This window comes from Mustelus asterias, chromosome 16 (assembly GCF_964213995.1).
Source record: "Mustelus asterias chromosome 16, sMusAst1.hap1.1, whole genome shotgun sequence".
Lineage (NCBI taxonomy): Eukaryota > Metazoa > Chordata > Chondrichthyes > Carcharhiniformes > Triakidae > Mustelus > Mustelus asterias.
The window spans coordinates 96,057,838-96,129,926 of NC_135816.1; the positions used below are offsets into that span (position 1 = coordinate 96,057,838).

The 72,089-nt window shown below is 46.8% G+C and overlaps 1 protein-coding gene across 1 annotated transcript; it reads right to left on the reverse strand.

Annotated features, from left to right (window-relative positions):
- Window positions 1-25,083: 25,083 nt before the first annotated feature.
- LOC144505543 (cystatin-B-like) lies at window positions 25,084-29,522 on the reverse strand. The gene is made up of 3 exons (XM_078231672.1): window positions 29,423-29,522; window positions 28,922-29,023; window positions 25,084-25,466 (listed from the first exon to the last, which is right to left on the reverse strand). The coding sequence occupies exons 1-3, from the start codon at window positions 29,498-29,500 to the stop codon at window positions 25,335-25,337; spliced, it is 312 nt and encodes a 103-aa protein (XP_078087798.1). The 5' UTR covers window positions 29,501-29,522; the 3' UTR covers window positions 25,084-25,334.
- Window positions 29,523-72,089: the final 42,567 nt, after the last annotated feature.

The following is a 72,089-nucleotide window of genomic DNA, read 5'->3' on the forward strand; positions in this document are numbered from 1 at the left end:
AGATGTGAGTGTAAAGTTACCCTGTCCTGTTTTGAGTGTGACCTCAGTCTATGCCTTGTGAGTGGGTTTGTCCCCTGTCCAGATGTGTGTGTGACGTTCCCCTGCCCTGGTGTGAGTGGGTCACTTCTCTGACCAGATGGGAATGTGATGTTACCCTTCCCTGTTGGGAGTTAGTCAGTTCACGAACTAGATTTGAGTGTGACATGTGATTTGGGTGTGACATTGAGTGTTATCCTGTCCCGTTGAGAGTGGGTAAATTCCCTACAGAGAATTGAGTGTGACGTTACCCAACCCAATTGTGAGTGGGTCAGTTCCTGGTCCATATTTAAGTGTGAAATTATCCTTTCCCATGGTGAGCCGGTCACTTCATTATCCATATGTGTGTGCAAAATTACCCTGCCCTGGTGTGAGTGGATCTGATCACTGCCCAGATTTGAGTGTGATGTTGTTACCCAGTCCCATTGTGAGTGGGTCTGTCACTGTCACGTTTCCAGATGTGAGTGTAAGGATACCCAGTCCTGTTTTGAGTGGAGCAGGTCACTGTCCAGTTTTAAGTGTGCTGTAACTCTACCCTGTTGTGAATGGGTTTGTTCCCTGTCATGATTTGAGTGTGGTGTTACGGTGTCCCATTGTGAGCGCAACGTTCCCTTGTCCCATTGTGAGTGGGTCCGTTCACTGCTTAGATTTGAGTGTGGTGTTACCCTGCCTCGTTGTGAGTGGGTCACGATCCAGATGTCAGTGTACAGTTACCCTCCTGTTTCAAGTAGATCAGGTCACTGTCCGGATTTGAATGTGAAGTTCTCCTGTCCCGTTGTGAGTGGGTAAATTCTCTGTGGAGAATTGAGTGTGACGTTACCCAGCTCAATTGCGAGTGGGTCAGCTCATTGTCCATATTTGAGAGTGAAATTACCCTTTCCCATGGCGAGTGGGTCATTTCGGTATCCAGATGTATGTGTGATGTGGCCCTGCACTGGTGTGAGTGGGTCAGTAAAGTTGTGAGTGTGACGTTACCCTGTCCCATTCTGAATGGGTCTGATCACTTCCCAGATTTGAGTGTGGTGTTACCCTGTCCCGATGTGAGTGGGTCCATTCACTAACCAGATGTCAGTGTAAAGTTGCCCTCTCCTGTTTGGAGTGTATCAGGTCACTGTCCAGGTTTGACTGTGATGTAACTCTAGTCCATTATCAATGGGTGTCCCCTGTCAAGATTTGAGTGCGATGTTACCCATTCCTGTTGGGAGTGAGTCAGTTCACTGTCCAGATTTGAGTGTAAGAAGTTTAACAACACCAGGTTAAAATCCGACAGGTTTATTTGGTAGCAAAAGCCACACAAGCTTTCGGAGCTCCAAGCCTCTTCTTCAGGTGAGTACTGTGTTTACCCCAGTCCAACGCCGGCATCTCCACATCAAGATTTGAGTGACATTACCACATCCCGTTGTGAGTGGGTAAATTCCCTACAGAGAATTGAGTGTGACGTTACCCAACCCAATTGTGAGTGGGTCAGTTCCTTGTCCATATTTGAGAGTGAAAATACCCTTGCCCATGTTGAGTGGGTCACTTCTCTGTCCAGATGTGTGTGCAACGTTACTCTGCCCTGGTGTGAGTGGGTCTGTTCAGAGCACAGATGTCAGAGTGGTGTTACCCTGTCTCATTGTGAGTGGGTTGGTTCACTCTCAAGGTGTGAGTGTGTCGTTCCCCTTACCTGTTATGAATGGGTCAATTCACTATCTAGGTGTATGTGTAAAGTTACCCTGTCCCATTGCGAGTGAATCAGGTCACTGTTGCGATTAGAGTGTGAGGTTTCCCTTTCCCTTGTGAATGGGTAAATTCCCTGTCGAGAATTGAATGTGACGTTTCCCAGTCCAATTGTGAGTGGGTCAATTTATTGTCCACATTTGAGTGTGAAATTACGCTTTGCCATGGTGAGTGGTCACTTCTCTCTCCAGATGTGCATGTGATGTTACCCTGTCCTTGTGTGAGTGGGTCAGTTCACTGTTTAGAATTGAGTGTGAGGTTATGCTGTCCTCTGAATGGGACCATTCACTATCCAGATGTGAATGTGATGTTATCCTGTCCGATTTTGAGTGGGCCTGTCACTGCTCAGTTTTGAGTGTGACGTAATCTACTCCATTGTGATCGGTTTGTTCCCTGTCCAGATGTGTGTGCAATGATACCCTGCCCTGGTGTGAGTGGGTCAGTTAAGGATACAGATGTGATTGTGACATTACCCTGCCCTGGTGTGACTTGGTCAGTTCAGAGTCGAGATGTCAGTGCGATTTGGTGCTGTCTCATTGTGAGTGGGTCGGTTCATTCTCTCAACTGAGTGTGACGTTACCTTGTGTCATGAGTGGGTCCTTACACGGTCTAGATTTGTGTGTAAAGTTACTCTGTCCTGTTTTGAGCGTGACGTCACTCTACCCATTGTGATTGGCTTTGTCCCCTGTGCAGATTTGAGTGCGATGTTACCCTGCCGTAGTACGAGTGGGTCAGTTTCGAGTACAGATGTGATTGCAACATTACCCTTTCCTGCTGGGAGTGAATCAGATCACGATCCAGTTTTGAGTGTGACATCCCGCTGTTAGTGGGTAAATTCCCTGTCGAGAATTGAGTGAGACGTTACCCAGCCCAATTGCGAGTGGGTCAGTTCCTTGTGCATGTCTGAGTGTTAAGTTCTCCTTTTCCATAGTGAATGGGTCACTTCTCTGTCCAGATGTGCATGCGACGTTACTCTGCCCTGGTGTGAGTGGGTCTATTCACTGTTTAGAATTGAGTGAGATGTTACCCTGTCTCGGTTGGAATGGGTCCATTCACTATCCAGATGTGAGTGTGATGTTATGCTGTCCCATTGTGAGTCGGTTGGTTCATTCTCATGATTTGAGTGTGATGTTATCCAATGTCGACGTGAGTGGTTCCGTTCACTATCTGAAAGTGTGTGGGATGTAATCCTGTCCCGTTGTGAGTGGGTCTGTTCACTATCCAGATGTGAGGGTAAAGTTATCCTGTCCTATTTCAAATGGATCAGGTCATTGCCTAGATTTTCCTTTTCCCTTGTGAGTGGATGTTCAGAATGGGTCCATTCACTATCCAGATGTGAGTGTGATGTTATCCTGTCCCATTTTGAGTGGGTCTGTCATTGCCCAGTTTTGAGGGTGATGTAACTCTACCCCATTGTGAATGGGTTTGTTCCTTTTCCAGATGTGTGTGTGTGATGTTACCTTGCCCTGGTGTGAGTGGGTCAATTCAGGATACAGATGTGATTGTGACGGGGTCAATTCAGGATACAGATGTGATTGTGACGGGGTCAATTCAGGATACAGATGTGATTGTGATGTTATCCTGCCCAATTGCAAATGGATCAGTTCATTGTCAATATTTGAGTGTGAAATAACCCTTTCCCATGGTGAGTGGGTCACCTCACTATTGAGATTTTTGTGCGACGTTACCCTACCCTGGTGTCGTGGGTCAGTTTAGAGTACAGATGTCAGAGTGATTTTGCCCTTTCTCATTGTGCGTGGGTCGGTTCACTCTCCAGATGTGAGTTTGTCATTACCCTTCCCTGTTGTGAGTGAGTCAGTTCACTATCCAGAAGTGAGTGTGAAATTACCCTGTCCCATTTTGCGTGGAACAAATCATTGTCCAGAATTGACTGTGATGTAATCCTGTCCCATTGTGAGAGGGTCCGTTCACTATCCAGATGTGACTGTAAAGTTACCACGTCCTATTTCAAATGGATCAGGTCACTGTCCAGATTTGGTTATGATGTTTCCTTTTCCCTCGTGAGTGGGTAAATTCGCAGTGGAGAATTGAGTGTGACGTTACCCAAACCAATTGTGAGTGCATTAGTTCCTTGTCCATATTTGAGTGTGAAATTACTCTTTACCATGGCGAGTGGGTCGCTTCTCTGTCCAGATGTGCATGTGATGTTACCCTACCCTGGTGTGGGTGCGTCTGAGCACTGTATAAAATTGAGTGTGACGTTACCCTGTCTTGTTGTGAAAGGGTCCATTCACTATTCAGATGTGACTGTGATGTTATCCTGTCCCATTTGTTGTCAATGGGTTGGTTCATTCTCCAGATTGAGTGTGACATTACCCTGTGTAGTGAGTGGGCCCTTTCACTATCCAGACGTGAGTGTAAAGTTACCCTGTCCTGTTTTGAGTGTGACCTCAGTCTATGCCTTGTGAATGGGTTTGTCCCCTGTCCAGATGTGTGTGTGACGTTACCCTGCCCTGGTGTGAGTGGGTCACTTCTCTGACCAGATGTGAATGTGATGTTACCCTTCCCTGTTGGGAGTTAGTCAGTTCACGAACTAGATTTGAGTGCGACATGTGATTTGGGTGTGACGTTGAGTGTTATCCTGTACCATTGAGAGTGGGTAAATTCCCTACAGAGAATTGAGTGTGACGTTACCCAACCCAATTGTGAGTGGGTCAGTTCCTGGTCCATATTTGAGAGTGAAAGTACCCTTACCCATGTTGAGTAGGTCACTTCTCTGTCCAGATGTGTGTGCAACGTTACTCTGCCCTGGTGTGAGTGGGTCTGTTCAGAGCACAGGTGTCAGAGTGATGTTACCCTGTCTCATTGTGAGGGGTTGGTTCACTCTCAAGGTGTGAGTGTGTCGTTCCCCTTACCTGTTATGAATGGGTCAGTTCACTATCTCGGTGTGTGTGTAAAGCTACCCTGTCCCATTTCGAGTGAATCAGGTCACTGTTGCGATTAGAGTGTGAGGTTTCCCTTTCCCTTGTGAATGGGTAAATTCCCTGTCGAGAATTGAATGTGACGTTTCCCAGTCCAATTGTGAGTGGGTCAATTTATTGTCCATATTTGAGTGTGAAATTACGCTTTGCCATGGTGAGTGGTCACTTCTCTCTCCAGATGTGCATGTGATGTTACCCTGTCCTTGTGTGAGTGGGTCAGTTCACTGTTTAGAATTGAGTGTGAGGTTATGCTGTCCTCTGAATGGGACCATTCACTATCCAGATGTGAATGTGATGTTATCCTGTCCGATTTTGAGTGGGCCTGTCACTGCTCAGTTTTGAGTGTGACGTAATCTACCCTATTGTGATTGGGTTTGTTCCCTGTCCAGATGTGTGTGCAATGATACCCTGCCCTGGTGTGAGTGGGTCAGTTAAGGATACAGATGTGATTGCGACATTACCCTACCCTGGTGTGACTTGGTCAGTTCAGAATCGAGATGTCAGTGCAATTTGGTGCTGTCTCATTGTGAGTGGGTCGGTTCATTCTCTCGACTGAGTGTGACGTTACCTTGTGTCATGAGTGGGTCCTTTCACTGTCCAGATTAGTGTGTAAAGTTACTCTGTCCTGTTTTGAGCGTGACGTCACTCTACCCATTGTGATTGGCTTTGTCCCCTGTGCAGATTTGAGTGCGATGTTACCCTGCCGTAGTACGAGTGGGTCAGTTTCGAGTACAGATGTGATTGCAACATTACCCTTTCCTGCTGGGAGTGAATCAGATCACGATCCAGTTTTGAGTGTGACATCCCGTTGTTAGTGGGTAAATTCCCTGTCGAGAATTGAGTGAGACGTTACCCAGCCCAATTGCGAGTGGGTCAGTTCCTTGTGCATGTCTGAGTGTGAAGTTCTCCTTTTCCATAGTGAATGGGTCACTTCTCTGTCCAGATGTGCATGCGACGTTACTCTGCCCTGGTGTGAGTGGGTCTATTCACTGTTTAGAATTGAGTGAGATGTTACCCTGTCTCGGTTGGAATGGGTCCATTCACTATCCAGATGTGAGTGTGATGTTATGCTGTCCCATTGTGAGTCGGTTGGTTCATTCTCATGATTTGAGTGTGATGTTATCCAATGTCGACGTGAGTGGTTCCGTTCACTATCTGAAAGTGTGTGGGATGTAATCCTGTCCCGTTGTGAGTGGGTCTGTTCACTATCCAGATGTGAGGGTAAAGTTATCCTGTCCTATTTCAAATGGATCAGGTCATTGCCTAGATTTTCCTTTTCCCTTGTGAGTGGATGTTCAGAATGGGTCCATTCACTATCCAGATGTGAGTGTGATGTTATCCTGTCCCATTTTGAGTGGGTCTGTCATTGCCCAGTTTTGAGGGTGATGTAACTCTACCCCATTGTGAATGGGTTTGTTCCTTTTCCAGATGTGTGTGTGTGATGTTACCCTGCCCTGGTGTGAGTGGGTCAATTCAGGATACAGATGTGATTGTGACGGGGTCAATTCAGGATACAGATGTGATTGTGACGGGGTCAATTCAGGATACAGATGTGATTGTGATGTTATCCTGCCCAATTGCAAATGGATCAGTTCATTGTCAATATTTGAGTGTGAAATAACCCTTTCCCATGGTGAGTGGGTCACCTCACTATTGAGATTTTTGTGCGACGTTACCCTACCCTGGTGTCGTGGGTCAGTTTAGAGTACAGATGTCAGAGTGATTTTGCCCTTTCTCATTGTGCGTGGGTCGGTTCACTCTCCAGATGTGAGTTTGTCATTACCCTTCCCTGTTGTGAGTGAGTCAGTTCACTATCCAGAAGTGAGTGTGAAATTACCCTGTCCCATTTTGCGTGGAACAAATCATTGTCCAGAATTGACTGTGATGTAATCCTGTCCCGTTGTGAGTGGGTCTGTTCACTATCCAGATGTGAGGGTAAAGTTATCCTGTCCTATTTCAAATGGATCAGGTCATTGCCTAGATTTTCCTTTTCCCTTGTGAGTGGATGTTCAGAATGGGTCCATTCACTATCCAGATGTGAGTGTGATGTTATCCTGTCCCATTTTGAGTGGGTCTGTCATTGCCCAGTTTTGAGGGTGATGTAACTCTACCCCATTGTGAATGGGTTTGTTCCTTTTCCAGATGTGTGTGTGTGATGTTACCCTGCCCTGGTGTGAGTGGGTCAATTCAGGATACAGATGTGATTGTGACGGGGTCAATTCAGGATACAGATGTGATTGTGACGGGGTCAATTCAGGATACAGATGTGATTGTGATGTTATCCTGCCCAATTGCAAGTGGATCAGTTCATTGTCAATATTTGAGTGTGAAATAACCCTTTCCCATGGTGAGTGGGTCACCTCACTATTGAGATTTTCTGCGACGTTACCCTACCCTGGTGTCGTGGGTCAGTTTAGAGTACAGATGTCAGAGTGATTTTGCCCTTTCTCATTGTGCGTGGGGCGGTTCACTCTCCAGATAAAGAACAAAGAACAGTACAGCACAGGAAACAGGCCCTTCGGCCCCTCAAGCCTGTGCCGCTCATTGGTCCAACTGGACCAATCGTTTGTATCCCTCCATTCCCAGGCTGCTCATGTGACTATCCAGGTAAGTCTTAAACTATGTCAGCGTGCCTGCCTCCACCACCCTACTTGGCAGCGCATTCCAGGCCCCCACCACCCTCTGTGTAAAAAATGTCCCTCTGATGTCTGAGTTATACTTCACCCCTCTCAGCTTGAGCCCGTGACCCCTCGTGATCGTCACCTCCGACCTGGGAAAAAGCTTCCCACTGTTCACCCTATCTATACCCTTCCTAATCTTGTATACCGCTATTAGATCTCCCCTCATTCTCCGTCTTTCCAAGGAGAACAACCCCAGTCTACCCAATCTCTCCTCATAGCTAAGACCCTCCATACCAGGCAACATCCTGGTAAACCTTCTCTGCACTCTCTCCAATGCCTCCACATCCTTCTGGTAGTGTGGCGACCAGAACTGGACGCAGTACTCCAAATGTGGCCTAACCAGCGTTCTATACAGCTGCATCATCAGACTCCAGCTTTTATACTCTATACCCCGTCCTATAAAGGCTAGCATACCATATGCCTTCTTCACCACCTTCTCCACCTGTGTTGCCACCTTCAAACATTTGTGGACTTGCACACCTAGGTCCCTCTGTGTTTCTTTACTCCTGATGACTCTGCCATTTATTGTATAACTCCTCCCTGCATTATTTCTTCCAAAATGCATCACTTCGCATTTATCCGGATTAAACTCCATCTGCCACCTCTCCGCCCAATTTTCCAGCCTATCTATATCCTGCTGTATTGCCCGACAATGCTCTTCGCTATCCGCAATTCCAGCCATCTTCGTGTCATCCGCAAACTTGCTGATTACACCAGTTACACCTTCTTCCAAATCATTTATATATATCACAAATAGCAGAGGTCCCAGTACAGAGCCCTGCGGAACACCACTGGTCACAGACCTCCAGCCGGAAAAAGACCCTTCGACCACTACCCTCTGTCTCCTATGGCCAAGCCAGTTCTCCACCCATCTAGCCACTTCTCCTTGTATCCCATGAGCCTTAACCTTCTTAACCAACCTGCCATGTGGGACTTTGTCAAATGCCTTACTGAAATCCATATAGACGACATCCACGGCCCTTCCTTCATCAACCGTTTTTGTCACTTCCTCAAAAAACTCCACCAAATTTGTAAGGCACGACCTCCCTCTTACAAAACCATGCTGTCTGTCACTACTGAGATTGTTTCGTTCTAAATGCACATACATCCTGTCTCTAAGAATCCTCTCCAACAACTTCCCTACCACGGACGTCAAGCTCACCGGCCTATAATTTCCTGGGTTATCCCTACTACCCTTCTTAAACAACGGGACCACATTCGCTATCCTCCAATCCTCAGGGACCTCACCCGTGTCCAAAGAAGCGACAAAGATTTCCGTCAGAGGCCCAGCAATTTCACCTCTCGTCTCCCTGAGCAGTCGAGGATAGATAGATCTGAGTTTGTCATTACCCTTTCCTGTTGTGAGTGAGTCAGTTCACTATCCAGAAGTGAGTGTGAAATTACCCTGTCCCATTTTGCGTGGAACAAATCATTGACCAGAATTGACTGTGATGTAATCCTGTCCCATTGTGAGAGGGTCCGTTCACTATCCAGATGTGACTGTAAAGTTACCATGTCCTATTTCAAATGGATCAGGTCACTGTCCAGATTTGGTTATGATGTTTCCTTTTCCCTCGTGAGTGGGTAAATTCGCAGTGGAGAATTGAGTGTGACGTTACCCAAACCAATTGTGAGTGCATTAGTTCCTTGTCCATATTTGAGTGTGAAATTACTCTTTACTACGGCGAGTGGGTCGCTTCTCTGTTCAGATGTGCATGTGATGTTACCCTACCCTGGTGTGGGTGCGTCTGAGCACTGTTCAAAATTGAGTGTGACGTTACCCTGTCTTGTGAATGGGTCCATTCACTATTCAGATGTGACTGTGATGTTATCCTGTCCCATTTGTTGTCAGTGGGTTAGTTCATTCCCTAGACTGAGTGTGACATTACCCTGTGTAGTGAGTGGGCCCTTTCACTATCCAGATGTGAGTGTAAAGTTACCCTGTCCTGTTTTGAGTGTGACATCAGTCTATACCTTGTGAAAGTGTTTGTCCCCTGTCCAGATGTGTGTCTGACATTACGATGCCCTGGTGTGAGTGGGTCATTTCTCTGGCCAGATATGATTGTGATGTTACCCTTCCCTGTTGGGAGTTTTGTCAGTTCACGAACTAGATTTGAGCGTGACATGTGATTTGGGTGTGACATTGAGTGTTATCCTGTCCCGTTGTGAGTGGGTAACTTTCCTGTAGAGAATTGAGTTTGATGTTACCCAGCCCATTGCGAGTGGGTCAGTTCATTGTCCATATTTGAGTGTGAAATTATCCTTTCCCATGGTGAGCCAGTCATTTCATTATCCATATGTGTGCGCAAAATTACCCTGCCCTGGTGTGAGTGGATCTGATCACTGCCCAGATTTGAGTGTGATGCAACCCTGTACCTTTGTGAGTGTTTTTGTTCATTATCCAGATGTGTGTATGAAGTTGCCATGTCCTGTTTTGAGTGGATCAAGTCACTGTCCAGAATTGAGTGTGATGTTATTTTCTCCGGTTTGAGTGGGTCAGGTCACTGCACAGTTTTGAGTGTGACGTTACCCTATCCCGTTCTGAATTGGTTTGTTCCCTGTCCAGATGTGAGTGCGATGTTACCCTGACCTAAATGTGAGTGGGTTAGTTCAGAGCACAGTTGTGATTGCCATGTTATCCTCTCCCATTGTGAGTGAGGTAGTTCAGTCTCCGTTTTTCAGTGTGACATTTCACTGCCCGTTGTGAGGGGGTCAGGTCACTGTCTGGATATGAGTGTGACAATACCCTGTCCTGTTGAAAGTAGATCAGATAAGTGTCCCGATTTGACTATGAGGTTATCCTGTCCTGATGTCAGTGAGAGAGTTCCCAAACATGTTTTGAATGTGATGTAGAAGGCCTATAGTGTGTTAGCTTTTATTAACAGGGGGTTGGAGTTTAAGAGCCGTGGGGTGATGCTGCAACTGTACAGGACCTTGGTGAGACCACATTTGGAATATTGTGTGCAGTTCTGGTCACCTCACTATAAGAAGGATGTGGAAGCGCTGGAAAGAGTGCAGAGGAGATTTACCAGGATGCTGCCTGGTTTGGAGGGTAGGTCTTATGAGGAAAGGGTGAGGGAGCTAGGGCTGTTCTCTCTGGAGCGGAGGAGGCTGAGGGGAGACTTAATAGAGGTTATAAAATGATGAAGGGGATAGATAGAGTGAACGTTCAAAGGCTATTTCCTCGGGTGGATGGAGCTATTACAAGGGGGCATAACTATAGGGTTCATGGTGGGAGATATAGGAAGGATATCAGAGGTAGGTTCTTTACGCAGAGAGTGGTTGGGGTGTGGAATGGACTGCCTGCAGTGATAGTGTAGTCAGACACTTTAGGAACATTTAAGCGGTCATTGGATAGGCACATGGAGCACACCAGGATGATAGGGATTGGGATAGCTTGATCTTGGTTTCAGATAAAGCTCAGCACAACATCGTGGGCCGAAGGGCCTGTTCTGTGCTGTACTGTTCTATGTTCTATGGAACCCTGTTGTGACTGGGTCTGTTTGCTATCCAGATGTATGCGAAAATTTAACCTGTCCCATTTTGATTGGATCAAATCAATGTCCAGGTTTGAATGTGACATTATCCTGTCCTGTTATGAGTGGGTCAGGTCACTATCCATCTTTGTGTCTTGCATTACCCTGATCCATTGAGTGGATCTGTTCCTGTCAAGATTTGAGTTTGACGTTACCCTGTCCCATTGTGAATGGGTCGGATCACTTCTCAGATTTGAGTGTGATGTTACCTTGTGTCTTTGTGAGTGGGTCTGTTCACTATCCAGATGAGTGTAAAGTTACCATGTCCTGTTTTGAGTGGATCAGCTTACTGTCAGAATTGAGTGTGATGTTATCCTGTCCCATTATGTGTGGGTCTGTCACTGCCCAGTTTTGAGTGTGACATTACCCTAACCCGCTCTGAATGGATTTGTTCCCTGTCCAGATGTGAGTGCAATGTTACCCTGCCCTGGTGTGAGTGGGTCATAGATAGACATAGACATAGAATTCTACAGTGCAGAAGGAGGCCACCCAGCCCATCGAGTCCGCACCGAGCACAATCCCACCCAGGCCCCACCCCACAACGCCACCCATTTATCCTCACTAGTCTCCCTGACACTAAGGGGCAACTTAGCATGGCCTGCACCTAACCCGCACATCTTTGGACTGTGGGAGGAAACCGGAACACCCGGAGGAAACACGGAGGAGATGCGGGGAGAACGTGCAAACTCCACACAGACAGTGGCCCAAGCCAGGCATCGAACCCAGGTCCCTGGCGTTGTGAGGCAGCAGTGCTAACTACTGTGCCACCGTGCCACCCAGTTCAAAGTAAAGTTTTGATTGTGACAATACCCAGTCCCGTTGTGAATGCACCTGATCACTTTCCAGATTTGTGTGTGGTTTTCCCCTGTGTCATTGTGAATGGTTCCTTTCACTATCCAGATGTGTGTAAAGTTATGCTGTCCAGTTTTGAGTGGGTCAGATCACTGTCCAGTTTTGAGTTTGACATTATCCTGCCCCATTGTGAGTAGATTAGTTCATTGTACATATTTGAATCAATGTTACCCTCGCCTGGTGTGAGTGGGTCACTTCAGAGTACAGATGTGATCATGGTGTTACCCTGTCCCATTGTGAGTGGACAAAATCACTGTCCACATTTGAGTGTGTCATTCCCCTGTTGCGCTGTGAGTGGGTCCATTCATTCTCCAGATGTCTGTGTAAAGTGACACTGTCCCATTGTGAGTGGATTAGGTCACTGTCCAGTTTTGAGTGTGATGTAACTCTGCTCCATTCACAATGGGTGTCCCCTGTCAAGGTGTGTGTGTGATGTTACCCAACCCTGGTGTGAGTGGGTCTATTCAGAGTACAGATGTGATTGTGAGGTTAGTCGGGCTCAATGTGAATGGACCTGATCACTGCCCAGATGTGTGTATAGTGACCCTGTCCCGATGTGAGAGGGTCAGTCCATTCTCCATGCTGAGTGTGACATTAGCCTGTGCCATGAGTAGGTTCATTCACTGTCCAGATGTGAGTATAAATTTACCCTGTTCCATTGAGAGTGGATCGTGTCACTGTCCAAATTTGAGTGTGACGTCAGTCTAACCTGTTGCAAGTGGGTTTGTTCCCTGTCCATATGTGTATGTGACATCACCCTGCCCTGGTGTGAGGGGTCAGTTCAGAGTAAAGTTGTGATTGTGACTTTATCCTTTCCATTGAATAGATCTGATCACTGCCCAGATTTGAGTGTGATGTTGTTACCCAGTCCCATTGTGAGTGGGTCTGTCACTGTCCCGTTTCCAAATGTGAGTGTAAGGATACCCAGTCCTGTTTTGAGTGGAACAGGTCACTGTCCAGTTTTAAGTGTGATGAAACTCTACCCTGTTGTGAATGGGTTTGTTCCCTGTCATGATTTGAGTGTGGTGTTACGCTGTCCCATTGTGAGCGCAACGTTCCCTTGTCCAATTGTGAGTGGGTCCGTTCACTGCTTGATTTGAGTGTGGTGTTACCCTGCCTCGTTGTAAGTGGGTCACTATCCAGATGTCAGTGTACAGTTACCCTCCTGTTTCAAGTGGATCAGGTCACTGTCCGGATTTGAATGTGAAGTTTTCCTGTCCCGTTGTGAGTGGGTAAATTCTCTGTGGAGAATTGAGTGTGACGTTACCCAGCTCAATTGCGAGTGGGTCAGTTCCTTGTCCATATTTGAGAGTGAAATTACCCTTTCCCTGTGGTGAGTGGTTCAGGTCACTGCCCAGTTTTGCGTGTGATGTAACTCTAACCCATTGTAATGGGTTTGTCCCCACTCCAGATATGCATGTGATGTTTCCCTGGCCTGGTGTGACTGGGTCAATTTAGAGTCAGTGTGATGTTACCCTTTCTCATTGTGAATGGGTTGGTCCATTCTTTAGACTGAGTGTGACATTACCCTGTGTCATGGGTGGGTCCTTTCACTATCCAGATGTGAGTGTAAAGTTACCCTGTCCTGTTTTGAATGTGACATCATTCTACACCTTGTGAATGGGTTTGTCCCCTGTCCAGATGTGTATGCGACATTACCTTGCCCTGGTGTGAGTCCGATCTGTTAGCTGTTTAGGTTTGAGTGTGACGTTACCCTGTCTTGTTGTGAATGGCTCCATTCACTATCCAGATGTGAGTGTGATGTTATCGGGTCTCGTTTTGAGTGGGTACGTCACTGCCCAACTTTGAATGTAATGTAACTCTATCTCATTGTGAGTGAATTTGTCCTTTGTCCAGATGTGCGTGCAATGTTATCCTGTCCTGGTGTGAGTGGGTCAGTTCAGAATACAGATTTGAGTGTAACATTACGCTGTCCCATTGTGAGTGGGTAACTTTCCTGCATAGAGTTGCAGTATGTTTGAGGTGAGGGACGCCGTCAGTGTCCCTGCTGATTACACCTGTGGGAAGTGCACCCATCTGCAGCTCCTCCAAAACTGTGTTAGGGAACTGGAGCTGGAGTTGGATGAACTTAGGATCATCAGGGAGGCAGAGGTGGCCATAGACAGAAGCTTCAGAGATATAGTTACTCCAGGAAAGGAAAATAGATGGGTGACGGTGAGAGGGGCTGGGAGGAAGCAGTCAGTGCAGGGATCCCCTGTGGTCGTTCCCCTTAGCAACAAGTATTCCGCTTTGGATGCAGTTGAGGGGGACGACATACCAGTGGTGAGCCGCAGTGAGAGGATCTCCAGCACTGTGTCTGTCTCTGTGGCTCGGGAGGGTAAGGGGAGAGCGGGAGGGCAATAGTTATTGGGGACTCGTTAGCTAGAGGGATCGATAGGAGGTTCTGTGGCAACAAGAAAGACTCACGGATGGTATGTTGCCTCCTGGATGCCAGGGTCCGTGACGCCTCGGACCGTGTTTTCCGGATTCTTAAGGGGGAGGGGGAACAGTCACAAGTCGTGGTACACATTGGTACCAATGACATAGGTAAGAGAAGGGACGGGGATTTAAAACAGGAATTTCAGGAGCTGGGCTGGAAGCTGAGAGCCAGGACAAAACATGTGGTCATCTCTGGTACATTACCGGTGCCACGTGATAGCGAGTTGAGGAACAGGGAGAGAGTGCAGTTAAACATGTGGTTGCAGGGATGGTGTCGGAGGGAGGGTTTCAGCTACATGGATAATTGGAACACATTCTGGGGAAGGTGGGACCTGTACAAACAGGACGGGGTGCACCTGAACCGGAGGGGCACCAATATCCTGGGAGGGTAATTTGCTACAGCTCTTCAGGGGGGTTTAAACTAATTTGTCAGGGGGGTGGGAAAATGAGTTGTAGTCCGGAGGTCAGTGTTGAGGGTAGTGAGGTATTGGGGAAGGCTTCAAGGACAAGGGTGGGTACCAGTAGACAGGAAGGCGGCTTGAAGTGTGTCTGCTTCAATGCAAGGAGCATTCGGAACAAGGTAGATGAACTTGGGGCGTGGATTGGTACTTAGGACTACGATGTTGTGGCCATTACGGAGACGTGGGTAGAACAAGGACAGGAATGGTTGTTGGACGTTCCGGGGTATAGATGTTTCACTCAGTGTAGGAAGCTGGTAAAAGAGGTGGAGGAGTGGCATTGTTAATCAAGGATAGTTTAACGGCTGCGGAAAGGCACTTCGAGGGGGATCTGCATACTGAGGTAATATGGGCTGAAGTTAGAAATAGGAAAGGAGCGGTCACGTTGTTAGGAGTTTACTATAGGCCCCCAAATAGTAATAGAGATGTGGAGGAAGAAATTGCTAAGCAGATTATGGATAGGTGTGGGGGTCACAGGGTAGTTGTCATGGGGGACTTTAACTTTCCAAATATTGATTGGAACCTTTGGAGGTCAAATAGTTCGGATGGGGCAGTTTTTGTGCAGTGTGTGCAGGAGGGTTTCCTGACACAATATGTGGTTAGGCCGACAAGAGGTGGGGTCACATTGGATTTGGTACTGGGAAATGAACCGGGCCAGGTGTTAGATTTGGTTGTGGGAGAGCACTTTGGAGATAGTGACTACAATTCGGTGTCTTTTGTTATTGCAATGGAGAGGGATAGGGCCGTACAGCAGGGCAAGGTTTATAATTGGGGGAGAGGTAATTATGATGCAATTAGGCAAGAATTAGGGGGCATAAGATAGGAACAGAAACTGTCAGGGAAAGGCACTAATGAAAAGTGGAACTTTTTCAAGGAACAAATACTGCGTGTCCTTGATAGGTATGTCCCTGCCAGGCAGGGAGGAAATGGCCGAGTGAGGGAACCATGGTTCACAAAAGAGGTCTTGTAAAAAGGAAGAGGGAAGCTTATGTAGGGATGAGGAAACAAGGTTCAGATGGCTCGATTGAGGGTTACAAGTTAGCAAGGAATGAGCTGAAAAAGGGGCTTAGGAGAGCTAGGAGGGGACATGAGAAGTCCTTGGCGGGTCAGATCAAGGAAAACCCCAAGGCTTTTTATTCTTATGTGAGGAATAAAAGAATGACCAGGGTGAGGTTAGGGCCGGTCAAGGACAGTAGTGGGAACTTGTGTATGGAGTCAGTAGAGATAGGAGAGGTGATGAATGAATACTTTTCTTCAGTGTTCACCAAGGAGAGGGGCCATGTTTTTGAGGAAGAGAAGGTGTTACAGGCTAATAGGCTGGAGGAAGTAGATCTTCGGAGGGAGGATATACTAGCAGTTTTGAATAAACTGAAGGTTGATAAGTCCCCTGGGCCTGATGAAATATATCCTAGGATTCTTTGGGAGGCAAGGGATGAGTTTGCAGAGCCTTTGGCTTTGATCTTTGGGTCCTCACTGTCCACGGGGATGGTGCCAGAGGACTGGAGAATGGCGAATGTTGTTCCTCTGTTTAAGAAGGGGAATAGAAATGACCCTGGTAATTATAGACCAGTTAGTCTTACTTCAGTGGTTGGTACGTTGATGGAAAAGGTCCTTCGGGATGGGATTTACGACCATTTAGAAAGATGCGGATTAATCCGGGATAGTCAGCACGGATTTGTGAAGGGCAAGTTGTGCCTCACAAATTTGATAGAATTTTTTGAGGAGGTAACTAAGTGTGTTGATGAAGGTAGTGCAGTTGATGTCATATACATGGATTTTAGTAAGGCATTTGATAAGGTCCCCCATGGTCGGCTTATGATGAAAGTAAGGAGGTGTGGGATAGAGGAAAAGTTGGCCGATTGGATAGGTAACTGGCTATCTGATCTGTGCCCTGTTTGAGAACAGAGACCACTCCATCTGACGAAGGAGCATTGCTCCGAAAGCTTATGGTATTTGCTACCAAATAAACCTGTTGGACTTTAACCTGGTGTTGTGAGACTTCTATCTGATCGAAGACAGAGGATAGGGAGAACCAACGTAACCAGCTCCGAAACAGTGGCTTGGCCACGTTGATCTCAATCCTTTCACATCAGCTCTGGATCTTTATAGGGATCCAAATTCGAGCGGGAACATTTGATTATGCATTTTTACAATATGTATAAAGTGGTCTGTCAGGTCAGGAAGTTCTCTGGGAGGCTTGTCAATTTGCATTTGTATGGTGTGTGTTTGTGTTAATGGGACTACCTGTTCTTGCCCCGGTGTTTTAATGTGTTTCCCATTATCCCCTCTATGTGTCCCCTTATCTGAATTGACCTCATTGTTTTGTGTCTGTGTTCCCTGCTTGTGAGATTAGGTGTTAATGTCATTTTGTCCTGCTGTGTGTAGGGAGATTTAATCTAATCTTTTATTCCTTTTACCCTAGTTTGTTAAGTTTCTTTGCCTGCCTTGGCCATTTTATTCCTGTAATATTTTATTGATAGTCTGGTTATGCCATATAGCCCACTCTCGGTCTTGACTCGCAGATATCCCGATCTTCCTTGGCCAAAGGCCGGTTTAAAATGCAGCTTTGCGCTGTTGCTGGGCAGAATAAGGGTCTTTCGTTGGCTTTGAAATTTAAAGGTCTCTCAGCTGTGCAGAGGGGGTTTGAACGAATATCCATCCGGTGTTCCCCTCTGCATTGTAGGCACGTTATGAATGGTGCCAATATGGCTTTTGGAAAATTGCCTACTTCAAATGTATTGAGAAGTTGGGAACTGTACTGTCAATGTGGTGAAAAGCGGGGCGGAACAGGAGTTTGATCAACTCTGACCTAAACCGGACTCCAGTGGAGAAGCACATTGCCGAAGTGGTAATCGTGGAAGCCGTGAGTATAACTTAAAACCCTGTAACGGCAGTAAAACACGGTGTGAGAATAGCAATAGTGGCCGGGGGTAGTGAAGTCCCTACGGTAGTTAACACACTTTACTAAGAGTAGTAATAGTGGCCGGGGGTAGTGAAGTCCCTACGGTAGTTAACACACTTTACTAAGAGTAGTAATAGTGGCCGGGGGTAGTGAAGTCCCTACGGCAGTTAGCACACTTTACTAAAGAATAATCGTGGCCGGGGTTAGTGAAATCTGCGAAATGGCAGATAGTGAAGTTAAAAGGGGATCTGCAGGTTCCCTGATTGAAATCTACATGACAGACAGTAAGGAGTTAATAAAGAGAATGCAAAAGGATGGCTGGGATACTTCTCAAACCTTAGAGCAGCAGAGAAAGTGGATAGATAAAGAAAAAAGAAACAGAACGAAGAAAATAGGAATAATGTTAACACATCAGTTAGCAGGTCTAATTGAACAAATAGTTTCCTTTACGAGGAAATGGAGGGAAGATAAAGAAAGAATTAGAGAATTAGAATCCCGAGTGAGGGAACTGGAAAAACAAAATCAGGTTTTAGAAAGACAAGGGGGAGGAGAAACTGATCCTCTACCTTCTTATGAGTCCACCCAGCAAGGGCCAACCGCACCCTCAGGAGAGTGGGAACAGCTGGAACATAACTTAGCGCCCATAACTAGAGGGGGGACAGCAGCGCGACCAAAGGCAAATTATAAACCCTTTACCCCAGGTGAGAGACAGCAGATAATGGCTTCCCTGGGCAAATTACAAACTAGAAGCGCGAACACTACATTCTGGGAAGAATTAGACACAATCTGGGAAGGACACCAATTACACCTAAGAGACATACACCAGCTGGTCAGGGCAGCCTGTCCAGCGGATAAGTGGAGGCAAGTAGTAGGTGAACCCGTTGCCCCTATAGCGCAGGATTATAATGGGGGACGGTGGACACATGTAATCCCCCTAACAGCAGAGTTAGATGCCCAACAGGCACCCTTCTTACAGTTTAAAGAAGAAATTCAGAGGGTCTTAGGGATTGCTCCCACTAACTGGAGCAGAATTACCACCACAAAGCAGCTAAAAGGAGAAGGAGCCTCTGAGTACGGGGAACGATTGTTCCGAATATACCAAGAGTGCTCAGGACAAGGGAATCCAGGGCGAGGAGATCGAGCGTTCATCCAGGCTTTTAAGGATGGACTCTCTAGTTCTCACCAGGCCATCCTAAAAATGGGAGTGATTATGTCCCAAGATTACGATGAATTGGTAGAATGGGCTAGTGGCATACCTGGAGATGGATAGGAGAGATCTTAGTTTTTGTATTTCAGTGTGTTTGTGAGATCTGATAGCTTGTGGAATGTAGGTGGTTGTTGTTGTATTAGATTGAGAGCAGGGAGCTGCAGAAGCCTGTTTGTTCCTGTGGAATGTTTGCTACAGGCAGTGGGTGCAGTGCATTGCACCTTGGTTTAGCCTCAGGGGGGCTGGGAGAGTGTTAAAACTGTTAAAGATTAAAGTGATAAGATTTCTTGAATTTACTTCTGTTTTGAGTTAATTACAGTTTGGAAGAAAGAAGAATAAAAGTGACTGTCTTAATCAATGTTCTGTATTCTCTTTGAATGTTTTACACTCATCCCAGTTTGAAATGATAAGTTTGAATGAAAAAGGATGTGCTGTGGAATGACCTTTGGAAGCTTCCATGTGTGTGTGTGTGTTTAAACAAAGTGGTTGCGTGGATGTTTTGTTGTTGTTTGCTTTAATGTTTTAATGTTAAGAAAGAATTTAAACCTTGGAAGGAAGCATGTGCTCTTTCCTTTGTCTTGAAGTAGAAATTGTAAGAGTTAGTTGAGGAGTTAAGAGAAGAAAATAAGTTATTTTGTAGAAAGGTAGAAAAGCAGGAACAAAAGACTGAGGTAAATATATTGTCTATGAATTAGTTTAAAGTATATCAAGTCAGTGAAATACAGTATTAATCGCAGAATATCGCGATTTACGAACGTCAGATAGTTTAGTATTCTGAACTGGTTAAAATGATGTACTGCCGTCGGAATTTCATGTGCCATTTATTGTTCAAGGTTTGCCAAATATAAAAACACTGCAAAGCTTAAAATCTAGCCAGTTAAGAAACCAAAATGTTCCTAATCAAATAACTGGTATGTATTGTACCTGTTTTGATTTTGATTCGGCGCCTGTTATTTTTCCTAGAGTGCGGGGGTTTCGATCTGGAGCTCAGTTTAAAAATGGAAACGGCTTGAATTAAAAGGGTTTGGATATCACGGTTACAATGTGTAAAGTGGTATGGTACAACTGCCGCTTGATTATTGATATTATACAGTATAGCACTGCCATATAGACACAAGAATAACATCAAATCCTGAAAAGCCTGAACCAACTTTGTATGATATATTCATATACTATATATTGTGTATTGATAAAGACATAATTATTTTGTGAAGTACTGTGGTGCGGCGCTTGCACGCAAACAAATGATCAAATTAGAGATAGTGTAAGAGTACATCATATAAAGATCGGAACTGTATGGCATGTGATTTTAATGGGGAAAGCGATGTCTTTTGATAAGATTACATACAAATGAATGGATGTCCAATTGCAGCCAAAAAAGGCCAGTACAAAGTGTTATTTAATTCACACTAAGCTTTCTATGGAAGGGGGATATATAGTTAAAATGTATAATGCACTAGCTAACGCCATACGAACATCAGGGAGAAGGTGGACAGAGGTATTGCCCACTATTTTAAAGAAATTAAGAGCTACCACAAACCAGACAACCGGATTAACCTCTTATGAACTAATGACAGGACGGGTGATGCAATTACCAGAAGGCATCATAACAGGTGGGACCGATGTCGGTCCACTAAAAGATAAAATCAAGAGATACGTTCTGGACCTGAGCACCCAGCTAAAAGGGATGCGCTAATTGGTAAAAGACAATCAGGAAATAAAAGACGCAGAGAGAGAGCTGGAAATGCTCCCTGACGTCCCAACAGTGGGAAGTCGCGTCCTAGTGAAAACACTACCCGACAAACCAGGGTTTGCACCAAAGTGGAATGGGCCATATGAAATTATAATTAGTGGGGACACCTGTGCCTGTATAGACATAAGAGGGAAAGGTGTCTGGAAGCACTGGACACAGCTGAAATTACACAAAGGAGATAAGTAGCTAAATTGATGAACTAACAGAACTGCTTTCCTCGACACAGGCAAAGACTGCAAGCAAGAGCCGGCGTGCGCGGGTTAATAAATAAAATAACTTGTAAAAAATTGAATTATAGTGTTAAGTTTTATGACTTGCGAATATGTATGTAATCGCGTATGTAATTGTATTATTTTGCGTTGTGGCAACTGTAAATCTGACTGGGCTGGAAGATCATTTGTTTTACAAAGCTCACATACATTTACACAGGAATCGGACTGTATGTTACCCATTAACACAATCTGTAGAAGCCCTATTTGTAGCCACCCCTGGGTGGACCCCTCATGACTTATATACTGTAGATACATCAGAGACACCCTGTAAGGGACAAATTGGCAAATATAAAAGAGGTTTACAGGGGAGATGTGTGGGACTTGTAAACCCCACAGATCCTACATGGGGGGGTCCCAACAGGAGGGAGGAAAAGCTTGCCCAGATACTGCAAGCTATCCGCTTTGTTTCACGGGGCAGGGATGGGGATGTGCCTATGCCTTAGTCACTAAGAATGATTCTTGTGTACAGACACAGTGTGTCCGTCAACATTGTCAGATTAACAAGGGACAGATTACTTGTATTTGTGACGAACGGAAATGTTTAAATATAACCGCGGGAAGACAGCTTATTTGCGGGCAATGTAATGGAACTCACGTAAGCTCAGCCAAATGGACATACCCCTTTGATACTTACCAGGTGGTGGGATCAAACGGGAAGCCAAATAAACTGAACAATTGGCAGTATGAGCAAACTCATAATCAGGACACTAAATGTTACCAGGCTAAGAAGGGGTATGTATTCCTCTTCAATGGTACCTACATGACAGAAACACCAAACCTCCCAAACCGTTTTGTGGTAGGAACAATCGGGCCACTGACTGTTCCATGCCCTCAGAAGGGATACATTCGGAGGAGAATAGTAACCCGGGCTATTAGCAGGGAATTCTGCGCTGACTGGGAAGCCCCGGGTACACTGGGATCCTCACTGGGGTATGGGTTCCTCAGAGCTTTATCTCTCGGGGGGTCAGCCGGGGGAATTGGAGCAAAGAATAGAAACCATATTGTTTATGGACTAACAATCCTGGGAAACAGCACTTCAAAAGCATTGGAGGCTGTTAACCAAGAAATGGCTGAACTAAGATTGTATGCGCAGCAGACACGATACGCAGTGGACTACCAGTTAGCACAACAAGGGGGAGTATGTGCAATCATAGGCAACAAATGCATAACCCATGTCACAGATGAGTCTTACAATATTGCACAGGTCATCAATGACATCAGGACGCAACTTGATAACTTTAGACAGGGACCCAGGAGAGGAGGTAGTTGGTGGGAGAGTCCTGGGAGTCATACCTGTTACATGGATTGTCATTATAATTGTCAGTTGTCTGACTGTGGGATGCCTTAAAGCCTGTTTTAAAATAATGTTGACAAGAATTGTGCCAGGAGCCAGTGTGTACATCGAAGAAGAGCCCCTAATGAAGATCCCTGAAGACGTCAGAAGAAATAAAGATACTGGAAGAAATGAAGACATCGAAAGAAGCAAAGAAGGAGAGAAGAACGAAGACCTGTATATGTGAATGTATGATTGTTGGTCTGAGGATTGTCCAAGCTATAATCCGACCAAAAGGAGGGACTGTAAAGGGGAAAATACAAGGGGGGCACACTCTAAAATGGCTGCCTGGCACATAAAGGGTTAACTGGGAAAGAAGCCAAAAGAGCAGACACAGGCTCCCACTGTTCAGAAATCACTTTAAATCAAAACCTAACAGACAAGCCATTTCCAAATCACAGACAGTGACTCATAGCAAACACCTCAGGAAGCCAAGCCAAGGGTCAAGACATCTTTTAAGATAAGGAAAACCTGAAACAAAGAGCTTAGGTTAACGTTAGGGAAACGCGGGAAAATATGAATGCGAGGAAACCAATTAGCACCTGAATGAGACGAAACTGACCATTGACAGATACAGACATGAGGAAATGTACCCATTCATATTATGTTAAATGTCTATACCTGCTTGTACTTGCTTAAACATGAAGGGATGTACCCATTCATATTATGTTAAATGTCTATACCTGCTTGTACTCACTTAAACGATGTGATAATGTTCGAATCACCGGTTTACCCATTGTGTAAAGGGTATAAAAATGAACCGCTCCCGACATATGAGTGAGAGAAGGTTTGCTACAGACATGTGCCTTGTCTCCACGGAGCTCCGTTTAAGAAATCGTATTTTCTGAATCTCGAAGTCTGACTACTAATGGATTTTTCCCACAACAACACTAAGATGAGTGGCAGAGCAAAGTGTGCAGAGGACGCTGAAAGTCGGCAAAGGGATATACATAGTCTAAGTGAGTGGGCGAGGGTCTGGCAGATGGAGCACAACATTGGTAAATGTGAGGTCATCCATTTTGGTAGGAATAACAGCAAAATGACTATTATTTAAATGGTAAAAAATTGCAGCATGCTGCTGTGCAGAGGAATCTGGCTGTCCTTGTGCAGGATTCTCAAGGAGTTGGTTTGCAGGTAATTAAGAAGACAAATGGAATTTTGTCCTTCATTCTTGAGGGATAGAGTTTAAAAACAGTGAGGTTATGTTGCAGCTGTATAAGGTGTTGGTGAGGCCAGTTTTGGTCTCCTGACTTGAGAAAAGATATACTGGCACTGGAGAGGGTGCAGAGGAGATTCACGAGGTTGATTCCAGAGTTGAGAGGGTTGGCTTATGAGGAGAGACTGAGTAGACGAGGGCTGTTTTTAAACTCTATCCAGACAAAATTCCATTTGTCTTCTTAATTACCTGCTGCACCTGCAAACCAATTCCTTGAGAATCCTGCACAAGGACACCTAGATTCCTCTGCACAGCAGCATGCTGCAATTTTTTACCATTTAAATAATAGTCATTTTGCTGTTATTCCTACCAAAATGGATGACCTCACGTTTACCAATGTTGTGCTCCATCTGCCAGACCCTCGTCCACTCACGTAGACTATGTATATCCCTTTGCAGACTTTCAGCACCCTCTGCACACTTTGCTCTGCCATTGGAATTCAGAAGAATGAAGGGAGGTCTTTTAGAAAGATATAAGATTATGAAGGGAATAGATAAGATAGAAGCAGGGAAGTTGTTTCCACTGGCAGATGAAACTAGAACTAGGGGGCATGGCCTCAAAATAAGGGGAAGCAGATTTAGGACTGAGTTGAGGAGGAACTTATTCACCCAAAGGGTTGTGAATCTGTGGAAATCCCTGCCCAGTGAAGCAGTTGAGGCCACTTCACTGAATGTTTTTAAAGCAAGGATCGATAAATTTTTGAACAGTAAAGAATGAAAGGTTATGGTGAGCGGGCGGGTAAGTGGAGCTGAGTCCACGAAAAGATCATCCATGATCTTATTGAATGGCGGAGCAGGCTCGAGGGGCCAGATGGCCTACTCCTCCTCCTAGTTCTTACGTTCTTATTTAACATCGTCCCCTCTCAGCTGACCTGCTGCTGGAACTGTCATCCATGTCAGAGCTCCTCGGAGGGCAAATAGTTCAAAGCCTGGGCATCGCCAGAACTGGTGGACCAGCTGTGGAATATTCTCACTCACACCATCCCAGCAACAGCCCCAGACAGTGTGAGAAACCCAGGTTCATTCATGTCCCCCACCTCATCCCTTACATGCTCCATTTAGCCCCAATCCCAAAATGGAAAGAGTCAACAGCAACAAGTAAAAGCTTCAGAATGGTTTTATTGAATCACGTGCGATGCAATTGCAGTTGAATCGTTCAATCGCTGTTTCAGGGTTTTTCAGGAGAGTTTACAGTGGCAGATGTTCTGTTCAGAACTCCACACGTCCTTCAGCGAGTTCTGTTGCTTTGGGGACTGACACAACTTGACGCACAGCAAGATTCCATGAGCACATTGTTAAGTTTTTGTTTGGTGGACGTATTTTATTTGAAAGAGCGACAGGGTTTTTGACTTTGAATCATTCATTCTGGGGGTGTATTTACATCACTGGCTAGAATTTATTGCAGATTCCTAATTGCCGTTGAGAAGGTGGTGGTGAGTTGCCTTCTTCAATCATTATCTACGTGATGGAGGAACACGCACAGTGCTGTTAGGGAGGGAGTTCCAGGATTTTGACCCAGCCACAATGAAGGAAAGGCAATTTATTTCCAAGTCAGGGTGGTGAGTGAGTTGGAGGGGAACTTGCAGGTGATGGTGTTCCCATGTGTCTGGTGCCCTTGTCCTGAGTGAAGTTCACAGATTGGAAGGTGCTGTCGAGGGATCTCAGTGAAGTTCACAGATTGGAAGGTGCTGTCGAGGGATCTTTGGTATTTGCTGCAGTGCATCTTGTAAATGGTACACAGAGCTGCGACTGTTTGTCAGTGCTGGAGGCAGTGGATGTTTAAGCAGGTGGGTAGGCACCTTTGCTGTGTTCTCAAGGAGATAGAATTGCCTATCAGGTTCAAGGCGGCAGTGGGACAAGGGTCTGAAGGGTGAGCTGCTATGCGAGCAGTGACTGGGAGCAGAAGTTGAAATGCAGAGCTTATTCTGAAAGAGCATTTTAGCATCAGCAGAGAGAGGAGCAGGTGGTACCCTGGGTGTGTGGGCTTTCCTAGAAATATGAAATCTCATCGAATAGTTTCTTGTCAGATTCAATTTCAACCAATGAAGGCTGGCCACCAGTGTGGGGCAGAGGCTCGAACACACGAATATGTATGTAGTCATCACCATCACCAACAACAACCTTAAAAAAATGGGAAACAATCAGTTTTCATAAGAAATTTCTCAGTGCTATCCCTTCAACAGAGCAGCACTCCCTCAGTGCAATCCCTTCAACAGAGCAGCACTTCCTCAGTGCAATCCCTTCAACAGAGCAGCACTCCCTCAGTGCTATCCCTTCAACAGAGCAGCATTCCCTCAGTGCTACCGCTCTGACAGAGCAGCACTTCCTCAGTGCTATCCCTTCAACAGAGCAGCACTCCCTCAGTGCTACCCCTCTGACAGAGCAGCACTCCCTCAGTGCTACCCCTCTGACAGAGCAGCCCTCCCTTAGTGCTACCCCTTTGACAGAGCAGCACTCCCTCAGTGTTACCCCTTTGACAGAGCAGCACTCCCTCAGTGTTACCCCTTTGACAGAGCAGCACTCCCTCAGTGCTACCCCTCTGACAGAGCAGCACTCCCTCAGTGCTACCCCTCTGACAGAGCAGCACTCCCTCAGTGCTACCCCTCTGACAGAGCAGCACTCCCTCAGTGCTACCCCTCTGACAGAGCGGCACTCCCTCAGTGCGACCCCTCTGACAGAGCAGCACTCCCTCAGTGCTACCCCTCTGACAGAGCGGCACTCCCTCAGTGCTACCCCTCTGATAGAGCAGCACTCCCTCAGTGCTACCCCTTTGACAGAGCAGCACTCCCTCAGTGCTACCCCTCTGACAGAGCAGCACTCCATCTGTGCTACCCCTCTGACAGAGCAGCCCTCCCTTAGTGCTACCCCTTTGACAGAGCAGCACTCCCTCAGTGCGACCCCTCTGACAGAGCAGCGCTCCCTCAGTGCTACCCCTTCAACAGAGCAGCACTCCCTCAGTGCTATCCCTTCAACAGAGCAGCACTCCCTCAGTGCTATCCCTTCAACAGAGCAGCACTCCCTCAGTGCTACCCCTTCAACAGAGCAGCGCTCCCTCAGTGCTACCCCTTCAACAGAGCAGCGCTCCCTCAGTGCTACCCCTTCAACAGAGCAGCACTCCCTCAGTGCTATCCCTTCAACAGAGCAGCACTCCCTCAGTGCTATCCCTTCAACAGAGCAGCACTCCCTCAGTGCTATCCCTTCAACAGAGCAGCACTCCCTCAGTGCTACCCCTTCAACAGAGCAGCGCTCCCTCAGTGCTACCCCTTCAACAGAGCAGCGCTCCCTCAGTGCTACCCCTTCAACAGAGCAGCACTCCCTCAGTGCTATCCCTTCAACAGAGCAGCGCTCCCTCAGAACTATCCCTCTGACGGAGCAGCGCTCCCTCAGTGCTACCCCTCTGACAGAGCAGCCCTCCCTCAGTGCTACCCCTCTGACAGAGCAGCACTCCCTCAGTGCTACCCCTCTGATAGAGCAGCGCTCCCTCAGTGCTACCCCTTTGACAGAGCAGCACTCCATCTGTGCTACCCCTTCAACAGAGCAGCACTCCCTCAGTGCGACCCCTCTGACAGAGCAGCGCTCCCTCAGTGCTACCCCTTCAACAGAGCAGCACTCCCTCAGTGCTATCCCTTCAACAGAGCAGCACTCCATCTGTGCTACCCCTTCAAAAGAGCAGCACTCCCTCAGAGCTACTCCTTCAATAGAACAGCACTCCCTCGTGCTCCCCCTTTCAACAGAGCAGCCCTCCCTCAGTGCTATCCCTTCAACAGAGCAGCACTCCCTCAGAACTATCCCTCTGACAGAGCAGCCCTCCCTCAGTGCTACCCCTCTGACAGAGCAGCACTCCCTCAGTGCTACCCCTCTGACAGAGCAGCGCTCCCTCAGTGCTACCCCTCTGACAGAGCAGCACTCCATCTGTGCTACCCCTTCAACAGAGCAGCACTCCCTCAGTGCTATCCCTTCAACAGAGCAGCACTCCCTCAGAACTATCCCTCTGACAGAGCAGCGCTCCCTCAGTGCTACCCCTCTGACAGAGCAGCGCTCCCTCAGTGCTACCCCTCTGACAGAGCAGCGCTCCCTCAGTGCTACCCCTCTGACAGAGCAGCGCTCCCTCAGTGCTACCCCTTCAACAGAGCAGCGCTCCCTCAGTGCTACCCCTTTGACAGAGCAGCGCTCCCTCAGTGCTACCCCTCTGACAGAGCAGCACTCCCTCAGTGCTACCCCTCTGACAGAGCAGCGCTCCCTCAGTGCTACCCCTCTGACAGAGCAGCACTCCCTCAGTGCTATCCCTTCAACAGAGCAGCACTCCCTCAGAGCTACTCCTTCAATAGAACAGCACTCCCTCGTGCTCCCCCTTTCAACAGAGCAGCCCTCCCTCTGTGCTCCCTATCTCTGTAACCTTCTCCAACACTCCAAAACCCCGATCTGTTCTCCAGCAGTCCCGACAACTCTCCCTATCTAACCTCCAACTCCAACAAACCTCCCTCTCTGTAAATTCCCTCAGTCCTTACAACCCTCCTTATCTCTGTAACGTCCTCCTGTCCCTACAACACTCCCTTTCTCTGTAACCTCCTCCTGTCCCTACAACGCTCCCTATCTCTGTAAATTCCTCCAGTTCCTGCAATTCTCCCTATCTCTGTAACCTCTCCACCCCTGCAACCCTATCTCTGTTATTCCTTCAATCCCCACAATCCTTTCTTTCTCTGAAACCTTTTCCAGCCTCGACAACACTCGCTATCTCTGTAACCTCTTCCAGCTTCTACAACACTCGCTATCTCTGTAACCTCTTCCAGCCTCGACAACACTCGCTATCTCTGTAACCTCTTCCAGCCTCTACAACACTCGCTATCTCTGTAACCTCTTCCAGCTTCTACAACACTCGCTATCTCTGTAACCTCTTCCAGCCTCGACAGCACTCGCTATCTCTGTAACCTCTTCCAGCCTCTACAACACTCGCTATCTCTGTAACCTCTTCCAGCTTCTACAACACTCGCTATCTCTGTAACCTCTTCCAGCCTCGACAGCACTCGCTATCTCTGTAACCTCTTCCAGCCTCTACAACACTCGCTATCTCTGTAACCTCTTCCAGCCTCTACAACACTCGCTATCTCTGTAACCTCTTCCAGCTTCTACAACACTCGCTATCTCTGTAACCTCTTCCAGCCTCTACAACACTCGCTATCTCTGTAACCTCTTCCAGCCTCGACAGCACTCGCTATCTCTGTAACCTCTTCCAGCCTCTACAACGCTCCCTATCTTTGTAACATCCTCAAATTCCCACAAACCTCAGTTGTCTTGATCTCCCACAAATCTGCCTTCTTGCTAATCCCAGATTTCCAATGGTGTCTGCCATGCCTTCTGCAGCCTGTACTCTAAACTCTCGAATCCCCTCCATAAACCTGGAGAACATGGCTTAAGATTTTACTGAACCTTCTGCTTTTAAACAAGCTATCCCAAATGTGTCCGATATTCCTTTCGGTCATTCTCAAATTTTCTGTCTGAGTAACATGCCGAGTATCCTGCGTGATTTTCCTTTCTTCAAACTGCAGTATAAATGCATGTTATATCTGTTGACGTACCTTCACAAAGTAATTTTGGCCAGCGACCAACTGTGAGCGATATGAGATTGCATGAAAAACGGAAAATGATCTATTCAACTTCTCTTCAACCATAGGCTTGAGCTGGAAACAGATACAATATAAAAATACAAAGATTAGGAATGACAGGCATTGCCGCACCATGGGATGGTCAGTACTGAGGGAGTGCTGCGCTGTTAGAGGGTCAGCGCTGAGGGAGTGCCGCACTGTCAGAGGGTCAGCGCTGAGGGAGTGCCGCACTGTCAGAGGGTCAGTACTGAGGGAGTGCTGCACTGCCAGAGGGACAGTGCTGAGGGAGTGCCGCACTGTCAGAGGGTCAGTACTGAGGGAGTGCTGCACTGTCAGAGGGTCAGTACTGAGGGAGTGCTGCACTGTCAGAGGGTCAGTACTGAGGGAGTGCTGCACTGTCAGAGGGTCAGTGCTGTGTGCGCGCGCGTTCGTTCGTTGAGGTAATAAAGGGGATATTGAAAGTTAAACACTTACTGATCTGACAATGGCCTGAATTTCACAACTGACTGCCGAAAGCTTGTCCAAACCACCCACTACTTCCTGTGTTGCCATTGTTACTGTCTCTGGTTCTCCCTCTTTCTGGCTCTCTCGTTCCCTCTGCAGAGTGTTCTGCATTTTTAAAGTTTGCTCCCTCTTTGCTCCACCCCTCAGTGATGTTTCTATTCGTGAAGGAAATCTCTCTTTTGGTCTGGCTCCACCCTCAGTCTCTCGGCCTTTGTTCAATGCTGAGCTGGGATGGTTGGGTGGTGCTAATTCATGTTTGCCTCTGCCTCACTCCCTGCTTTACTCACTCGAAATCCTGCATCGCTCACTCCCCTCCTCCTCACTCGTCCACTCTCCCCTTCTCCCCATTTCTGATCCTCCCTCACTTTTTCCCTTTCCCCCTTCCTTTGTTCCACACCTCTTACTCTCTCCCCATCTGATCCCTCTTCACTGCGCAATCTCTCTCTCTCCCTCCTTTCGGTCCCCTTGCCCCTCCTCTACCTCTCTCTTCCTCCTCCCTCTCTCTTCCTCCTCTCCCTCTATCTTGGCACCACACTCTCCCCTCCTCTACCTCTCTCAACTCCCTCTTTCCCCCCTCCTGTCCCTTAGACCCCTCTCCCCTCCACTCCCTTTCTCTTGGCACCCCCCTCTTCCCTCCCTCGTCTCACTTGGCACCCTCTCTTCACCTCTTCTCCCTCTCTCAGCCCCTCCCCTCTCCCCCTCCTCTTGGTCCCCTCCCCCACCCCCCTCGTCTACTGCGCTTTCTCTCCCCCTCTCTCTTGGCACCTCCTCTTTCCTTCCTCTTACTCTGTCAGACCCTCTCTCCCACTTCTCTCCGTCTATTGCCTCCCTCTCCCTCCTGCTGTCTCCTGCCCCTTTCTCCCACTCCTCTTCTTCCTTTCTTTCTCCCTTTATACACACACACAGATTCTCTCGCACACACATTCATATATACACACATACAAACCTACTCACCAACTGTCACACACACACATTCACACACACACAGATTCTCTCGCACACACATTCACACAGACAAACCTACTCACCAACAGTCACACACACATTCACACAAACACAGATTCTCTCGCACACACATTCACATATACACACATACAAACCTACTCACACAGACACACACACACACATTTACACACATACAGATTCTCTCGCACACACATTCACATATGCACACACACAAACTTCACACAGCCACACACACATACACACACACACACACGTACACATATATATTAACACAAAATTACACATTCACACACACACATTCTTGAAGGGCCTGTTCTGTGCTGTAATTTTCTAACTCAGGGAAAACATATTCTCTCTCTCACACACACAGACACACACACACACACATATACAGATTCTCTCACACACAATCACACATGCACACACAAACCTACCACACATTCACACACACACACACAAAACTACAGAATCCCTAAAGTGCAGAAAGAGGCCATCCGGCCCATCAAGTCTGCACCGTCTCTCTGAAAGAGAATCAGACATTCACGCAAACACATACAGTTTATTTATTATTTATTAGTGTCACAAGTAGGCTCACATTAACACTGCAATGAGGTTACTCTGAAAATTCCCCTAGTCGCCACATTCCAGCGCCTGTTCGGGTACATTGAGGAAGAACTTAGCATGGCCAATGCACCTAACCGGCATGTCTTTCGGATTGTGGGATGAAACCGGAGAAAACCCATGCAGACACGGGGAGAACGTGCAAACTTTGCACAGTGACCCAAACCAGGAATTGAACCTGGGTCCCTGGTGCTCTGAGGCAGCAGCGCTAACTACTGTGCTCCTGTACCGCCCACACACACACACATTCATTCATTCAAGCACACACACACACAGACACATACTCACATGCATTCAGGCAAGCACACACACGCAGATATGCGCACACATATATTCACACACACACACTCGCACATATAGTCTCTCACACACACATTCACACAAATATATTCACACACAAACACATTCAGGCAAACCCACACAGAATCACACATTTACACGCACACGCTCACATACACATACACTGACATACTCAAATCCATAGGAACACAGGAATTAGGAGCAGAAGTACGCATTTCAGCCCTTTGAGCCTGCGTCGCCATTCAATCAGATCATGGCTGACCTCTCCCTGGTCTCAAATCCATCTCCCCACCTGTTCCCCTTATCCCATTTCTTATTGGAAAAAATCTCCTTGAAACCATTCAACGATTCAGACTCCCCGCTGCGGGGCAATGAGTTCCAGTGAGAAGTAGTTCCTCCTCATCTCAGGTTTAACTCTGCCGCCTCTCAATCTATACCTGTGACCTCTTGTTCTAGATTATCCCATAAGAGGAAACATTTGGTCTACATTTACTTTATCAGTCCCTGTTTTCGAAAAGTTTGTGATATCATAACCGTGTGCCATGACAACATTCACCTTCCCTCCCTCTCCCCTCCTTTCCCCTCTCCTTGACTTACTCTCCCTACCCCTCTCTCCAACTCCTCACCTCTCTATCTTCTTTCCCTGTCTCTCACTCCCTCTTCACTCTCAACGTCTTTTCTCTCCTCCTGAATTTATTTCTCCCCATCACTGTTGACCCTCCCTCTCACTCTGTGGGCGCAATCTTACCTGCCGTTCATGCCACGCTCCCGGTGCAGCGAAGCTGGAGAATTTGGCGCCTGGTAAAATCTCTGTTCACTGCAGTGGGATGGGAAAATCCCACCCGCGCGAACATCTGTAACATTCTGGTGTCTGACGTGCCTCTCCACTTCCACTCTCACTCCCTTCTCTCTCTTTCTTGATCTCCATCTCTGTTGTAGCGTTATGTTGCAACTGTACACAACTCTGGTGCGGCCGCACTTGGAGTACTGTGTGCAGTTCTGGTCCCCACATTACAGGAAGGATGTGGAGGCTTTGGAGAGGGTGCAGAGGAGGTTTACCAGGATGTTGCCTGGTATGGAGGGGAGATCCTATGAGGAGAGGCTGAGGGATTTGGGATTGTTTTCGCTGGAAAGGCGGCGGCTAAGAGGGGATCTTATTGAAACATATAACGACGACCTGAAGATCAGAGCCAGAGGCTCTGCAATCACTTCTCTTGCCTCCCAGAGAATCCTTGGATAAATCCCATCCGGACCAGGGGATTTATCTATTTTCAGACCCTCCAGAATATCCTGCACATCCTCCTTATCAACTGTAATACTGTCTATTCTACTCCCTTGCAACCCAGTGTCCTCCTCGGCTATATTCATGTCCCCTTGCGTGAACACCGAAGAGAAATATTGGTTCAATGCTTCACCAATCTCCTCTGGTTCCACACATAACTTCCCTCTGCCATCTATAACTGGCCCTAAACTTGCCCTAACCAACCTTGGTTGGGATAGCTTGATCTTGGTTTCAGATAAAGCTCGGCACAACATCGTGGGCCGAAGGGCCTGTTCTGTGCTGTACTGTTCTATGTTCTATGTAGAATTGAGTGTGACGTTATCCAGCCCAATCGCGGGTGGGGCAGTTCATTGTTCATATTTGAGTGTGAAATTACCCTTTCCCATGGTGAGCGGGTCACTTCATTATCGATATGTGTGTGGAAAATTACCCTGCCCTGGTGTGAGTGGATCTGATCACTTCCCAGATTTGAGTGTGATGTAACCCTGTATCTTTGCCAGTGAGTCTGTTCACCATCCAGATGTGTGTATAAAGTTGCCATGTCCTGTTTTGAATGGATCAGGTCACTGTTCAGAATTGAGTGCAATGTTATCCTGTCTGGTTTGAGTGGGTCAGGTCACTGCACAGTTTTGAGTGTGACGTTACCCTATCCCGTTCTGAATTGGTTTGTCCCCTGTCCAGATGTGAGTGTGATGTTACCCTGCCCTGGTGTGAGTGAGTCAGTTCAGAGTACAAATGTGATTGCCACTTTATCCTGTCCCATTGTGAGTGGGGTAGTTCTGTCTCCTTATTTGAGTGTGACACTTCTCTGCCCTTTTGTGAGGGGGTCAGGTCACTGTCTGGATATGAGTGTGACGGTATCCTGTCCTGTTGAAAGTAGATCAATTAAGTGTCCTGATTTTACTGTGACGTCACCCTGTCCTGATGTGAGTGGGAGAATTCCCTAACATGTTTTGAATGTGACGTTACCCTGTTGTGACTGGATCCGTTTGCTATCCAGATGTGTGTGAAAAATTAACCAGTCCCATTTTGATTGGATCAAATCGATGATCAGGTTAGAGTATGGCATTCCCCTGCCCTGGTGTGAGTGGGTCTATTAAATATCCAGATGTTAGTGTGATATGATCGTATCCTGTTCGAATGAAACAGCTCACTGTCCAGATGTGTGTGACATTACCCTGCCCCATTGTGACTGGGTCAGTTCACTGTACATATTTGAGTTGATGCTACACTGCCCCATTGTAAGACGGTCTGTTTTCTGTCAAGATATAAGTGCTGTTCCCCTGTCCCACAGTGAATGGACTGCTTCCCAGATTTAAGTGTGATGTTACCACATTCCGTTGTGAGTGGGTCAGTTCAGTATCCTGATGTGTGTGTAAAATTACCTTGTCCAGTTTTTAGTGGAACAGTTCACTATCCAGAATTGAGTGTGATGTTATCCTGTCCCATTGTGAGTGGGTCTGTCACTGTCCAGATTTGAGTGTGACCACATCCCATTGTGAGTGGGTATATTCCCTGTAGAGAATTGAGTCTGACATTTCCCAGACCAATTGCAAGTGGATCAGTTCACTGTCCATATTTGAGTCTGAAATTACCCTTCCCCATGGGTCACTTCTCTGTCCAGATGTGTGTGCAATGTTACCCTGCCCTGGTGTGAGTGGGTAAGTTCAGAATAAAGTTTTGCTTGTGAAATTACCCAGTTCCATTGTGAATGGATCTGATCACCTCCCAGATTTGAGTGTGACATTACCCTGTGTTGTGAGTGGATCCATTCACTATCCAGATGTGTGTAATCTTAGTCTGTCCTGGTTTGAGTGTGAAGTAACTCTATCCTGGTTTGAATGGGTTTGTTCCCTGTGAAGATTTGAATGCGACGTTACCCTGTCCTGGTGTGAGCTGGTCAGCTCACAATTTAGATTTGAGTTTGATGTACCTCCGCTGAACTGTGAGTGGGTCAGTTGATTTTACCCTGTCCCGTTGTGAGTGGGTCAAATTGCTGTCTGGATATGAGTGTGACATTACCCTGTTCTGTTACATGTGGATCAGTTAATTGTCTTGACCTGAGTGTGAGCTTACCCAGCCCAATATGAATTGTTCCGTTCAGCATTCGAATTTGAGTGTGACGTTAACCTGTGTCGTCGTGTGGGTCAGTTCACTATCCAGATGTGAGTGGAAAGATACACTGTCCGGTTTTGAGTGGAACGAATCATTCCCTAGATTTGAGTGTGACATTACCATATCCCGTTGTGAGTGGGTAAATTCCCTCTGGAGAATTGAGTGTCACGTTACCCAGCCAGTTGCGAGTGGGTCAGTTCATTGTCCATATTTAAGTGTGAAATTACCCTTTCCCATGGTGAGTGGGTCACTTCTCTGTCCAGATGTACATGCAACGTTACCCTGTCCTGGTTTGAGTGTGTCAGTTCAGAGTGCAGATGCCAGTGTGACGTTACCCTTGTCTCATTGTGAGTCAGTTGGTTCATTCTCTAGACTGAGTGTGACGTTGCCCTGTGTCATGAATGGATCCATTCGCTATCCAGATGTGAATGTGTCATTACACTTACCTCTTGTGAGTGAGTGAGTGTGTTTACTATCCAGATGTGTGTGTAAAATTACCCATTCCGTTTTGCATAGAACAATGTGCATGTGAAGTAACCCTGTCTTCTTGTGAGTGGGTCTGTTCACTTTCCAGATGTGAGTGTAAAGATACCGTTTCCCTTTTTAGTGGAACAAATCACTGTCAAGAATTGAGTGTGACGTTACCAAATCCCATTGTGAATGGGTAAATTTCCTGTCGGGTATTGAGTGTGACATTACCCAACCCAATTGCGAGTCGGTCATTGTCCATTTCTGTGTGAAATTACCCTTTCCCCAAGTAAGCGGGTCAGTATTCTGTCCAGATGTGCATGTGACATTACCCTGGCCCAATGTGAATGGATCTGATCACGGCCCAGGTTTGAGTGTGATGATATCCTGCCTTGTTGTGAATGGGTCAATTCACTATCCAGATGTGAGTGCAATGTTAACTTGTCCCATTTTGAGTGGGTCTGTCACCGCCAAGTTTTGAGTGTGACATAACTCTACCCCTTTGAGAGTCGGTTTGTTCCCTGTCCAGATGTGGATGTGACGCTACCCTGCCCTGGTTGGCCAGTTCAGAGTATAGATGTGATTGTGACATTACCCTTGTCCCGTTGTGAGTGGGTAACTTTCCTGTAGAGAATTGTATATGATGTTACCCAGCCCTATCGCGAGTGGGTCAATTCATTGTCCATATTTCAGTGTGAAATTACCCTTTCCCGTGGTGAGTGGGTCACCTCACTATCCAGATGTGCGTGTGACATTACCCTCCCCTGGAGTGAGTGTGTCAATTCAGAACACAGATTTGAGTGTGATATTACTGTGTCCCAATGTGAGTGGGTCAGTTCATTGTCCATATTTGATGGTAACATTACCCTTTCCCATGGTGAGTGGGTCACCTTACTATCCAGATGAATTTGTGATGTTACCCTAACTTGCTGTGAGTGGGTCAGTTCAGCGTACAGATGTCAGTATGATGTTACCCTGTCCCATTGCAAGTGGGTCCTTTTACTGTCCAGATGTGAGTATAAAGTTACCCTGTCCTATTTTGAGTGGATCAGGTCACTGACCAGTTTTGAATGTGACATCATTCTACTCCTTTGTGAATGGGTTTGTCCCCTGTCCAGATTTGAGTGTGACGTTACCCAGCCCTACTGTGAGTGGGTCAGTTTAGAGTACAGTTTAGGGCAGCACGGTAGCACAGTGGTTAGCACTGCTGCTTCACAGCTCCAGGGACCTGGGTTCAATTCCCGGCTTGGGTCACGTCTGTGTGGAGTTTGCACATTCTCCTTGTGTCTGCGTGGGTTTCCTCCGGATGCTCCGGTTTCCTCCCACAGTCCAAAGATGTGCGGGTTAGGTTGATTGGCCATGCTAAAAATTGCCCCTTAGTGTCCTGAGATGCGTAGGTTAGAGGGATTAGTGGGTAAAATATGTAGGGATATGGGGGTAGGGCCTGGGTGGGATTGTGGTCGGTGCAGACTCGATGAGCCGAATGGCCTCTTTCTGTACTGTAGGGTTTCTATGATTCTATGATTTACAGACGTGATTGTGATGTTATCCTGTCCCGTTGTGAGTAGGACAGTTCACTGACCAGATTTGAGTGTGTCGTTACCCTTTCCTGTTGGGAGTGCGTCAGTCCACTATCCAGATTTGAGTGCGACATCACCACATCCCGCTTTGTTTGGGTAAAATCCCTGTAGAGCATTGAGTGATGATGTTACCCAGGCCAATTGCGAGTTATTACTGTGTCCCAATGTGAGTGGGTCAGTTCACTGTCCATATTTGAGTGTGAAATTACCCTTTCCCATGGTGAGGGATTAGTTCTCTGTCCAGATGTGCATGTGGCATTACCCTGCCCTGGTGTGAGTGAGTCTGTTCACTGTTTCGATTTGAGTGTGACGTTACCCCTACTTGTTGTGAAAAGGTCCATTCACTATGCAGATGTGAGGGTGACGTTATCCTATCCCACTGTGAGTCGGTCGGTTCATTCTCATGATTTGAGTGTGATGTTATCCAGTGTTGAAGTGAGTGGGTCCATTCACTATCCAGATGTAAGTGTAAAGTTACCCTGTGCTATCTGGAGTGGATCAGGTCACTGTCCAGATTTGAGTATCTTCTTTCCCTTTCCCATCTGCATAAGTAAATTCCCTGTAGAGAATTGAGTGTGACGTTACCCAACTCAATTGCCAGTGGACCAGTTCCTTGTCCATATTTGAGTGTGAAATTACTCTTTCCCACGGTGAGTGGGTCACTTCTCTGTCCAGATGTGCGTGTGACATTACCCTGTCCAGGTGTGAGTGGGTCTGTTCAGACACAGTTGTGATTGTGATGTTACCCTGTTCCATTTTGAGTTGGTCTGTTCACTATCCAGATGTGAGTCCAAAGGTACCCTGTCCTGTTTTGAGTGGATCAGGTCACTGTCCAGATTTGAATGTGAAGTTACCTGTCCTGTTGTGAGTGGGTAAATTCCCTGTAGAGAATTGAGTGTGGCGTTACCCTATCCTGTTTTATGTGGTTCAGGTCACTTCCCAGTTTTGAGTGTGATGTGACTCTACCCCATTGTGAATGAGTTTGTTCCCTGTGAAGATTTGAAAGTGGCATTACCCTGCGGTGTGAGTGGGTCTGTTCGCTATCCAGATGTGTGTGTAAAATTACCCTGCCTGTTTTGTGTGGCACAAATCACTGGTCAGAATTGAGCATGATGTTATCCTGTCTTGTTGTGTGGGTCTGTCTCTGCCCAGATTTGAGGGTGATGTAAATCTAGTCCGCTGTGAATGGGTTTGTTCCCTGTCGAGAGTTGCCTGCAATGTTACTCTGCCCTGGTGTGAGTGGGTCAGTTCAGCTTCCAGATATGAGTGTGATGTTACCCTGTCCCATTGCAAATAGCTAAGTACATTGTCCAATTTGAGGGTGATGTTATCCTTTCCCATGGTGAGTGGGTCGCCTCATTATCCAGATGTGCGTGCAAAATTACCCTGCCCTTGTGCGAGTGGGACAGTTCACTCTCTAGACTGAGTGTGATGTTACCTTTGTCATGAATGGGTTCTTTCACTCTCCAGATGTGAGTGTGTCATTACCCTGTCCTGTTGTGAATGAGTCAGATCACTGGTGAGATCTGTGTGTAAAATTACCCTGTCCCATTATGTGTGGAACAAATGATTGTCCAGAATTGAGTGTGATGCAATCCTGTGCTGTTGTAAGCGGGTCTGTTCACTATTCAGCTGTGACTGCAAAGTTACCCTGTCCTATTTTGAGTGGAGGATGTGAGTGGGTAAATTCCCTGTAAAGAATTGAGTGAGACGTCACCCAGCCCAATTGCAAGTGGGTCAGTTTATTATCCATATGAGAGTGTGAAATTGCCCTTTTCCATGGTGAGTGTATCACTTCTCTGCCCAGATGTGTGCATGACGTTACCCTGTCCGGGTGTGAGTGGGTCTATTCAGATACAGTTGTGATTGTGATGTTACCCTGTCCCATTGTGAGTGGGTCCATTCACTATGCAGATGTGAATGTGACGTTACCCTGTCCTGTTTTGGGAGGTTCAGGTCGCTGTCCATATTGGAGTGTGACGTAACTCTACCCCTTGGTTAATAGGTTTGTTCCCTGTCTAGATGTGTGTGCGTTGTTTTGCCATCCCATTGTGAGTGGGACAGCTCACTGACCAGATCTGAGTGTGTCACCAACCTCGTTGGGAGTGAGTCAGTTCACTATCCAGATGTGATTGCCATATCCCATTGTGAGTGGGTAAATTCCCTGTAGAGAATTGAGTGTCACGTTATCCAGCCCAATTGCGAGTGGGTCAGTTCCTTGTCCATATTTAAGTGTGAAATTACCCTTTCCCATGGTGAGTGGATCACTTCTTTGCCCAGATGTGTGCGTGACGTTACGCTGTCCGGGTGTGAGTGGGTCTGTTCAATTGCAATTGTGATTGTGATGTTACCCTGTTCCATTGAGTGGGTCCATTCACTATGCAGGTGTGAGTATGATGTTACCCTGTCCTGTTTTGGGAGGTTCAGGTCGCTGTCCATATTGGAGTGTGACATAACTCTACCCCTTGGTTAATAGGTTTGTTCCCTGTCTAGATGTGTGTTGTTTTCTGTACTGTTGTGAGTGGGACAGCTCACTGACCAGATCTGAGTGCGTCACTACCCTTTCTTGTTGGGAGTGAGGCAGTTCACTATCCAGATGTGATTGCCATATCCCATTGTGAGTGGGTAAATTCCCAGTAGAGAAGTGAGAGTGACGTTACCCAGCCCCATTACGAGTGGGTCAGTTCCTTGTCCATATTTGAGTGAGAAATCACCTTTTCCCATGGTGAGTGGGTCACTTCTCTGTCCAGCTGTGTGTGCGATGTTACCCTGCCCTGGTGTGAATGGGTCAGTTCTGAATGCAGATGTGATTATGATGTTACCCCGCCCCGTTTTGAATGGGTTTGCCCCGGTCCAGATGTGAGTGCAATATTACCCTGCTCTGGTGTGAGTGGGTCAGTTCTGAGTAAAGTTTTGATTGTGACGTTACCCAGTTCATTGTCACTGGATCTGATGACTTCCCAGATTTGTGTGTGATGTTACCCTGCTCCGGCGTGAGAGGGTCAGTTCAGTTTCTCGACTTATTAGTCTTTCCATTTATGAGTGGGTCCGTTCACCATCCAGATCCTGTTGTGATGGATTTGTTCCGTCCAGATGTGTGTGTGACATTAACCTGCCCTGGTGTGAGTAGGTCTGTTCAGAATTCAGATGTGATTGTGAAATTTCCCTGTCCTGTTACGAGTGGGTGATTCCCTGTAGAGAATTGAGTGTGACGTTTCCTCGCCCAATTTTGAGCGGGTTAGTTCATTGTCTGCAATTGGGTGTGAAATTACCCTTTCCCATGGTGAGTGGGTCACTTCTTTGTCCAGATGTGCATGCGACGTTATGCTGCCCTAGTGTGAGTGGGTCATTTCAGAGCACAGATGTGATTGCGACGTTAGCTTGTCCCATTGTGAGAGGCACAGTTCACTGACCAGATCTGAGTGTGACGTTACCCTTCCCCATGGTATTCTCTGTCCAGAGGTGACATTCCTCTGCCCTGATGTGAATGGGTCTGTTCACGGTTTAGATTTGAGTGTGACGCTACACTGTCTTGTTGTGAATGCGTCCATTCACTATCCAGATGTGAGTCCAAAGGTACCCTGTCCTGTTTTGAGTGGTTCAGGTCACTTCCCAGTTTTGAGAGTGATGTAATTTTACCCCGTTGTGAATGGGTTTGTTCCCTGTGAAGATTTGAATGAGACGTCACCCTGCCCTGGTGTGAGTGGGTCAGTTCAGAGTACACATTTGTGTGATGTTACCCTGTCCCATTGTGAGAGGGTCAGTACATTCTCCATACTGAGTGTGACGTTACCTGGTGTTGTGTGTTGGTCCATTCACTGTCTAGGTGTGAGTGTAAAGTTACCCTGTTCAGCTTTGAGTGGATCAGATCACTGACCGTTTTTGAATGTGGCGTCACTCTACCTGTTGTGAATGGGTTTGTCCCCTGTCCAGATTTAAGTGTGAGGTTGCCTTGCCCTGGTTCGAGTGGGTCAGTTTAAAGTACAGATGTGATTGTGACATGTTGCTGTCCTGTTGGGAGTGAGTCAGTTCACGATCCAGATTTGAGTGTGACGTTACCACATCCGATTGTGTGTTGATAATTTTGCTATAGAGAATTATGCGTGACGTTTCACAGCCCAATTGCGAGTGGGTCAGTTCATTGTCCAAATTTGAGTGTGAAATTGCCCTTTCCCATGGTGAGTGGGTCACTTCCCTGTTCCGATGTGTGTGCAATGTTACCCTGCCCTGGAGTGATTGGATCCATTCACTATCCAGATGTGAATGTGATGTTATCCTGTCCCATTGTCGGTTCCTTCTCATGATTTGTGTACAATGTTATCCAGTGTTGTTGGGAGTGGGCCCATTCACTATCCAGATGTGACTATAAAGTTACCCTGTCCTATTTTGAGTGGATCAGGTCTCTGTCCAGATTTGGGCATGTTCTTTCCCTTTCCCATGTGAGTGGGTAAACTCCCTGTCGAGAATTGAGTGTGACATTACCCAACTAAATTGTGAGTGGGTCAGTTCCCTGACCATATTTGAGTGTGAAATTTCTCTTTTCCATATTGAGTGGGTCACTTCTCTGTCCAGTTGTGTGTGTGTGATGTTACACTGCCCTAGTGTGAGTGGGTCAGTTCAGAGTAAAGTTGTGACTATGATGTTACCCTGTCACGATGTGAGAGGGTCAGTTCATTCTCCAAACTGAGTGTGACATTACCCTGTGTTGTGAGTGGGTTTGTTCACTATCCAGATGTGAGTGTGGTGTTACCCTGTCCTGTTTTGAGTGGTTCAGGTCACTTCCCAGTTTTGAGTGTGACATAACTACCCCATTGTGAATGGGTTTGTTCCTTGTGAAGGTGACATTACCCTGTGGTCCGTCCGCTATCCAGACCTGTGTGTAAAATTACCCTGCCTGTTTTGTGTGGAACAAATCACTGTCCAGAATTGAGTGTGATATCATCATGTTCAGTTGTGAGAGAGTCTGTCTCTGCCCATATTTGGGTTTGATGTAACTCTACCCCAGTGTGAATGGATTTGTTCCCTGTCAAGATTTGCCTGCAACATTACTCTGCCCTGGTGAGAGTGGGTCCATTCACTATCCAAATGTGTGTAAAGTTACCCTATCCTGTGTTGAGTGGATCAGGTTACTGGCCCGCTTTGCGTGCAACGGTACCCTGTCCCATTGTGAGTGGGCCAGTTCATTGTCCATATTTGAGGGTGATGTTATCCTTTCCCATGGTGAGTGGGTCAACTCACTATCCAGATGTGCCTGCAAAGTTCCCCTGCCCTTGTGTGAGTGGTCCAGTTCATTCTCTAGACTGAGTGTGACATTACCCTTTGTCATGAGTGGTCTTTTCACTCTCCAGATGTGAGTGTGTCGTTACCCTGTCGTGAGTGAGTCAGATCACTGGCTAGATGTGTGTGTAAAATACCCTGATCCATGGAACAAATGATTGTCCAGAATTGAGTGTGATGTAATCCTGTCCCTTCACTATCCGGATGTGACTGTAAAGTTACCCTGTCCTATTTTGAGTGGATGAGGTGAGCGGGTAAATTCCCTGTAGCGAATTGAGTGCAATGTTACCCAGTCCAATTACGAGTAGACCAGTTCATTGTCCATATTTGGGTGTGACGTTAGGTTGTGAGTGGATCAGGTCATTGTCTGTACTTGAGTGTGACGTTACCTTTCCCGTTGTGAGTGGGGAGATTCCCTGTAGAGATTTGAGTGTGACGTTACCAAGCCCAGTTGTGAGTGGGTCAGTTCATTCTCCATATTTGAGTGTGAAATAACCCTTTCCCAAGGTGAGTGGGTCACTTCTCTGCCCAGGTGTGTGTGCAACGTTACCCTGCACTGGTGTGAGTGGGTCAGTAAAGTTTTGAGTGTGACGTTACCCTGTTCCACTCTGAATGGATCTGAATACTTCCCAGATTTCATAGAATCATAGAATCCCTACAGTACAGAAAGAGGTCATTCGGCCCATCGAGTCTGCACCGACCACAATCCCACCCAGGCCCTACCCCCATATCTCTACATATTTTACCCGCTAATCCCTCTAATCTATGCATCCCAGGACACTAAGGTGCAATTTTAGCATGGCCAATCAACCTAACCCGCACATCTTTGGACTGTGGGAGGAAACCGGAACACCCGGAGGAAACCCACGCAGACACGAGGAGAATGTGCAAACTCCACACAGACAGCGACCCGAGCCAGGATTCGAACCCAGGTCCCTGGAGCTGTGAAGCAGCAGTGCTAACCACTGTGCTACCGTGCCACCCATTTAAATGTGATGTTACCCCGTCCTGATGTGAGTGGGTCTGTTAGCCATCCAGATGTGAGCGTAAAGTTGCCCTGTCCTGTTTTGAGTGGATCAGGTCACTGCCTAATTTTTAATGTGATGTCATTCTACATTTGTGAATGGGTGTGCCCCCTGTCCAGATGTGTGTGCAACGTTACCCTGCCTTTGTGTGAATGGGTCAGTTCAGAGTACAGATACCATTATGACATTACCGTCTCATTGCGAATACATTAGTTCACTGTACATTTTGAGTTGATGCCACCCTGTGCCATGATTGGGTCCATTCACTCTCCAGATATGAGTGTGATGTTACGCTGTCCCATTGTGAGTGGCTAAATTCTCTGTCGAGAATTAAGTGTGATGTTACCCAGCCCAATTGCGAGTGGGTCAGTTCATTGTTCGTATCTGAGTGTGAAATTTCCCTTTTCCATGGTGAGTGGGTCACTTCTCTGTCCAGATGTGAGTGTAAAGTTACCTTGCCCTGTTTTGAGTGAATCAGATCACTGCCCAATTCCTAATGTGACGTAACTTTACCCCGTTGTGAATGAGTTTGTTTCCTGTGAAGATTAGAGGGTGACGTCCTGGCGTGTGTGGGTCACTATCGAGATGTGAGTGCAACATTATCCTGTCCTGTTTCGAGTAGATCAGATCTCTGTCCAGATTTGAGTGTGACATTAGCACATCCTATTGTGAGTGGGTAAATTCTCTGTAGAGAATTGAGTGCGACGTTATCCACCCCAATTACAAGTGGGTCAGTTCCTTGTCCATATTTGAGTGTGAAATTACCCTTTCCCATGGTGAGTGGGTAACTTCCCCATCCAGATGTGAGTGCGACGTTACTGTGCCCTGGTGTGTGTCAGTTCAGAGCACAGTTCTGACTGTGACGTTACCCTGTTCTGTTCTGAATGGATCTGGTCACTGACCAGGTGTAAGTGTGATGTTACCCTGTCCTGTTGTGAGTGGGTCAGTTCACTGCCCGATGTTGCATGTGACATCACTCTACCCCGTTGGGAATGTTTTTTTTCCCTATCCAGTTGTGTGTTCGACATTACCCTGCCCTGGTGTGAGTGGGTCCATTCACTATCCACATGTGTGTGTAAAGAAAGCCTTTCCTGTTTTGAGTGGATCAGATCACTGTCGAAATTTGAGTGTGATGTAACTCCACCCCATTGCGAATCTGTTTGTCCTGTCAAGATGTGTGTGTGACATTACCCTGTCCTGGTGTGAGTGGGTCAGTTCAGAATACAGATGTGATGTTACACCGTCCCGTTGTGAGTGGATACATTCTCCGTAGGGAATTGAGTGTGACGTTACCCAGCCCAATTGCGAGTGGGTCAGTTCATTGTCCATATTTGAGTGGGATATTACCCTTTCCCATGGTGAGTGGGTCACCTCACTATTGGGATTTTCGTGCAATGTAACCCTGCCCTGGTGTCAGTGGGTCAGCTTAGAGTACAGATGTCAGAGTAATTTTATTCTGTCTCATTGTGTGTGGTTTGATTCACTCTCCAGATGTGAGTTTGTCATTACCCTTACCTGTTGTGAGTGGGTCAGTTCGCTATCAAGATGTGAGTGTAAAATTACCGTGTCCCATTTTGCGTGGAACAAAACATTGTCCAGAATTGAGTGTGATGTAATCCTGTCCCATTTGGAGTGGGTCTGTCACTGCCCAGTTTTGAGTGTGAAGTAACTCTAGCCCATTGTGAATGGGTTTGCTCCTTGTCCAGATGTGAGTATGACATTACCCTGCCCTGATGTGAGTAGGTCAGTTCAGAGTAGAGATGTCAGGGTGATGTGACCCTGCCTCATTGCGAGTGGAATAGTTCATTCTTTAGACTGATTGTGACATTATCCTTGGTCATGAGTTGGTCCATTCACTATCCAGATGTGAGTGTTTAGTTACGCTGTCCTGTTTTGAGTGTAACATCACTCTATGCCTAGTGAATAGGCTTGTCCCCTGTCCAGATATGCGTGCGACGTTACCCTGCCTTGGTATGAGTAAGTCAGTTCACTGTTTAGATTTGAGTGTGATGTTACCCTGTCCCTGGTCAGGGTACTGCAGTTTTGAGTATGACGTTACCCTCACCCATTCTGAATGGGTTTGTCCCCTGTCCAGATGTGAGTGTGATGTTATCCTGCCCTGGTATGAGTGGGTTTGTTCTGAGTAAAGTTTTGATTGTGACGTTACCCAGTCCCATTGTGAATGGATCTGATCACTTCCCAGATTTGTGTGTGATGTTACCTGTCCCGACGTGAGATGGTCAGTTCAGTGTCTAGATTTGAGTGTGACGGTACCCTGTGTCATTGTGAGTGGGCCAGGACCAGACAGGGTATTCCCTCGGACCTTGAAGGAGACTAGTGTTGAAATTGCAGGGGCCCTGGCAGATATATTTAAAATGTCGGTATCCACGGGTGAGGTGCCGGATGATTGGAGGATAGCTCACGTTGTTCCGTTGTTTAAAAAAGGCTCAAAAAGTAATGCGGGAAATTATAGGCCGGTAAGTTTGACGTCAGTAGTAGGTAAATTATTGGAAGGAGTACTAAGAGATAGGATCCACAAACATTTGGATAGACAGGGACTTATTAGGTAGAGTCAACATGGCTTTGTGTGTTGTAGGTCATGTTTGACCAATCTATTAGAGTTTTTCGAGGAGGTTACCAGGAAAGTGGATGAAGGGAAGGCAGTGGATGTTGTCTACATGGACTTCAGTGAGGCCTTTGACAAGGTCCCTCATGGGAGGTTAGTTAGGAAGGTTCAGTCGCTAGGTATACATGGAGAGGTAGTAAATTGGATTAGACATTGGCTCAATGGAAGAAGCCAGAGAGGGGTAGTGGAGGATTGTTTCTCTGAGTGGAGGCCTGTGACTAGCGGTGTGCCACAGGGATCAGTGCTGGGTCCATTGTTGTTTGTCATCTATATCAATGACCTGGATGATAGTGTGGTAGATTGGATCAGCAAATTTGCTGATGATACAAAGATTGGAGGTGTAGCGGACAGTGAGGAAGGTTTTCAAAGCTTGCAGGGGGATTTGGACCAGCTAGAAAAATGGGCTGAAAACTGGCAGATGGAGTTTAATGCAGACAAGTGTGAGGTATTGCACTTTGGAAGGACAAACCAAGGTAGAACATACAAGGTAAATGGTAGGACACTGAAGAGTGCAGTAGAACAGAGGGATCTGGGAATACAGATACAGAATTCCCTAAAAGTGGCGTCACAGGTAGATAGGGTCGTAAAGAGTGCTTTTGGTACATTGGCCTTTATAGATCAAAGTATTGAGTATAAGAGTTGGAATGTTATGGTGAGGTTGTGAGGCCGAATGTCGAGTATTGTGTGCAGTTTTGGTCACCTAATTACAGGAAGGATGTAAATAAGGTTGAAAGAGTGCAGAGAAGGTTTACAAGGATGTTGCCGGGACTTGAGAAACTGAGCTACAGAGAAAGGTTGAATAGGTTCGGACTTTATTCCCTGGAGCGGAGAAGAATGAGGGGAGATTTGAAAGAGGTGTATAAAATTATGATGGGTATAGATAGAGTGAATGCAAGCAGGCTTTTTCCACTGAGGCTCGGGGAGAAAAAAACTAGAGGACATGGGTTAAGGGTGAAGGGGGAAAAGTTTAAAGGGAATATTAGCGGGGGGGATTCTTCACAGAGAGTGGTGGGAGTGTGGAATGAGCTGCCAGATGAAGTGGTGAATGCGGGCTCACTTTTAACATTTAAGAAAATCTTGGACAGGTACATGGATGAGAGGGGTGTGGAGGGATATGGTCCAGGTGCAGGTCAGTGGGGCTAGGCAGAAAAATGGTTCAGCACAGACAAGAAGGGCTGAAAGGCCTGTTTCTGTGCTGCAATGTACTATGGTTCTAATTGAGTGTGACGTTACCCAGCCCAATTGCGAGTGGGTCAATTCATTGTCCATATTTGAGTGTGAAATGACCCTTTCCCATGGTGAGTGGGTCACTTCCCTGTCCAGATGTGCATGTGACGTTACCCTGTCTCGTTGTGAGTGGGTCAGTTCAGAGCATAGAGCACAGAACCCTGTCCTGTTTTGAGTGGATCAGGTCACTGCCAGATATTGAATGTGACGGCACTCTACCCCGTTGTGAATGGGTTTGTCGCCTGTCCAGATGTGCATGTGACGTTACCCTGTCTCATTATTAGTGGGTCCATTCGCTATTCAGATGTGAGTGTAAAGTTTCCTTTTCCTGTCCAGATGTGAGTGTGCAGTTATCATATCCAGTAACAAATGGTCTGTCACTGCCCAGTTTTGACTGTCACGGAACTCTACTCTGTTATCAATGGTTATCCCCTGTCAAGGTTTGCATGCAACATTACCCTGCCCTGGTGTGAGTGGGTCAGAGTACAGGTGTGATTGTGACGTCAGACTGTCCCATTGTGAATGGTTCTGATCAGTTCCCAGATTGGAGTGTGAGGTTACCCTGTGTCATTGTGCGTGGGTCAGTTCATTCCAGATGTGAGTGTAAAGTTACCCTGTCCAGTTTTGAGTGGATCAGGTCACTGCCCAATTTTGAATGTGACATCACTTTACCCCTGTGTGAATGGGTTTGTCCCCTGTCCAGATTTGAGTGTGACATTACGCTGTCCTGGTGTGAGTGGCTCAGTTCAGAGTACAGAAATGATTGTGACATTAGCCTGCCTTGTTGTGAATGCATTAGTTCACTGTACATATTTGAGTTGATGTTACTCTGGTGTCGGAAGTGGGTCCATTCACTATCCAGATGCGAGTGTGATGTTATGCTGTGCCATTGTGAGTGGGAAATTCCCTGTAGAGAATTGAGTGTGACATTGCCCAGTTGGGAGTGGGTCAGTTCATTTGTCCTTATTTGATGTGAAATTACCCTTTCCCATGGTGAGTGGGTCACTTCACTATCCAGATGTGCATGCGATGTTACAACGCCATGGTGTGAGTGGGTCAGTTCACTGTTTAGATTTGAGTGTGACGTTACTCTTTCCCATTGCAAGTGGATCTGTTCCCTATCCAGATGTGAGTGTGGCGTTGCTCAGCCCAATTGTGAGTTGGTCAGTTCATTGTCCATATTTGAGTGTGGAATTACCCTTTCCCATGGTAAGTGGGTCGCCTCACTACTGAGATGTGTGTGTGAGACGTTACCCTGCCCTGGTGTGAGTGGGTCAGTGCAGAGTACAGATGTTAGTTTGATCTTACCCTGTCACATTGTGAGTGAGTCGGTTGACTCTCCAGATGTGAGTGTTTTGTTCCCTTACCTGTTGTGAGTGGGTCAGTTCATTATCGAGATGTGTGTGTAACGTTACCATGTACCATGAGTGTAAAGTTACTTTGCCCTATTTCGAGTAGATCAAGTCACTGTCCAGATTTGGGTGTGACATGGGTAAATTCCCTGTACAGAAATGAGTGTGACGTTATCCAGCCCAATTGCGAGTGGGTCAGTTCATTGTCCATATTTAAGTGTGAAATTACCCTTTCCCATGGTGAGTGGGTTACTTCTCTGTCCAGATGTGTGTGTGTGATGTTACCCTGCCCTGTTGTGAGTGGATCAGTTTAGAGTACAGATGTCAATGTGGTGTTACCCTGTCACATTGTGAGTGGGTTGGTTCACTCTCCAGATGTGAGTGTGTCATTACCCATATCTATTGTGAGTCAGTTCACTATCCAAATATGTGTGTAAAATTACCCTGTCCCATTTTGCATGGAATAAATCATTGTCCAGATTTGTGTGACGTTACCCTGTCCCACTGTGAATGGGTAAATTCCCTGTAGAGAATTGAGTGTGACGTTACCCAGCCCAATTGCGAGTGGATCAGTTCATTGTCCATATTTGAGTGTGAAATTAGCCTTTCCCATGGTGAGTGAGTCACTTCTCTGTCCAGATGTGCTTGCGACGTTACCCTGGTGTGAGTGGGTCTGTGCACTGTTTAGAATTGAGTGTGCTGTTACCCTGTCTTGTTGTGAATGGATCCACTCACTATCCAGAAGTGAGTGTGATGTTATTATCCTGTCCCATTTTGAGCGTCATTGCCCAGTTTTGAGTGTGATGTAACTTTATCCCATTGCGAATGGGTTTGTTCCCTTTCCAGATATGAGTGTGATGTTCCTCCAGCCTAGTGAGTGGGTCAGTTCAGAGTACAGATGTCAGAGTGATGTTACCCTGTCTCATTGTGAGTGGGTCAGTTCATTCTCTAGACTGAGTGTGACGTTACCCTGTGTCATAAGTGGGTCTTTTCACTATCCAGATGTGAGTGTTAAGTTACCCTGTCCTGTTTTGAATGGATCAGGTCACTGCCCGATTTTGAATGTAACGTCACTCTACCCATTGTGAATGGGTTTGTCCCCTGTCCAAATGTGCGTGTGACATTACCCTGCGCTGGTGTGAGTGGGTCAGTTTAGAGTACAGATGTGATTGCGACATTACCCTTTTCTGTTGGGAGTGAGTCAGTTCACTATTCAGATTTGAGTGTGACATTACCACATCCCATTGTGAGTGGGATAATTCCCTGTGGAGAATTAAGTGATGACGTTACCCAGCCCAATTGCAAGTGGATTAATTCATTGTCTGTATCTGAGTGTGAAATTACCCTTTCCCATGATGAGTGGGTCATTTCTGTGTCCAGATGTGTGTGCAGCGTTACCCTGCCCTGGTGTGAGTGGGTCTGTTCTCTGTTTAGATTTGAGTGTGATGCTACACTGTCTTATTCTGAATGGGTCCATTCACTATCCAGATGTGAGTGTGACGTTTGCCTATCCTGCTTTGAGAAGGTCTGTCACTGTCTAGCTTTGAGTGTGACGTCACTGTATCCCGTGGTGAATGGATTTGTTCCCTGTGAAGATTTGAGTGTGACATTACCCTCCCCTGGTGTGAGTGGGTCAGTTCAGAATACAGATGTACATGTGACATTACACTGTCCCGTTGTGAGTGGGTAAAATCCCTGCACAGAATTGAGTGTGACATTTCCCAGCCCAATTGTGAATGGATCAGTTCATTGTCCATATTTAAGGGGTTTGAAGTGTGACATTACCCTGTGGTGTGAGTGGGGCCATTGAATATCCAGATATGAGTGTGATGTTTCCCTGTCCAGTTTTGAGTGGAACAAGTCACTGTTCGGAATTTAGTGTGATGTTATCCTGTCCCACTGTGAGTGTGGCGTTTCCCTGCCCCATTTTCAATGAGTTTGTCCGCTGTCAAGATATGAGTGTGACATTCCCCTGTCCTGTATTGAGTGCAGTAAAAAGTCTCACAACACCAGGTTAAAGTCCAAATTAACCTGTTGGACTTTGACCTGGTGTTGTGTGACTTCTTACTGTGCTTATCCCAGCCCAACACCAACATCTCCACATCATGGCTACCATCGACACCGCAACACTCCAAAAGCTTGTGCTACCAAATTACCCTATTGGACTTTAACCTGATGTTGTAAGACTTCTTACTGTGCTTACCCCAGTCCAATGCCGGTATCTCCATATCATGTTTTGAGTGTGATGTAACTTTACCCCGTTGTGAATGGGTTTGTTCCCTGTGAAGATTTGAATGTGATGTTACCCTGTCCTGGTGTGAGTGAGTCAGTTCATTGTCCAAATCTGAGTGCGAAATTATCCTTGACTGTCTTGTTTTGAGTGGAACAAATCACTGTCCAGATGTGAATATGATGTTATCCTGTCCCATTGTGGTTGGGTCAGTCACTGACTAGTTTAGAATGCGACATTATGCTGTCTCGTTGTGAGCAGGTGGATTATGTCACTGCCTGTAGAGAATTGAGTGTGACATTACTCTGTCCCATTGTGAGTGGGTAAATTCATTGTGCAGAATTGCGTGTGATGTTACCCAACCCGATTGTGAGTGGGTCAGTTCCGTGTCCATATTTAAGTGTGAAATTACCCTTTCCCCGTGGTGGGTGGGTCACTTCTCTGTCCAGATGTGCATGCGACATTACCCTGACCTGGTGTGAGTTCAGAGGAAAGCTGTGATTGTGACATTACTCAGTCTCATTGTTAATGGATCTGATCACTTCCCAGATTTGAGTGTGAGGTTACCCTGTGTCATTGTGAGTGAGTCAGTTCAGTGTACAGACTGAGTGTGAAAATACCCTGTCCCGTTTTGTGTGAATCATGTCACTGCCCAATTTTGCATAGATTTAACTCTACCCTATTGTGAATGGGTTTCTTCCTTTTCCAGGTGTGCATGTGACATTACCCTGTCCCATTGTAAGTGGGACAGTTCACTCCAGATTTGAGTGTGATCTTCCAAAAGTGTTTTTATTGAGAGTGTCATTACCCTGTCCCATTATAAGTGGGTAGAATGCCTGTAGAGAATTGAATGAGTCATTACCCAGCCCAATTGCGAGTGCGTCAGTTCATTGTCCATCTGTGAGAATTAAATTATTCTTTCCCATGGTGAGTGGTTCACTTACCTGTCCAGATGTACGTGCAACATTACCCTGCCCTGGTGTGAGTGAGTCAGTTCAGTGTCCAGATGTGATTGTGATATTATCTTGTCTCGTTGTGAGTGGGTCAGTTCATCATTCCAGATGTGTCTGTAAAATTGCCCTGTCCCAATTTGAGTCAATCAGATCACTGTCTAGATTTGAGTGTGACTTTACCTTGTGCCAATGTGAGTGGGTCAGTTGACTGTCCAGATGTATGTGTAAAATTACCCTGTTCAACATGAGTGGATCTGTTCACTGCAGTTGTGAATGGGTCAGTTCACTGTCAAGATTTGAGTGTGATGTTGCCCTGTCCTGTTTTGAGTGGATTAGGTCACTGTCCTGTTTTGAGTGTGATGAAACTCTACTCTGTTGTGAACGGCTTTGTTTCCTGTGAAGATTTGAATGTGATGTTACCCTGTCCTGATGTGAGTGGGTCAGTTCAGAATACAGATGCACTCTGTCAGTTCGCCGTCCAGATGTGAGTGTAAAGTTACCCCCTCCTGTTTTGAGTGGAACAAATCACTGTCCAGATTTGAGTGTGATGTTACCCTGTCCTGCTGTGAGTGGATCACATCACTGTCCAGTTGTGAGTGTGATGCAACTCTATCCCATTGGCAATGGGATGTTCTCTGTCTCGCTATGCATGCAACGTTCCGCTGCCCTGATATGTGTGGATAAGTTCAGAATGCAGATGTGATTTTAATGTTCCCGTTGTGAATGATTTCGTTCACTGTACATATTTGAGTGTGAAATTACCCATTTCCCATAGTGAGTGGGTTACTTCTCTGTCCAGATGTGAGTGCGATGTTACCCTGCCCAAGTGTGACTGGGTCAGTTCAGAGTAAAGTTGTGACTGTGACATTATCCTGTCTCGTTGTGAGTGAGTCAGTTCATGATACAGTTGTGAGTGTAAAGTTACCCTGACTTGTTTTGTGTGAATCATGTCACTGCCCAATTTTGAATGGACTTAACTCTATCCCATGGTGAATGGGTTTCTCCCTTGTCCAGATGTGCATGTGACATTACCTTGTCCCACTGTGAGTGGGTAAAATCCCTATCGAGAATTGAGTGTAGCGTCACCCAGCCCAATTGTGAGTGGGTCAGTTCATTGTCCATATTTGAGTGTGAAATTAGCCTTTCCCATGCTGAGTGGGTCACTGCTCTGTCCAGATGTGTGTGTGACGTTATCCTGTCTCCTTGTGAGTGGGTCAGTTCACTGTCCAGATGTGAGTATAAAAATACCCTGTCTGGCTTTGAATGGAACTCACTGTCCAGTTTCGAATATGACGTTACCCTATCCCGTAGTGATTGGGTCATTTCGCTGTACATATTTGAGTTGATGTTACATTGCCCTATTGTGAGAGGGCCTGTTCCCTGTCAAGATATTAGTGTGACATTACCCTCTCCTGCAGTGAATGGATCACTTACCACATCCCATTGTGTGGGTCAGTTCACAATCCTGATGTGTGTGTAAAATTACCGTGTCCCATTTTTAGTTGAACAAATCACTGTCCAGAATTGAGTGTGATGTTATCCTGTCCCATTGTGAGTGGGTAAATTCCCTGTAGAGAATTGAGTGTGATGTTACCCAACCCAATTGGTGAGTGGGTGACTTCTTTTTCCAGATGTGACATTGCCCTGGATCATTTTGAGTGGGTCATTCACTATCCAGATGTGAGTGTAAAGCTGGTTTTGAGTGGACTCAGCATGGGAAAGGCTAATTTCACACTCAAATATGGACAATGAACTGACCCACTCACAATTGGGCTGGGTGACGCTACACTCAATTCTCGATAGGGATTTTACCCACTCACAGTGGGACAAGGTAATGTCACATGCACATCTGGACAAGGGAGAAACCCATTCACCATGGGATAGAGTTAAGTCCATTCAAAATCACTATCCAGATGTGAGTGTGACGTTACCCTGTCCCGTTGTGAGTGGGTAAATTCCCTGTAAAGAATTGAGTGTGACGTTGCCCAGCCCAACTGTGAGTGGGTCAATTCTTTGTCCATATTTGGGTGTGAAATTACCCTTTCCCATGATGAGTGGGTCATTTCTCTGTCCAGATGTGCGAACGACTTTATGCTGCCCTGGTGTGAGTGGGTCAGTTCAGAGTACAGATGTGATTGCAACGTTAGCTTGTCCCATTGTGAGTGGCACGGTTCACTGACCAGATTTGAGTGTGTCGTTACTCTTGCCCATTGGGAGTAAGTCAGTTCACTATCCAGATTTGAGTGTGACATTACCCTGTCCCGTTGTGAATGGGTTTGTTCCCTGTCCAGATGTGAGTGTGACGTTACCTTGCCCTGGCATGAATAGATCAGCTCAGAGTAAAGTTTTGATTGTGACGTTACCCAGTCCTGTTGTGAATGGATCTGACCACCGCCCAGATTTGAATGTGAATTACCTTATGTTGTAAGTGGATCCATTCACTATCCAGATGTTCGTAAAGTTATTCTGATCTGTTTTGAGTGTGATGTAACTCTACCCCGTCGTGAATGGGTTTGTTCCCTGTGAAGATTTGAATGTGATGTTACCCTAGCCTGGTGTGAGTGGATCAGGTCACTATCCAAATGTGAGTGTGATATTATGACATCCAACCCAATTGTGAGTGGGTCAGTCCATTGCCCATATTTGAGTGGGAAATTACCCTTTCCCATGGTGAGTGGGTCACTTCTCCATCCAGATCTGCATGTGATGTTATCCTGTCCCTTGTGAGTGGGTCAGTTCACTATCCAGACATGAGTGTAAATGTACTCTGTCCCATTTGCAGTGGAACAAATCACTGCCCAGTTTTGAGTGTGAAGTTAGCCTCCCCCGTTGTGAGTGAATTAGTTCACTGTATATTTTTGAGGTGACGTTATCCTCTCCTGTTTTGAATGGATCTGATCACTATCCAGATTTGAGTGTGATGTTACTTTGGCCTGGTGTGAGTGGGTAAATTCCCTGTAGAGAATTGAGTGTGCCTTTACCCAACTCCACTCAAACATGGACAATGCACTGACCCTTGTTCTTGGTGAGTGGGCCACCTCTCTGTCCAGATGTTCATGCGACATTCTCCTGCCCTGGTGTGAGTGGGTCAGTTCAGAGTACAGATGTCAGTGTGACATTACCCTGTCATTCACTATCCAGAAGTGTGTGTGTAAAATTATCATGTCCTCTTTGGAGTGGGTCAGTTCATTGACCAGATGTGAGTGTGATGTTACCCTGTTCTGTCAAATGTGCATCAGTTCAGTGTCCAGATGTGAGTGTAAAGTTACCTGTTCTTGTTTTGAGTGGTTCAGGTCACTTTGTGTTAAAAACTGGGCAGCATGGACAAGTTGGGCCGAAGGTCCCGTTTCCATGTTGTAAACATCTATGACACCGTCCAGATTTGAGTGTGATGTTACCCTGTCCCAAGGTGATTGGGTGAGGTCAGTGTCTGAATTTCACTGTGACGTTACCCTGTCCTGTTCTGAGTGGGTCTTTCACTATCCAGATGTGTGCGTAAAATTATCCTCTCACCGTCCAGATTTGTGTGTGATGTCACCCTGTCCTGTGTTGAGTGGATCAGTTCACTGTCCAGATGTGACAGTGACCATACTCTGTGTGTGGGTCAGTCCACTAACTAGATATGTGTGTGAAAATATCCTTTTGAGCGGATCAGGTCACGAACTAGATGTGAGTGTGACGTTACGATGTCCCGCTGTGAGTAGGTAAATTCCCCGTAGAGAATTGAGTGCGGAGTTATCCAACCCAGTTGCAAGTGGGTCAGTTCCTTGTCCATATTTGTGTGTGTAATTACCCTTTCCCATGGTGAGTGGGTCACTTACCTGTCCAGGTGTGTGTGTAAAATTACTGTGTGTTGAGTGGAACAACCATTGTCCAGAATTGAGTGTGATGTTATCCTGTACTGTTGTGAGTTCACTATCCAGATGCAAGTGCAAAGTTACCTTGTCCAGTTTGGAGTGGATAGGGTTACTGTCCAGATTTGAGTATGGTGTTACCCTTTCCCATGGTGAGTGGGTCACTTCTCTGTCACGATGCGTGTGCTACATTACCCTGCCCTGGTGAGAGTATATCGGGTCAGAGTACAGAAGTGATTGTGACGTTATCCTGTCCCGTTCTGAGTGGGTCAGGTCACTGCCCAGTTTTAGATTCGACGTAACTCTACCCCGTTGTAAATGGGTTTGTTCCCTGTCAAGATTTGAGTGATTTGATTTGATTTATTATTGTTACTGTATTAGTATACAGTGAAAAGTATTGTTTCTTGCGTACTATACAAAGCATACCATTCATAGAGAAGGAAAGGAGAGAGTGCAGAATGTAGTGTTACAATCATAGCTAGGGTTTAGAGAAAGATCAACTTAGTGCGAGGTAGGTCCATTCGAAAGTCTGATGGCAGCAGGGAAAAACTGTTCTTGAGTCGGTTTGTATGTGACCTCAGACTTTTGTATCTTTTTCCCGACGGAAGAAGGTGGAAGAGAGAATGTCTGGCGTGCGTGGGAGTCCTTAATTATGCTGGCTGCATTGCCAAGGCAGCGGGAAGTGTAGACAGAGTCAATGGATGGGAGACTGGTTTGTGTGATAGATTGGGCTACATTCATGACCTTTTGTAGTTCCTTGTGATCTTTGGCAGAGCAGGAGCCATACCAAGCTGTGATGCAACCAGAAAGAATGCTTTCTATGATTCATCTGTAAAAGTTGGTGAGAGTCATAGAACCATAGAAAATTACAGCTCAGAAACAGGCCTTTTGGCCCTTCTTGTCTGTGCCGAACCATTTTTTGCCTAGTCCCACTGACCTGCACTTGGACCATATCCCTCCACACCCCTCTCATCCATGAACCCGTCCAAGTTTTTCTTAAAATGTTAAAAGTGACCCCGCATTTACCACTTTATCCGGCAGCTCATTCCACACTCCCATCACTCTCTGCGTGAAGAAGCCCCCCCTAATATTCCCTTTAAACTTTTCTCCTTTCACCCTTAACCCATGCCCTCTGGTTTTTTTCCCCCCTAGCCTCAGCGGAAAAAGCCTGCTTGCATTCACTCTATCTATACCCATCAAAATCTTATACACCTCTATCAAATCTCCCCTCAATCTTCTACGCTCCAGGGAATAAAGTCCCAACCTATTCAATCTCTCTCTGTAACTCAGCTTCTCAAGTCCCGGCAACATCCTTGTGAACCTTCTCTGCACTCTTTCAACCTTATTTACATCCTTCCTGTAACGAGGTGACCAAAACTGTACACAATACTCCAAATTCGGCCTCACCAATGCCTTATATAACCTTACCATAACACTCCAACTTTTATACTCGATACTCCGATTTATAAAGGCCAATGTACCAAAGGCACTCTTTACGACCCTATCCACCTGTGACGTCACTTTTAGGGAATTCTGTGCCTGTATTCCCAGATCCCTCTGTTCAACTGCATTCTTCAGAGTCCTACCATTTATCCTGTACGTTCTACTTTGGTTTGTCCTTCCAAAGTGCAATATCTCACACTTGTCTGCGTTAAATTCCATTTGCCATTTTTCAGCCCATTTTTCTAGTTGGTCCAAATCCCTCTGCAAGCTTTGAAAACCTTCCTCACTGTCCACTACACCTCCAATCTTTGTATCATCAGCAAACTTGCTGATCCAATTTACCACATTATCATCCAGATCATTGATATAGATGACAAACAACAATGGACCCAACACCGATAGCTGGCATGCCAAATTTCCTTTAGCCTACCCTGGTGTGAGTGGGTCAGTTCAGGGTATAGATATGAGTGTAAAATTACCCTCTCCTGTTTTGAGTGGGTCTGTTCCCTATCCAGATGTGAGTGTAAATTTACCCTGTACCATTTTGAGTGAATCAGGTCACTGGCCTAATTTGAGTGCGATGTAACTCTATCCCATTGTGAATGGGTTTGTTCCCTGTCCAGATGTGCATGTGACGTTATGTTGTCCTGGTGTGAGTGAGTCTGTTCACTATTCCGATGTAAGTGTCAAGTTACCCTGTCCTGTTTTGAGTGACCATGTCACTGTCCTATTTGAGCTTGATCTTTCCCTTTCCCATGGTGAGTGGGTCAGTTTGCTGTCCAATGTGATTGTGATGTTCCCCTTTCTCGTTGCGAGTGGGTCTGTTCACCACCCAGCTGTGAGGGTTAAGTTACCCTATCCTGTTGTGAGTGGGTAATTCCCTATCGAGAATTGAGTGTGATGTTAGCTAGCCCAATTGCGAGTGTGTCAGTTCCTTGTCCATATTTGAGAGCGAAATTACTCTTTCCCATGGTGAGTGAGTCACTTCCCTGTCCAGATGTGCGTGCAATGTGACCCTGCTTTGGCATGAATGGATCTGATCACTTCCCAGGTTTGAGTTGATGTTACCCCATCCCAATGTGAGAGGGCCTATTCCCTGTCAAGGTGTAAGTGTGACATTACCCAGTCCTGGTGTGAATGCATCAGGTCACTGACTAGATATGAGTGGGTCGTTACCCTTTCCTGTTGGGAGTGAGTCAGTTCACTATCCAGATGTGAGTGTGACAGTATCACATCCCATTGAGAGCGGGTAAATTCCCTGTTGAGAATTGAGTGTGATGCTACCCAACCCAATTGTGATTGGATCAGTCCATATTTGAGTGTGAAATTACCCTTTCCCATGGTGAGTGAGTCACTTCTCTGTCCAGATGTGTGCGTGTAACGTTATCCTGTGTCGTTGTGAGTTGGTCAGTTCACTATCCAGATGTGAGTGTGAAGTTCGCCTGTCTGGTTTTGAATGAAACAAATCACTATCCAGAATTGAGTGTGATGTGACCCTGTGCGGTTGTGAATGGGCAAATTCCCTGTGGAGAATTGAGCGCGATGTTTCCCAGCCCAATTGCGAGTGGGTCAGTTCATTGTCCATATTTGAGTGTGAAATTACCCTTTCCCCATGGTGAGTGGGTCACTTCTCTGTCCAGAGGTGCATGTTACCTTACCCTGTGTCATTGTGAGTTGGTCAGTTCCAGAAATGAACATAGAACATAGAAAAGCTACAGCACAAACAGGCCCTTCGGCCCACAAGTTGGGCCGAACAATTTCCTTACTTTCTAGGCTCATCTATAACCCTCTATCTTACTAACCTCCATGAACCTATCCAAAAGTCTCTTGAAAGACTCAATTGAATCCGCTTCCACCACCACTACCGGCAGCCTATTCCACGCACCCACCACCCTCTGAGTGAAAAACGTACCCCTTAACATCTTTTCTATACCTACTCCCCAGCAACCTAAACCTGTGGCCCCTCCTGACAACCATTACAGCCCTGGGTAAAAGCCTCTGAGAATCCACTCTATCAATACCTCTCAACATCTTATACACCCCTATCAGGTCACCTCTCATCCTTCGCCTCTCCAAGGAGAATAGACCTAGCTCTCTCAACCTATCCTCATAAGGCATACCACTTAATCCCGGCAATATCCTCTTAAATCTCCTCTGCACCCGTTCTATGGCTTCCACATCCTTTCTGTAATGAGGCGACCAGAACTGGGCACAGTACTCCAGGTGGGGTCTGATCAGGGTCCTATACAGCTGCAGCATTATCTCCCAATTTCTAAACTCAATTCCTCTATTGATGAAAGCCAGTATTCCATACGCCTTCTTAACCACAGCCTCTACCTGCACCGCCGCTTTGAGCGTCCTATGAACCCGGACCCCAAGATCCCTCTGTTCTTCCACACAGCCAAGCTTCTTACCCTTAATATTATATTCTTCCATCCTATTAGACCTGCCAAAATGAACCACCACACACTTATCTGGGTTGAAGTCCATCTGCCACTTCTCCGCCCAGTCTTGCATCTTATCTATGTCTTGTTGCAACTGCTGACATCCCTCTGCACTATCCACAACACCTCCAACCTTTGTGTCATCGGCAAACTTGCCAACCCAGCCTTCCACTTCCTCATCCAGGTCATTTGTAAAAATCACAAAGAGCAAGGGTCCCAGAACAGATCCCTGGGGCACCCCACTGGTGACCGACTTCCACTCTGAAAAAGGCCCATCTGCAACCACTCTTTGTCTTTTGTGGGCAAGCCAGTTCTGAATCCACAAGGCAACGTCCACTTGTATCCCATGCCCCTTCACTTTCTCCATAAGCCTTGCATGGGGCACCTTATCAAACGCCTTACTGAAATCCATATAAACCACATCTACCGCTCTTCTCCCATCTAAGTGTCTAGTCACAATGTGAGTGTAAAGTTATCCTGTCCTGTTTTGAGTGGATCAGGTCACTGTCCAGAATTGAGTGTGACGTCACCCTGCCCCGTTATGAGTGAGTCAGTTCACTGTACATATTTGAGTTGATGTTACCCTGCCCCAATGTGAGAGGGTCTGTTCCACGTCAAGATATAAGTGTGACATTATCCTGTCTCCTTGTGAATGAATCACCTCCCAGATTTGAATGTGAAGTTACCCTCTCCTGTTTTGAGTGGATCAGGTCATTATCCAGATGTGAGTGTGACGTTACCACATCCTGTTGTGAGTGAATAAATTCCCTGTGGAGAATTGAGTGTGATGTTACCCAACCCAATTGCGAGTGGGTCAGTTTCTTGTCCATATTTGCTTGTGAAATTACCCTTTCCCATGGTGAGTGAGTCATTTCTCTGCCCAGATGTGCGTGTGACATTACCCTGCATTCTGAGTGGGTCAGTTCAGTGTCCAGATGTTATTGTGACATTATCTTGTCTCGTCGTGAGTGGATCAGGTCACATTCCAGATGTGTCTGTAAAATTACACTGTCCCCATTTGAATTGATCAAATTGCCCTGTTCTCTGTGGAGTGGGTCAGTTCATGGAGCAGATTTGAATGTGATGTTACCCTGTTCTGTTGATGTGGGTCAGTTCAGTGTCCAGATGTGAGTGTAAAGTTACCTGTTCTTGTTTTGAGTGAGTCACTTTGTGGTTAAAAACTGGGCAGCATGGACAAGTTGGGTCGAAGGTCCTGTTTCCATGCTGTAAACCTCTATGACTGTCCAGATTTGAGTGCGATGTTACCCTATCCCAAGGTGAGTGGGTGAGGTCATTGTCCAAATTTCACTGTGACGTTACCCTGTCCTGCTCTGAATGGGTCTTTCACTATCCAGATGCATAAAATTACCCTTTCACTATCCAGATTTGTGTGTGATGTCAGCCTGTCCTGTATTGAGTGGATCAGTTCACTGTCCAGATGTGACAGTGACCATACTCTGTCCCATTGTGTGTGGGTCAGTCCACTACCTAGATGTGTATAAAAATATTCTATCCTGTTTCAAGCGGATCAAATCACCATCCGGATTTGAGTGCGATGTAACCCTGTCCCATTGTGAGTGGGTAAATTCCCTGTGGAGAATTGAGTGTGATGTTTCCCAGCCAAATTGCCCAGTTTTGAGTGTGAAATTACCCTGTCCCATTGTGAGTACGTTAGTTCACTGTACATATGTGAGTGTGACATTATTCTGTCTCGTTGTGAGTGAATCAGTCCACTGTCTAGATGTGAGTTTAAAGTTACCCTGCCCCGTTCTGTGTGCATCTGTCACTACCCAGATTGGAGTGTGACATTACCCTGCCCTGTTGCGAGTGGGTAAATTCCCCGTAGAGGATTGAGTGTGACGTTACCAGGCCCTGGTGTGAGTGGCTCACTATCCAGATGTGAGTGTAAAGTTACCCTGTCCTATTTCGAGTGGATCAAGTGACTGTCCAGTTGTGATTGTGATGTTTACCTTTCCCTTGTGAGTGAGCAAATTCCCTGTAGAGATTTAAGTGTGATGTTACCCAACCCAATTATGAGTGGGTCAGTTCATTGTCCATATTTGAGTGTGAAATTACCCTTTTGCATGGTGAGTGGGTCTAGATTTGAGTGTGGCGTTATCTAGATTTGAGCCTGTCCCATTGTGAGAGGGTCTGTAACTGCCCAGTTATTAGTGTCACTTAACTCAATCCCGTTGTGATTGGATCAGTATCACAGTTGAGAATTGAATTTGATGATGCCCTGTCCTGTTTTGAGTGGGTCTTTCCCTGCCTATATCTGAGTGTGAGGTTACCCTGTTAATTGTCCCTATTGGAGTGTGACGCTACCCTATCTCAATGTGACTGGGTCTGCTCAGTGTCAGAACTTGACTGTAACATTACCCTGTCCTGTTGTGAGTGGGTCAAGCCATTATCCAGATGTTTGTGTAAAATTACCATGTCCCAGTTTGTGTGGATCTGATCGCTGTCCAGATCTGAGTGTGACCATACCCTGTCCTATTGTGAGTGAGTTAGTTCGGTGCCTGAATTTGACTATGAGGTTACCCTGTCGCTCTGTATGTAGTTTTGTTCACTGTCTCGATGTGACTCTGATGTTTTCCTGTCCTGTTGTGAGTCGGTTAATTCCCTGACATGATTTGAGTGTGTAAAATTAACCTGTCCTGTTTTGAGTGGTTCCAATCACTGTCCAGATTGGAGTGCTTTGTTACCCTGCCTCAAGATGAGTTGGGCAGTTCATTATCCAGATGTGCTTGTGACATTGCCCTGTGTCGTTGTGAATGAGTTTGTCCACCGTCCAGATGAGCTTGTGACATTACACTGTCCTGGTGTGAGTGGCTCCGTTCAAAGTACAGATGCACGACATTATAGAAACATAGAAAAGCTACAGCACAAACAGGCCCTTCGGCCCACAAGTTGTGCCGAACACATCCCTACCTTCTAGACCTACCTATAACCCTCCATCCTATTATGCTCCATGTACTCACCCAGGAGTCTCTGAAAAGACCCTATTGAGTTTGCCTCCACCACCACTGACGGCAGCCGATTCCACTCGCCCACCACCCTCTGTGTGAAAAACATACCCCAACATCTACCCTGTATCTACCCCCCAGCACCCTAAACCAGTGTCCTCTCGTAGCAGACATTTCCACCCTGGGAAAAAGCCTCTGAGAGTCCACCCAATCTATGCCTCTCAACATCTTATACACCTCTATTAGGTCTCCTCTCATCCTTCGTCTCTCCAAGGAGAAAAGACCGAGCTCCCTCAGCCTATCCTCATATGGCATGCCGCTCAATCTAGGCAATATCCTTGTAAATCTCCTCTGCACCCTTTCAATCTTTTCTACATCCTTCCTATAGTGAGGCGACCAGAACTGAGCACAGTACTCCAAGTCCTATGGACGCGGACCCCAAGGTCCTTCTGATCCTCTACAGTACGAAGAGTCTTTCCCTTTATATTGTACTCCTTCATCCCATTTGACCTACCAAAATGGACCACGCGCATTTATCTGGGTTGAAATCCATCTGCCACTTGTCCGCCCAGTCTTGCATCCTATCTATGTCCCTCTGTAACTTCTGACATCCCCCCAGACTATCCACAACCCCACCAACCTTCGTGTCATCGGCAAACTTACCAACCCATCCCTCCGCTTCCTCATCCAGGTCATTTATGAAAATGACAAACAGCAAGGGTCCCAGAACAGATCCCAGGGGCACACCACTGGTGACTGACCTCCATTTAGAAAAAGACCCATCTATACCCACTCTCTGCCTCCTTTGGGCAAGCCAGTTGTGGATCCACAGGGCAGCAGCCCCTTGGATTCCATGCCCTCTCACTTTTTCTAGAAGCCTTGCATGGGGGACCTTATCGAACGCCTTACTAAAATCCATATAAACCACATCTACCGCCTTCCCTTCGTCAATGTGTTTAGTCACACTTGTATGTAAAATTACCCTGTTCTGTTGTGAGTGGAACAAATCACTATCCAGATGTGAGTGTGACATTACCCTGTGTCGTGAGTTGGTTAGTTCACTATACAGATATGTGTGTAAAATTACCCTGTTCCATTTTGAGTGGATCAAATCGCTCTCCCAAATTGAATGCGGCGTTACCCTGTCCCGTTGTGAGTGAGTCAGCTCAGAGTATAGATGTGATTGTGACGTTATCCTGTCCCGTTTTGTGGGGAGCAGGAAAGGGTAACTTTACATTCACACATGGATAGCGAACTGACCCACTCACTAACCGGATATGAGTGCGACATTACCCAGTCCTGTTGAAAGTACATCAGTTAAGTGTCCCGATTTGAGTGTGATGTTATCCTGTCCTGTATTGAGTGGGTCAGTTTACTGCGCAGATCTGAGTGATCTTACTCTTTACTGTTGTGAGTGGATCAAAATCACTATCCAAAATTGAGTTTGACAGTGCCCTGTCCTGCTTTGAGTGGGCCTTTTCCCTGTCTATATTTGGGTGTGACGATCCCCTCTCTTGTGATGAGTGGGTCAGTTCGCGATCCAGATGCGAGTGTAAAGTTACCTTGTCCCGTTTTGAGTGGATCAAATCACTGTCCAGAATTGAGTGTGATGACGTCCTGTCCATATCTGAGTGTGTATTTTCCCTGTTGTTAAAAATTGGGTAAAATTAAGATTTAAAAAGTGCAAAATAAAAGCAGGGAATTAGAGGCAGATGGCTGGAGAAATTATGAGATCCAACTTTGCCTACCAGTGGAAGACAAATATGTTGCAAATATAATGAGAGAAAACAATGGGGCTACAGAAATGCTAACCTCAAAGTGGAGAGATAAGGAAATTGACACATTACTGCCCAAAGCCGACTCCACAGGGGGATAAAATCAAAGGGGGAAAAATGGTATAACATAGAACATAGAGCATAGAAAAAAGACAGCACAAACAGGCCCTTCGGCCCACATGTTGCGCTGGTCGTGTCCCTACCTACCTAGGCTTATAAATAGACTTACCTATAACCCTCAATCCTATTATGTCCCATGTATTCATCCAGAAGTCTGTTAAAAGACCCTATCGAGTTTGCCTCCACCACCACTGACGGCAGACGATTCCACTCATCCACCTCTCACCCTCTGAGTAAAACACTTACCCCTGACATGTCCTCTGTACCAACTCCCCAGCACCTTAAACCTGTGTCCTCTCGTAGCAGCCATTTCAGACCTCGGAAAAAGCCTCTGAGAATCCACCCGATCTATACCTCTCAACATCTTGTACACCTCTATCAGGTCACCTCTCATCCTTCGTCTCTCCGAGGAGAAAAGACCGAACTCCCTCAGCCTATCCTCATAAAGCATGCCACTCAATCCAGGCAACATCCTTGTAAATCACCTCTGCACCCTTTCAATCATTTCCACATCCTTCCTGTAATGAGGCGACCAGAACTGAGCACAGTACTCCAAGTGGGGTCTGACGAGGGTCTTATAAAGCTGCATCATTATCCCCGGACTCCTAAACTCAATCCCTCGATTGATGAAGGCCAGCACACCATACGCCTTCTTAACCACCTCCTCCACCTGCGAGGCCGATTTAAGAGTCCTATGGACCCGGACCCCAAGGTCCTTCTGATCCTCTACACTGCTAAGAGTCTTACCCTTCATATTATACTCCTTCATCCCATTTGACGTGCCAAAATGGACCACTACACATTTATCCAGGTTGAAGTCCATCTGTCCCTTCTCCGCCCAGTCTTGCATCCTATCTATGCCACTCTGCAGTTTCCGACATCCCGCCAAACTTTCCACAACACCACCAACCTTCGTGTCGTCGGCAAACTTGCCAACCCATCCCTCCACTTCCTCATCCAGGTCACTTATGAAGATGACAAACAGCAAGGGTCCCAGAACAGATCCCTGGGGCACTCCACTGGGGACTGACCTCCATTCAGAAAAAGACCCATCTACAACCACTCTCTGCCTTCTGCAGGCAAGATGTGGAGATGCCGGCAGGCAAGCCAGTTCTGGGTCCACAAGGCAACAGCCCCTTGGATCCCATGCTTCTCTCGAGAAGTCTTGCATGGCGGACCTTATCGAATGCCTTGCTGAAGTCCATGTAAACCACATCTACCGCTTTTCCTTCGTCAATGTGTTTAGTCACATTTTCAAAGAACTCCACCAGGCTCATAAGGCACGATTTGCCTTTGACAAAGCCGTGCTGACTACTTTTGAGCATATTAAACCTCTCTAAATGTTCATAAATCCTGTCCCTCAGGATCTTCTCCATCAGCTTATCAACCACTGAGGTTAGACTCACCGGTCGGTAATTTCCTGGGCTATCCCTATTCCCTTTCTTGAAAATAGGAACCATATCCGCAATTCTCCAATCCTCCGGAACCTCTCCCATCTCCATCGACGACGCAAAGATCATCGCCAGAGGCTCTGCAGTCTCTTCCCTCGCCTCCCACAGTAACCTGGGGTACATCCCATCCGGTCCCGGCGACTTATCTATCTTGATGCTATTCAAAATTTCCAGCACATCCTCTTTCTTAATGTCCACAAACTCAATCTTTTCAGTCCGCCGCAATCCTGTAGTACAACCACCCAGGTCTTTTTCCACCGTGAATACCGAGGTAAAGTATTTGTTAAGCACCTCTGCTATTTCTTCCGGTTCTGTACAGACTTTCTCACCTTCACATTTTATAGGTCCTATACCTTCACATCTCATCCTTTTACTCTTTACATATTCATAGAACGCCTTAGGGTTCTCCTTAATCTTACCTGCCAAGTCCTTCTCGTGACCCCTTCTGGCTCTCCTAATTTCCTTCTTAAGTCCCTTCCTACAAACCGTATACTCATCTCGATCCCTATCATCGCCTCACTCTCTGAACCTTTTGTACGCTTTCCTTTTCTTTTTGACTAGGTTCAGCACAGCTTTCGTGCACCACAGTTCCCAAACCTACCAAAACCTCCCTGTCTCATCGGAACGTTGTCATTCAGAACTCTAGACAAACATTCCTTGAAAATCTGCCACCTTACTTCGGTACTTTTCCTCCTTCCAATCAACGCCTCTAATCTCCCGCCTGATGGCTTCATATTTCCCCTTACTCCAGATAAACACTTTCCGAGCTTGCCTGATCCTATCTCTTTCCAATGTTAGCGTAAAGGATATAGAGTTAGGATCACTATCCCCAAGATGCTCCCCCACTGAGAGATCCGACACCTGTCCAGGCTCATTAGCCAGTACCAGATCGAGTACAGCCTCTCTTCTTGTAGGCTTATCCACATGCTGTGTCAGGAAACCTTCCTGAACATACCTAACAAACTCCCCCCCCATCCAACACCCTTACCCGAGGGATATTCCAATCGATGTTTGGGAAATTAAAGTCTCCCATCACGACAACCCTGTTATTACTACATCTCTCCAGGATCTGTTTCCCTATCTGCTCCTCAACATCCCTGTTACTGTTGGGCGGCCGATAGAAAACACCCAGCAAAGTTATCGACCCCTTCCCGCTCCGAACTTCCACCCACAGAGACTCCGTAGACAATCCCTCCACGGCTTCCACCTTCTCTACAGCTATGACACTATCCCTGATCAGCAGTGCCACTCCCCCCCTCTTTTGCCTCCCTCTCTGTCCTTTCTGAAACATCTGAAGCCCGGCACCTGAACTATCCAGTCCTGTCCCTGTCCCCAAGTCTCCGTAATGTCCACCACATCACACTTCCAAGCATCGATCCACACTCTAAGCTCATCCACTTTATTCACTACACTCCTGGCGTTAAAATAGACACATCTCAAACCTTTGGTCTGAGCTCTCCCCTTCTCCATCACCCGTCTATTCTCCCTCTTACACTGTCGACAATCCTTCTCTATTTGCGGGCTACCCTCCTCGCTCTCAGTCACTTCATCTCAATTCCCTCCCCCCAACCTTTCTAGTTTAAAGTCTCCCCAGTAGCCTTAGCCAACCTTCCTGCCAGGATATTGGTCCCCCTGGGATTTAAGTGCCACCTGTCTTTTTTGTACAGGTCACACCTGCCCCTAAAGCGATCCCCATGATCCAGGAAGCTGAATCCCTGCCCCCTGCTCCTCAGCCACGCATTCATCCTCCACCTCACTCCATTCCTGCTCTCTCTTTCCCGTGGCACAGGCAGCAATCCTGAGATTACTACCTTTGTGTTCCTCCTTCCCAACTGTCTACCTAACTTCCTATATTCACTTTTCATGACCCCTCTTCCTCCCTATGTCAGTGGTACCAATATGTACCACGACCTCTGGCTCCTCTCCCTCCCCCCTCAGGATTTCTGGGACGCGATCAGAGACATCCCAGATCCCAGCACCAGGGAGGCAGACCACCATCCGACACTCCCGACTCCCGTGTCGAACACTAGGAAGAAAGGGGACATACACCATACACCAAGCACCAGCCGGTGGTTACATAGAAACATAGAAAAAACTACAGCACAAGACAGGCCCTTCGGAACCACAAGTTGTGCCGAACATATCCCTACCTTATAGGCCTACCTATAACCCTCCATCCTATTAAGTCCCATGTACTCATCCAGGAGTCTCTTAAAAGACCCTATTGAGTTTGCCTCCACCATCACTGACGGCAGCCGATTCCACTCGCCCACCACCCTCTGTGTGAAAAACTTCACCCTAACATCTCCCCTGTACCTACCCCCCAGCACCTTAAACCTGTGTCCTCGCGTAGCAGCCATTTCCACCCTGGGAAAAAGCCTCTGAGAGATCTATGCCTCTCAACATCTTATATACCTCTATTAGGTCACCTCTCATCCTACGTCTCTCCAAGGCGAAAAGACCGAGCTCCCTCAGCCTATCCTCATAAGGAATGCCACTCAATCCAGGCAACATCCTTGTAAATCTCCTCTGCACCCTTTCAATCTTTTCCACATCCTTCCAGTAATGAGGCGACCAGAACTGAGCACAGTACTCCAAGTTGGTCTGACGAGGGTCTTATATAGCTGCATCATTATCCCCGGACTCCTAAACTCAATCCCTTGATTGATAAAGGCCAGCACACCATACGCCTTCTTAACCACCTCCTCCACCTGCGGGGCCGAGTTTAGAGCCCTATGGACCCGGACCCCAAGGTCCTTCTGATCCTCTACAGTACTAAGAGTCTTTCCCATTATATTGTACTCCTTCATCCCATTTGACCTGCCAAAATGGACCACTACACATTTATCTGGGTGGAAGTCCATCTGCCACTTCTCCGCCCAGTCTTGCATCCTATCTATGTCCCTCTGTAACTTCTGACATCCCTCCAGACTATCCACAACCCCACCAACCTTCGTGTCATCGGCAAACTTACCAACCCATCCCTCCGCTTCCTCATCCAGGTCATTTATGAAAATGACAAACAGCAAGGGTCCCAGAACAGATCCCTGGGGCACACCACTGGTGGCCCACCTCCATTTAGAAAAAGACCCATCTATACCCACTCTCTGCCTCCTTTGGGCAAGCCAGTTCTGGATCCACAGGGCAGCGGCCCCTTGGATCCTATGCCCTCTCACGTTTTCTAGAAGCCTTGCATGGGGGACCTTATCGAACGCCTTGCTAAAATCCATATAAACCACATCTACCACTTTCCCTTTGTCAATGTGTTTAGTCATATTTTCGAAGAACTCCACCAGGCTCATAAGGCACGATCTGCCTTTGACAAAGCTGTGCTGAGTATTCTTGAGCATACTAAACCTCTCTAAATGCTCATAAATCTTGTCCCTCAGGATCTCCTCCATCAGTTTACCAACCACTGAGGTTAGTCTCACCGGTCGGTAATTTCCTGGGCTATCCCTATTCCCCTTCTTGAAAATAGGAACCACATCTGCAATCCTCCAATCCTCCGCCACCTCTCCCGTCTCCATCAAAAACGCAAAGATCATCGCTCTGCAATCTCTTCCCTCGCCTCCCACAGTAACCTGGGGAACATCCCATCCGGACCCGGCGACTTATCTATCTTGATGCCATTTAAAGATTCCAGCACAACCTGTTTGTTAAAGTCCACATACTCAATCTTTTCAGTCCACTGCAAGCCCGCAGTACTTCCACCCAGGTCCTTCTCCTCTGTGAAAACCGAGGCAAAATACTCATTAAGCACCTCCGCCATTTCTACTGGTTCCGTACAGATTTTCCCACCTCCACCTTTTAGCGGCCCTATTCCTTCACGTCTCATCCTTTTACTCTTCACATATTTATAGAACGCCTTAGGGTTTTCCTTAATCCTACCTGCCAAGACCTTCTCGTGACCCCTTCTGGCTCTCCTAATTTCCTTCTTTTGTCCCTTCCGACAAGCCATATACTCATCTAGATCCCTATCTTCGCCAAGCTCTCTGAGCGTTTTGTATGCTTTCCTTTTCTTCTCGACTAGGTCCTGCACAGCTTTCGTGCACCACGGTTCCTTTAACCTACCAACTCCTCCCTGTCTGCTCGGAACATTGTCCTGTAGAACTCTTGACAGACATTCCTTGAAAAACTGCCACCTCTCTTCAGTACATTTCCCCGAGAATACCTCCTTCCAATTTACTCCTCTAATTTGCTGCCTTACGTCTTTATATTTCTCCTTACTCCATATAAACGTTTTCCAAGCTTGCCTGATCCTCTCTTTTTCCAATGCAAGCATAAAGGAGATAGAGTTATGATCGCTATCCCCAAGATGCTCTCCCACTGTGAGATCTGACACCTGTCCAGGTTCATTGATAAGTATCAGATCAATTACAGCCTCTCCTCTTGTAGGCTTGTCCACATGCTGTGTTAGGAAACCCTCCTGAACACACCTCACGAACTCCTCCCCATCCAATCCCCTTACCCTCGGGATATTCCAATCTATGTTTGGGAAATTAAAGTCTCCCATCACAACAACTCTGCTATTATTGCATCTCTCCAGGATCTGTTTCCCCATCTGCTCCTCCACCTCCGTTACTATTGGGCGGCCTATAGAAAACTCCCAGCAAAGTGACCGACCCCTTCCCACTCTGAACTTCCACCCACAGAGACTCGGTGGACAATCCCTCCACAGCATACACCTTCTCTACAGCTGTGACACTATCCCTGATCAGCTGTGCCACTCCACCCCCTCTCTTGCCTCCCTCCCTGTCCTTCCTGAAACATCTGAATCCCGGCACCTGGAGTATCCAGTCCTGTCCCTGAGACATCCAAGTCTCCGTAATGGCCACCACATCACACTTCCAGGCATCGATCCACGCTCTGAGCTCATCCCCTTTATTCACTATACTCCTGGCATTAAAGTAAACACATCTCAATCCTTTGGTCTGAGCTCTCCCCTTCTCTATCCCCCGTCCATCCTCCCTCTGGCACCGTCTATGACCCTTCTCTGTTTGCGAGCTAACTTCCTCGCTCCCAGTCACCCCGTCTCGATCCCCTCCCCCCAACCTATCTAGTTTAAACTCTCCCCAGTAGCCTTAGCCAACCTTCCCGCCAGGATATTGGTCCCCCTGGGATTCAAGTACCACCCGTTTTTTGTGTACAGGTCACACCTGCCCCTAAAGAGGTCCCAATGGTCCAGGAACCTGAATCCCCGCCCCCTGCACCAGTCCCTCAGCCACACATTCATCCTCCACCTCACTCCATTCCTGCCCTCACCTTCCCGTGGCACAGGCAGTAATCCTGAGATTACTACCTTTGCTTTCCTCCTTCTCAGCTGTCTCCCTAATTCCCTATACTCTCTTTTCATGACCCCTTCGCCCTTCCTTCCCACATCAGCGGTAACAATATGTACCGCTACCTCCGGCTCCTCTCCCTCCCCTCTCAGGATTTCTGGGACTCGACCAGCGACATCCTGGATCCCAGCCCCAGGGAGGCAGACCACCATCCGAGACTCCCGCCTGCCTCCACAAAAATGCCTGTCCGACCTCCTTACTATCGAGTCCTCGATTAACACTGCCTTCCTCCCCTTTTCCTTAGCCCTCTGAGTTACAGGGCTGGACTCCACCCTGGAGACACGGCCACTGCTGCTTCCCCCAGGCGGGTTGTCCCCCCCCCCAGCTGTACTCAGGCAGGAGTACTTGTTGTGCAGGGGCACATCCACCGGGGTGCTCTCAATCACCCTAGCCTTACCCTTCCTGGCCGTCACCCACTTGGCCTCCTCCCGTGGCCCTGGTGTGACCACCTGATGATAGCTCTTGTCTATCACCTCCTCATTCTCCCTCATCAGCCTAAGATCCTCGGGCTGCAGTTCCAGCTCCCTAACACGGTCCCTCAGGAACCGCAGCTCGACACACCCCTCACAGATGTGGATGTCCGGGAGGCCAGATGCCTCCAGGACCTCCCACATCCTACACTGGGAACAACACACTGGCTTCACACTCATATTTGACCCTTTATACCAAGGTACACAGAGAAAAGTAAATAAGAATTAAAAACTCACCCCTGCTCTCCCTAAGCCCTGTGAGCCAAAGCCCTTATAGCTCTCACTCCACTGCCCGCTCCCGACGCAGCCCGCTGTATACTGCAGCCTACCTTTTATACTTCACGTGTTTAAAAAAAACCCTTCCCAGACTCCTTAGCGGCCCACTTCCGGTTTTCAGTTTAAAATTAAGAAAAGAAAAAAACTACTCGAAAAATAAAGGCAAAAAACACACTAAATAAATAAATAAATCTCTCACCAGCACTCCTGCCACAAATCACTCCCTCTCTGCTTCCAGCTTTCACTTCTGCTCCCTTCCAGCTTTTGAGATACTCTCGCATTTAACACGTGGTTAGCGCTGCTGCCTCACAGCGCCAGGGACCCAGGTTCAATTCCCGGCTCGGGTCACTGTCTGTGTGGAGTCTGCACGTTTTCCCAGTGTCTGCGTGGGTTTCCTCCGGGTGCTCCGGTTTCCTCCCATGATCCGAAAGATTGGCCATGCTAAATTCTCCCTCAGTGTAACCCGAACTGACGCTG

Coding starts and splice junctions, on each gene's coding strand:
- LOC144505543 (XM_078231672.1), bottom strand. CDS start 29,500: ATGGCAACACAGGAAGTAGTGGGTGGTTTGGACAAGCTTTCGGCAGTC. Junction 29,024..29,422: donor TTCAGGCCATTGTCAGATCA/GTAAGTGTTTAA, acceptor ATCTGTTTCCAG/CTCAAGCCTATGGTTGAAGA. Junction 25,467..28,921: donor GCCAAAATTACTTTGTGAAG/GTACGTCAACAG, acceptor CATTTTTTTAAG/GTTGTTGTTGGTGATGGTGA.